Consider the following 72,089-nt stretch of genomic DNA (forward strand, 5'->3'; position numbering starts at 1 on the left):
CCAGTTCTGTGGTTTCAGGGAGCTCTTTTATCATGAATTTAAAGTTTGCCTTGATCCCAAAGCAAAGCTAATTGAGGCAATTTCTGTGAATAATCTCTGCTTTGGGGTTTCTCTTCCCCCACCCATTCTCTCTTGTCCCGCCTTCATCTAAGCCCTCCCCAAGAAGCCATTGGTTCAAGTAGTGTAAAGATCTCAGGAAAGGAGCCGGCTTCCCACCCCCCCTCCCATAAGGGGAGGTATGGGGTGGTGGAAGTGACTGGCGCTAGCACTGGAAGGAGCTGCCACTGCTGCTCCAGTGGGGCTCCGGAATGCAGGCTGCAGGATGCTTTGTGCTGAAACCCTGGCTGGTTGGTGCAGGGGGGAAGCGGAGGAGGGTGTGGGAGCGCGTGGGAGGAGAGGGGGAGAGGGAGGCGCAGATCCGGGGGGACGGAAAGGAGCCGCCGTTGCTGCTGCTGACTCCCGGGCCAGGTGTTTAGAAACGCACCGGCAAACACGCGCGCCTGCAGTACAAAAAACATTTAAATTGGGACAAACCGGGGTCATGTCTGCACTTGCCATTTGCGGCGCCGACTTCCACGGGCTTTCCTTGCATGTTCGCACTTCATCTCACTCGAAGGATGCCGGACACGGCTTCAGTGCAGTTTCTCCGCGGTAAGAGGATCCGCTTATACGGCAAAGTATTAAAATGAAACGTGTTCCTCACGCGGAGCTTTGAAGTGCGAACATGCAACCCCGCTGAAAGTCCACCGCCCCGCCCCCATCCTTCCTAACCGTCCACACTCATTCCCCCCCCCCTTCGGCTTTGCAGTGCTTAGATGCGAGAGGGTGGGATGGTGGCAACCACTTTCGCTTTCCCCTCGAACTCCCGCCACGCAGTACAATTCTCTGTTTTTTTTTTCCTTTTTTCCCTTTTTGGCCGCCATTTTTTAAACAGCCTTCCCCTTCCTTCAACCTCAGTACAGCGGAGAAAGGCGGCGCAGTGGGGACAGAAATTTTGCGGATTTTATTAAAAAAAACGGAGAAATGCGGCGCGGTGGGAACAGAAATATTATTTTGCTTTGGATTCTTTTGTACTCGATTCGTATAAATAGCCAGGTAAGTTGCTGGTGCGTTCATGGGCCAGGATTGGGAAAACCTGCTTATGGGCAGGTAGAGCATGTGGTCGGACAACAACCATGCGTGCTTACAGGGGACCTTTGCTATATTTGTGGTAGAAACGGGGGACAAATGCATTAATGCATTAATGCCCATTGTCTCCCCCTCCCCAGAAGTAAAAAAGCAATACTGCTGTTCAAATGGAACTGCCTAGGCACCTTTGTGATGAAACATAAGGGAGGAAATTATCATAGGACTCTGCATAACATAGAATGTGAACCTTAGACTGGCATATATTTGTTAGGCATATATTTGTTTCACAATACAATCCTAAGCAGTGTTATATCCATCTAACCCAAAGGATTTAGAAGGGTGTAACTCTGATTAAGATGACACTGTAAATCTTTTTATTTTGTATAGCCCATAGAGTGAAAAATCAGTGCTCAGAAGAGTAGCCATTCTTAAAAGCTGGAACCAAAACACTGTATTCTTTTTTTTAAAACCCATTTTTCTTTTTTAAAGGTAGGCTTAGACCACTTCGTATCCCAAAGGAGGATGCTGTGTGTTTCCTGATATCAATTCCACTGCTTTGGAGGGGAGCTGGTGATTTCCGAGAAGGGGAAGAATGGATGTCCTTGAGCCCAAGAAGAGAAAAGACAAGAGTGTCATCTTCTACTATTGTCATTAGTGCACACAGATGACCCAGTCCAGACCCTGACAGGCAGAAATCACTGGTTAATACGTTGGTGTTGTTGTTTTCACCAGCCTATCTTTAACAGCAGGTATCAGTAATGCTAACACTCAAGAGACCAAAGATAAAGAAAATTGGATAAATGGCAAATGAAGGTGGCACCAAAGGTCACAGAGGACTTGGAATTAGCTTGCTTAGAGCTTATCCTATACATGCAAGCCTTATTTCCCTGTAGTGTCTAGGAGAACTAATGTGCATGCTTATGATTCTGCAATTAACATTGCTGAAAAACTGGATGGATCTCTCTCTGTGTGTCTGTCTAATGCATACACACATCATTTTCACCACCTGACACAGTATGCAGTGTGTATGATGCTAATTTTCCATCCATCTAATAAAATGCAACATTGGTGATTTAAAATATTTAATGTGTTCTATTTTTTTAATCATTCCATAAATGAAGATGTGTTGTAAAATGTGGCTGGATGGTGCTAGAGTTAGGTGGTAACCTCGGCTATTTTTCACAGGGCTTCCATAACTTTCATGGGATATCTCAAGGACTAATTTGACCAGTCCCTCAACTACCTTCTCGGCATCAGGAGAATGCCCCCCCTAATGACTTCCAGTGTATCTCCATATTAATCAAGCCTCATGTTTATCACCTAGTTTCTCAACCCTGCACGAATCACAACTGACCATATGAGATGATGCTATTGCAAGCATGGATGACAGTAGTCAGGTTCTTACCTGAAAGAAAAACTTATAAAATGGAACTAGTGTGAAATACCTTAGCTAGCTTTGCAGTCTGAGCAGCAAGTAATTTAGGACAATACAAGATTAGCATCCAGTAGCACTATACAGACCAACAATATTCCCAGAGTATAAGCTTTCAAGAATTCAAGTTCCCTTCATCAGATACACCAAAAACTATCTTCACCCAAGACAATGCAAGGCAGCCAGATGTATCAAGTCAGTGATGTAGTTCCCTTGTTACAGCTGAATATTCAATATGGAAATTAAGGTTCCAAGTTGTATGAAAAGGAAAGAGTATTAACAAATTCATTGGATATGTATGATCTCCCTTTTTAAATCCACATTGGGCAGGTTGAAGCCGAGGGAGAAACTTTGGGGGTTTCTATTGGAAAAATCTTAAGAAAAGGGGAAACTGACAATGTTCATCACTCCCCTTTAGGATCTCTGTGCCTTTAAGAGTCTATCAAGTCCCACAACTATGTTGTCAATACTTTGTGGCCCATGGTTGCTGCAAAGTCTAACAGGGTCAATGGGATTCAATTTCCCCTACTCATTTCTAGCCACAGATTTGCTAAAAGTATAATTATAGTCTCAATGCCATAACCAAGCCAGAAGACATTCTGAGCTAGAAAATTAGTGGTCTCCTGGACTGTCAAAGACTGGCAAACTCTTTCTCCTCACTTACATCAAAGGCTGTAGACAGGTTGTTATGGTTGAGCTGGTATTTTGTGAAGGCGACATACGACTGCAGATTGGAGACCATCTAGCAACTATTTGTCTTCACTGAGCAGAATGCTAACAACTCTCTGGCAAGCAAAGGATTCAACATTTTCCAAACCAAGATGGGCAAGGCATCAACTTACCCATGAAAGATTGTCCACAACAAATCACATCCCTTGGGTTAGTGAGTAAATAAATAAACGGGACAAGACAGAGCCCCTCACTCACCAAAGCCTCCCTATGTTGAAAGTAGTAGTCTTGCAGGCAAACTGTGAAGAATTTTGTCTACGAAGTAGATACCAAATTTGTCACAGAGGACAATAGCTCAATTTCTGGCTAGAGGCAGCCCAAACTGATAGGACCATTGATCATTGAAACGCCTCTGCAAGACAGAACTTTGCAGATGCATTTGGCCGTGTTCTGGCAGCTACCCGCATGATGGCTTAGAGCCATATTTGTGCTTTATTGATTGATGACTCTCACCAAGTGATGCTTACATTGTTACCCCAATCAGGCAGTCTTCATTTTAGTTGGGGGAATTAGCACAGAAGACTTAAACTTGCAAGAGGCTGGGGTACAGGATCTTTTTATGAGCTTTTATGGAGATGAGCCCCTTTTTGGAAATCTCTTAAATAAAGATGCGTTGGTTTCCAAATTAAATGGAGTTTTATTTAAAAATAGTTGGAAACATGCACAGAAAAATCACACACCAGATTCACACAAGAACCTAAGAAATAATAGGGAGGAGAGGTTGGACACAAGGATATGAGGGTTGAGGGTGATATTTACCAATCCAAAAGAAATACGACGTCTGATTGATAGCAGCGCTGAGAGGCAGAGAAACAAACCAACATTTCTCAGAAATAAAAGGACATTATATGGGCGTAAGGTGTGGGTGTTAGATCCAAAAAACATGCACACAATATGAATGGTGAGAGGGTCAATACTTACAGCAAAATTGAGCCCTTAGGCTGCATGAAGTAAGTGTCCAAGCAATGGACTTGAAAGGGACAAAAGATTTTAATTACTCCTCCGGTGGCTGAGTTATTAGATTATGAAAGGGCATGTGGTAATGTCAACATGGAAAGAATACCTGTGCTTGCCTGATTGAGTGCCAGTGATGACTTTAGTTTAGATTTTCAGATGTATGAAGATGTCTACAAGGTTTTCACAAGAAGGGAGGGAGTGGATAGGAGATGGCTGGTTTAATCTCCCCTGCATGTTAGAATAGGCTGGCTGGCTGGTGATTCAAATATGCAAAAAAGGGCTAGTCAGAGGTTTCTGAATAGCTCCTGGATGCTGATAGAATTACAGGTTCTCCCTATCACTTCTAGGTGCCGGCTTGGAGCACTTCATTAAATATGTGAGGGGGCTGTTTACTCCCTATTATTCTTATCCTTTCACACTTCAAGGTCAGGGAAATGCAAACGACCCATGACTGTCTGACAGCATCCAAGGCTTTACACAGAACACAAAGATGGAGTCCAGAACCCTTGATTCTTGGTTCACTCTTATGGAGCAGTGCCCATGCTTCCCATGTTAGCCTTGGTCCTATACATCTTATGGCCTACCAGGTTGCTGGGACAGTTAGGGGGCCAACAACATGTGTGAACATCCTGGATCAAACACCACAGCTGGAGAGTCCACATGACCTGGAAGTCACTGCTTTGCAATAGCATCATCTCATATGGTCAGTTGTGATTCGTGCAGGGTTGAGAAACTAGGTGATAAACAATGAAGTGACATGCATCCATATGGGAGCCAGTTCATAGTCTTTTAAAAATTACTTCCTTTAATCTGTGACTGACTTCAATATCTATTTACTTTCTAGCTCTCTCCTATCCCATGCCATGCCCTCCATAAGCTGGAAATATCTGCACTGCTTGATCATTTTATTGATTGATTGATTTAGCTATTTATACCCTCCTTTCCCTTGCAACGGGGACCTAAAGTGGCTTATGATATTGTTTTCCCTTCCTCCATTTTATCCTCACAAAAACCATATGTAAATTAGGTTTAGAGACAGTAACTGGCACAAGACCACCAAGCAAACCTCCATGGCAGAGTGGGGTTTTGAACCTGGGTCTCCCAGATTGTACTCAAATATTCTCACCATTACAGTGTGCTTTCTCAATGAGAGAGGATTCTTTGGAGATGATGCAAAAATGTATTAATGTCAATCAGTTCAGCAAGTCACTAACAAAGACCAGAGTCCTTCAAACAATTCTGGAGTCCTCTTGCTTCCTTGAGTTCGTGTAATGGACCAACAATAAATGTTTTTGTGTGCACGTGCCTTTCAAAATATGTAATAGTAGCTCATATCTAAATGGAATACATATTAAAGGCAATGATGATATTTGACTGATTTCAATTGCACATGAACAAAACCACAGATTACATTCAGTCACATAATAATAAGCGATGGATAGGCTATGTTTCTAAAATTATTGCTATTATTCCTTATTGCTTTTCTCAAATGATGATTTTTAAAACCACAAAATGAAGCTGGTTTATTCCAGTGATGGACAACTCTCTCCCGCTCTCTCCCTCTGTGTGTGTGTGTACATGTGTGTACAAGCCATACACAAACTTGAAAAAGATTTTCCTTCAGCATTTTCTCCCATTAGTATATTAAATAGTGATATATGAGTGCTGTGAAATATGAAAGTTGGCAGAAACAATCAAAGCCAAAGAAATCTCCACAGGAGCTTGGATACTGAGTACAATTGTGCTATGAGTGATGAATGCAAACCAGTGTTCTTTTTGAATGCTAAGCTTTGAAAAATGCATACTTGGGAGTCTTAAAATGCTTCATGCATGAAATATACCTTTCCCCTTATTTTATTTAAAAATCGTACAACAAAACCCCAAGCTTTTCAGTATCTGTTTAAGTTTTCCTTCCTGTCATGAAAAGTATTAATAGCATGCATATCTGCATAAGAGATCTAGGATCATTAATAGCAGAACTGCTGACCTGCAAGAAGAAAATGAAAATTCTCCAGGGCCCCAACTCCAGAGGCAGCCATGTTGGATAGCAAGCTAGCAAAGGCGGGAGGAGAATAAAGTATTGTCATTGAACAGTCTTGTTTCAAAATATTGTCGAAGGCTTTCACGGTCAGAGTTCATTGGTTCTTGTAGGTTATCCGGGCTGTGTAACCGTGGTCTTGGAATTTTCTTTCCTGACGTTTCGCCAGCAACTGTGGCAGGCATCTTCAGAGTAGTAACACTGAAGGACAGTGTCTCTCAGTGTCAAGGGTGTAGGAAGAGTAATATATAGTCAGAAAGGGCTTGGGTTTGAGCTGAGTATTGTCCTGCAAAAGTATTGTCCTGTAAGTATCAAGATAATGTGCTAATGAGGGTATGGTATGTTAATATGGAACCATTGTATCCTGAAGTGATCTGTTAATGTGTGTAATCCAAAACTAATCTGTATGGCTATTGTTGAATGTTGTCTTTGTCTGGAGGTTTTTCAGGGCAGGAAGCCAAGCCTTATTCATTCTTAAACTCTCCTCTTTTCTGTTAAAGTTGTGCTGATGTTTATGAATTTCAATGGCTTCTCTGTGCAATCTGACAAAATAGTTGGTAGAATTGTCCAGTCTTTCAGTGTCTTGGAATAAGACCCTGTGTCCTGTTTGTGTCAGTCCATGTTCAGCCACTGCTGATTTCTCAGGTTGGCCAAGTCTGCAGTATCTTTCCTGTTCTTTTATCCTTGTTTGTATGCTGCGTTTTGTGGTCCCGATGTAAACTTCTCCACAGCTGCAAGGTATACGATATACTCCTGCAGAGGTGAGGGGGTCTCTTTTGTCTTTTGCTGATCGTAGCATTTGTTGTATTTTCTTGGTGGGTTTAAACACTGTTTGTAGGTTATGTTTTTTCAAAAGTTTCTCCATCCTATCAGTGACTCCTTTAATAAATGGCAAGAAAACCTTTCCTATGGGAGACTGTTTTTCTTGAGTTTTCTGATTTTTGTTTGGTTCAATGGCCCTTCTGATTTCATTCTTGGAGTAGCCGTTTGCTAGCAGTGCGTGATTTAGATGGTTAGTTTCTTCCTTGAGAAACTGTGGTTCACAGATCCGTCTTGCACGGTCCATTAATGTTTTTGATTATTCCTCAGTCTGGTTCAGGTTCGTAGATGATACATTTACCATTTGGAGCCATGGTGAAGAAAAATTAATGGACTTTCTAAACCATCTTAATAATATCCATCCAAACATTCAGTTTACCATGGAAAAGGAAATTGAGGGTAAACTCCCATTTCTTGATACCCTTGTCATCCGTAAATCAAACCTTCAGTTAGGTCACAAGGTCTACCGGAAACCAACTCACACAGATCGCTACTTACACAAAAACTCCAACCACCACCCCCGACAGAAAAGAGGAATAATCAAAACATTAATGGACCGTGCAAGACGGATCTGTGAACCACAGTTTCTCAAGGAAGAAACTAACCATCTAAATCACGCACTGCTAGCAAACGGCTACTCCAAGAATGAAATCAGAAGGGCCATTGAACCAAACAAAAATCAGAAAACTCAAGAAAAACAGTCTCCCATAGGAAAGGTTTTCTTGCCATTTATTAAAGGAGTCACTGATAGGATGGAGAAACTTTTGAAAAAACATAACCTACAAACAGTGTTTAAACCCACCAAGAAAATACAACAAATGCTACGATCAGCAAAAGACAAAAGAGACCCCCTCACCTCTGCAGGAGTATATCGTATACCTTGCAGCTGTGGAGAAGTTTACATCGGGACCACAAAACGCAGCATACAAACAAGGATAAAAGAACAGGAAAGATACTGCAGACTTGGCCAACCTGAGAAATCAGCAGTGGCTGAACATGGACTGACACAAACAGGACACAGGGTCTTATTCCAAGACACTGAAAGACTGGACAATTCTACCAACTATTTTGTCAGATTGCACAGAGAAGCCATTGAAATTCATAAACATCAGCACAACTTTAACAGAAAAGAGGAGAGTTTAAGAATGAATAAGGCTTGGCTTCCTGCCCTGAAAAACCTCCAGACAAAGACAACATTCAACAATAGCCATACAGATTAGTTTTGGATTACACACATTAACAGATCACTTCAGGATACAATGGTTCCATATTAACATACCATACCCTAATTAGCACATTATCTTGATACTTACAGGACAATACTTTTGCAGGACAATACTCAGCTCAAACCCAACCCCTTTCTGACTATATATTACTCTTCCTACACCCTTGACACTGAGAGACACTGTCCTTCAGTGTTACTACTCTGAAGATGCCTGCCACAGTTGCTGGCGAAACGTCAGGAAAGAAAATTCCAAGACCACGGTTACACAGCCCGGATAACCTACAAGAACCAGTCTTGTTTCACTTTAGTTAGTTTTAATATAATGGCACAAGGAGAAAATAAACATGTCTGGCACAGTTTCCTTCCCACGCCCCTCAGCAAATGCTTTGTCCTTCAAATTAAAAACTTTGAATGTGATGGAATAATCTTTTTTAAAAAAAAAAAAAGAGAGAGAGAGAGAGAGAGAGAGAACCTTTTTTGAGCATCAAGATAGCTGTAGTGCTATTCATGTAGGATGGCATCTTTCCAGAAAACACCATTTTTGATGATCAGTTGATTGAACGAAACCTTTCTATATTGCTAATGCCTATTCTGGATTTATGGATATTCCCTTACTAGGGTAATTGGTGTGCAGTGCCAGTTGTGTATTAAGGATAAGTGATATTTGTTGTATATTTGTTTATATCTGTTGCAAGAAGCTCACTGCAACATCCATTTTATCCTCATAACAACCCTACAAGGTAGGCTAAAACTGAGTGACTAACTTGGGGTGACCTAGTGAGCTTCAAAGCAGACCACAGACTTGAACCTGGGCCTCCCAGATCCTAGTCCAACACTCTAATCAGGACACCATACAATCTCTCATTGACAATGGTCTTGTCTCTCCGCTTCTTATAGTTGGATTTGTAGCTTAGTTTGTATATGCATGTTGCACAGTTTTTAATAAGGTATTTATACATAAAACTATGTAAAACACAATTGTTCAGGACAGCAGTTTATAAAGGTAATAAAGGTAAAGGTAGTCCCCTGTGCAAGCACTGGGTCATTACTGACCCATGGGATGACTTCACATCACAATGTTTACTAGGCAGACTATGTTTATGCTGGTTTGCCATCGCCTTCCCCAGTCATCCACATTTTACCCCCAGCAAGCTGGGTACTCATTTTACTGACCTCAGAAGGATGGAAAGTGGAATCAAACTTGAGCTGGCTACCTGAAACCGACTTCCGTTGAGGTCGAACTCAGGTTGTGAACAGAGCTTGGACTGCAGTACTGCAGTTTACCACTCTGTGCCATGGAGCTCCTTCTGACAATATTGCTTCTCCCTTTTTACTTGGGAGTTACCTCCAGTGATGCTTAAACTGTGATTATTGGTCCTATAAAGGAAACAGGGCTATATTATAATGGAATGGCTCATGAAGGCACTTCTAGGAAGGGAACAGGACTGTGAACTACTCCACTGTGTATGTATTATCTGTTTGCCAAACATGGAAAAGAATGAAAGATTGATAGCTTGCTAGTGCACTGGCATTTTTAACAGATGCAAATGAGAAGGGACATCATTTGTACGAGAGCTTAGGCTAGGAAACAGGAACCTAGGATGCTCAATCAGAGATATCAAATTACAAACAGGGCCCTTGAACCTTAAAAACTGATCATTCTTTGAATGTTCAAGTTTTGATTTTAAAAAATGCATTCTGCATGTAGGTTTTTATACTGTTTCTCCTCATTGCTGCCCCTCATCCGGCATCTTATTTATACATTTGAAATAGGATTGCCAACCTCCACGTACTAGCTGGAGATCTCCTGCTATTACAACTGATCTCCAGCCAATGGAGATCAATTCACTTGGAGAAAATGGCCACTTTGGTCTCTATGGCATTGAAGTCCTTCCCCTCCCCCAAACTCTGCCCTCCTCAGGCTCCACCCCAAAAACCTCCCACTGGTGGTGAAGAGGGACCTGGCAACCCTATTTTTTTTAAAAAAAACAACAGTTAACAAATGAGGTGTTTTAGTCTGGCTTGGAGGTGGGAAGGAAAGCTGCATGGCTCATCTCTCTGTTGTTCCTACTCGCCCATTTTGTAACCCCACCTGTCTTCCAAAGCTGAGGATATTCTTGTGTGTTTGTATTCATTTCATTTACCTGTTCTTGAACTTCTGTCTGGAAACTATATTCAGCTTCGGCACTGTCTGAGCCAGCATGATGATCGCCACTCCCTGTGTGTGTGTTAAGTGCCGTCAAGTCGCTTCCGATTCATGGCGACCCTATGAATGAAAGTCCTCCAGAATGTCCTATCTTTGACAGCCTTGCTCAGGTCTTGCAAACTGAAGGCTGTGGCTTCCTTTATTGAGTCAATCCATCTCTTGTTAGGTCTTTCTCTTTTCCTGCTGCCCTCAACTTTTCCTAGCATGACTGTCTTTTCCAGTGACTCTTGTCGTCTCATAATGTGACCAAAATACGATAGCCTCAGTTTAGTCATTTTAGCTTCTAGGGTCAGTTCAGGCTTGATTTGATCTATAACCCACTGATTTGTTTTTTTGGGCAGTCCACGGAATCCGTAACCCTCTCCTCCAACACCACATTTCAAAGGAATCTATTTTCTTCCTATCAGCTTTCTTCACTGCCACTCCCTACACAGGTGCAAATGCAGTACACACAGTGTAATGCAGTTGATTTAAAATGATAAACAATATTATTATATGTGTTTAGATATTCAACTTTGGTATGCATTTAGATATTTTCCCACCCAGTGGGGACCCAAAGCAACTTACAATATTGTTTTCTCCTTCTCCATTTTCTCCTCATAACATCAACCCTATGAAGTAGGTTAGGTTGAGAGACAGCAACAGGCCCAAAGTCACCTAGCAGAGTATGGATTTCATCCTCATTCTCCCAGATCTTAGCGTGACACTTAAACAGCTACATCATGATGTCTCTCCCCATGATGACCGAAGGCCATGTGTATCCTCTTTGGTAGTGGCTTCCCTCATTATGCTGAATGCTCCTACTGTGCTGATACAAAACTACTAAAAAAGCAGTTCATTTTGAATTGTGAGAAGAAGCAGAAGAGTTGGTTTTTATACCCCACTTTTCTCTACCTTTAAGGAGTCTCAAAGTGGCTTACTAGCACCTTCCCTTCCCCTCCCCACAACAGACACCTTGTGAGGCAGGTGGAAACAAGGTAAATTTCAACATTGACTATATTTTTCTAGAAACATTCCTAGTACGAATCACAGTACTAAAAGGGGTGAACTTGAAATACCGAACACAGAAATCTTGTGCAATAAGGGGATCATATCTTCTGCAAAAGAGTTGAATAAGACCTTCGTACCCCCTCTTATTACTTGTTCTTATCTTCTAATTTAGACCTCTTGGAGGATACCGAGGTGGCTGGAAAAATTCTATCATGAAATACTACTTTGTCTAACTGAAAAAAGAATAAGCCTTGAGCATACTGACCCCTTTCATAGGGCAACTGTATTTTATTTTATTTTTTATTGCACTGGATGTACAGTACAGTTTAAGTTTCAACTTTATGGACTGCTTTGGGATTATCGCAGGAGGAAAAATCTGTTTCTATAAAAAGGCATTATAACCTTTATGATATGACTATGAGCATTCTGTCTTTGGGAACTGCTATTTGCAAGTTACAGGACAGAAGGGAAATAACTCTGAAATTACCGGAAATCTGACACCGGATATTTTAGCTCTAATAAAAAGCCTTAACATCCTATGGTGGATTCCATTCTGTGGACTTTAGGAGGAGAGAAGAGACATGCTAAACTGCTTTAGATCTTGTGATATATCAATCCAAAAAAAATGTAATGCATTCAAGACATGTTTCCAAAAGATGATGACCTAATGTACTCCTCTGTCTCTGTACTTTTTATTACAGATTAATAATAGTATTGTGCAGTTGATCCCAGATCAGATTCAGTATCAGAAATAAAAGAATTAGAGTAATTTGATTGTGGATGAGTACAAGGATTCTTTTCTTGGCTCAGAACTTTCCCCTCTCATTCACAGTGGGTGTCTTATATGGGAAATGCCAGCATTGTGTAAATATTTCAGATTTAAGCCATAATTGCCTAGAATACAGTCAAGGTAGGCTGATCCAGTGAACCTGCCTAAGGTTAAATTCTTTGATGGAGCACATGGCTTGGCTTCATGCTTCTTTTCAGTTTGAAGGTAAAGTAACTGCAGTCAATGCTGCCATATAGTAAGCCAAACCATCGGTCCCTTTCAGTCCAGTGCTGTCAGCTTTGACTGGCAGTGCATCTCCAAAGTACCAGGCAGAGGCCTTTTCAGCCAGAAAGCCCCGGTGATTGAACTTTGTTGCTGTTGTTGTTGCCATCAAGTCACTGCTGACGGTAGGGTTTTCAAAACAAGGGAGGTGGTTTCCCATTGTCTGCCTCTGCATCACGACCCTGGTGTTCCATGGAGGACTCTCATCCAAATACTAGCCAGGGCCAACCCTGCTTAGTTTCCAAGATCAGACAAGATCAGGCTAGCTTGAGCTATCCAGGTCAGGGCTTAGAAATGTACATGTGCTTAACCTTTAAACTACAAGTTGCTTCTAGGGTCATGCAAAAAAGATTCAGTAAATTTCGGGTTTGGGTTTATTGGGCCTGATTTTTTTTTGTAAACCTGGAATAAGTCAAATACCCATACTGGTAAATATGGGTATTCGGCTTATTTCCAGGTTTACCAAAAAATTTGGGACCATTATAGTCTATGGGGATTTTTCAAAGCTCCTGTGGGGGCAATTTTGGAGGTAGCATCACCAAATTTGCAGTGTGGCTGCAAGGGACTCTCCTTAGATGGTCACTGAAGTTTGGCGAACTTTGGGACAGGGGCTCCCATTTTATGGGTCGCCCTCATCCTCCAGGCATTTGCAAGCTCAGCGGCCCATCAGTTTTCAGGTTCAGAAGTTCAACGTTGCTGATGTCTGGTGGAAACAGCCACTTGGCAGGCTGATGCCTCAAAGTCTGGGGCTCCCTTCCTATCTGGGGTGCATAGCATGATGTCCATGCAAATTAGCTTCCAAATGGAGGTAAACGCCTTAAATACAAGAAATAAGACACAGAAAACATTTATTTTGATGGCAAATGACATCCTGTGAACAGTCCTTTATTATAGTCAACAAAAGTCTGATATCAAGAGATGGTCATGGTGTGGGGAAACAAAGCCACTATTCAGGGCAACCTTCTTTTTGAAAGCAGGTTTCATAAAGAGGGGATTGTGATATCAGAGCCAGACGAAGTCTCAACCACAGGGGCTGTTCTGAAAGAGACTTCTCTTCCACGAGGGTGAGGAAGACTTGACAGTATGAGCAGCTGTTGAAGCCAGTTGTTTTTAGTTGGGTATATCCCTCTAGACAGAATTTAAATAACCCTTATACTTGATCCAGATTAACCCACTGAAAGGTGATGGTTGGTCAGACCAAGTTGGCTCTGATTATACGACCCCTACCTCAAAAGGGCCCCAACTATGGGGCCCTAACAAAACCAGTCAAAGGAGAAAGCACAGAGCTGTGCATCAGAACAAATGCAGATAGCTGAACCCAAAAAAACTGAATATTCGGCTTTTTCAGGAATCACTTATTTGGCTTTGGGCAGATTCCCAGGTTTTGGTATCCAGTCTACCCAAAACCCGAATATTGCCGAAACAATTAATTTTGGGTTTATTTTCAGTTCAGGTATATCGATATGCACAAACCCAGTTGCTTCCAAATGCATAAAGTCCCTTGTGCCTCATCGGATTCGTATCCAGAATGGAGCATAGGGTTTTCCTGGCTCTTGCATTTCCAATAGAGAAACATGTTAATGCAGTGTATAAAAAATGTGTGTTTCTGCCCTTAAAGTGATGCCAGGAATTCTTTAAAAAAATTTTTTTTTTATTGTTTTCTAATTAGATCACATTAACATCAATCCTCCAATCAACAAAATCATTCAACATAAACCATTTTTCTCTAATCATTATAATTCTTACTTATTGACTTCCCCTCTCCCTCCTCTATCTCTTTAGTATCTCTATTCTCCCCTTTGCATTCACATGCTAATTCATTATATGTCATTTATATGTTTAATTACATATCTCATGGTCTTAAAAACTAAGTTTATCATTATTTCTACTTTAATCACTTGAATTAGCTCAAAACATAACCTTTGATACTTCCCAAATTAAATTCATTTATACAATATGTTGTCCAAGCCTCCCATTCTCCCACAAATTCCATATTTTCCTTCTGATTTACTAATGCTGTAAGTTTAGCCATTTCTGCTAGTTCCAACATTTTATTTATCCAGTCAGTCTTATCCGGCACCTTTGACAATTTCCATTTTGCTGCATATACCAATCTTGTGGCTATGGTGGCATATATTTAAAAAGGTCTCTGAGTCAATATTTATTCCGGTATAATACTTAACAACATCATTTCTGGAGTTTTAGGGATATTTTTTTGTAAGATCATTCTTAGTTCATTGTAGATCATATCCCAAAAGTTCTTAGCTTTTTCACATAGCCACCAAACATGATGAAAGGAACCAACCTCGTCTTGACATTTCCAGCAGTTTGGTGACATTGTTTTATACATTTTAGCCAACTTTTTTGCTGTTAAATACCACCTATAGATCATCTTGTAAATGTTCTCTCTTAACGATTGTGGAAGTATATATTTCATGTCTCTTGACCAAAGTCTTTCCCATCTATTCAAAGGAATATTGTAACCCAATGTCTGTGCCCAAGTTATCATCGTAGGTTTAATTTGATCTTGTTCTGTATATAATATCAACAACATCTTGTACATCTTTGAGAGTAGATGGTCATTATTCTCCAATAATATTCATTGTAGAATTGATTTGTCTTTGGTGAGACCTATTTTCATATCGTGTTTATATACAGATTTTATCTGATGATATTGGAACCAGGTCAAATGTTCTTTTAAATCTTCCTGATCTTTTAGGGCACATTTATTATCTTCCCATAACAGAAGATCCTGGTAAGTTACAAACTGAGATGCTCTCAATGGTCGTAATGTTAACATTTTTTGTGTAGAGATCCATAAAGGCGTTCTGATTTCTAAGAGATGTTTGTATCTTAACCAAGTTTTTATTAAAGAGGATTTCACAATATGATGTTGAAAAGCCATATGATTTTTAAGTTTATCATACCATACGTAACCATGCCACCCAAATCTATTATCAAAACCTTCTAAATCCAATAAACGTATATTCTTTAATTGTATCCAGTCCTTTAGCCATACCAAAGCTGATGCTTCCGCATATAGTTTAAAAGTAGGAAGAGCAAATGCTCCTCTCTCTTTAGAGTCAACCAAATATTTGTAGGCAATTCTGGATTTTTCCCCTTGCCAGTCAAAGTTCAAATAACTTCTCCTTTAGTTTTTGTATTTGCTGAAGAGATGAAAATTTGCCCCAAGGAGTTTCTTTCTAGGTACTTTTTGTCTTTTCTGGAGATATGAGTCTCCTGCAAACATATTAGAGAATATTTTTGTTTCTGTAAAAATTTGAAAATCCGTCCTCTTTTCAACTTTTCATTTAAACCGTTCACATTCCACGAAATAACTTTAGCCATATTGTCAGAGTCTTAATATATGCATTTTATAATCCACCAACTGCGCCTTTTTCTGAGTCATCTTCTTCTTCTTGGCTTGAGTCTTGTTTCTGATCTGGTGTAAGGCCTGTGAGTTCCCTTCTATATTTTCTCAGAAATTTTCCAACGTCTTCTATCATGGTGATAGTGTATTTCACTTTTTTGTGGGTGAATGTTAATCCTTGTGGAAGTAGCCATCTATATTGTATTCCACTTTTCCTCAAAGTTGCTGTAAAGTCTTTGAAAATATTCCTTTTTGACATCAGGTGTCTTGGTATATCTTTGAGGTGTATTAATGCATTCCCATCCATGACTATTGGATCTTTATAGTGCTGTTGCATTATTATATCTTTCATCCTGATATCATAGAAGGATATCATGATATCTCTTGCCTTTGCTCTCTTCAGTTTAGAGGAAAAGGGCATCCTGTAGATCCTGTTGATTGCATGGTCTAATTCTTGTTTTTCGATGTGGAATAAGCCTGCCAATGTTTTCACCAGTGATTCTCTTGTAGTTCCACAATCTTCAAGTAGATTTCTCAAGGGTAGATTAGGTTCTCTGACTTTCAAGTCCATCATAGCAAGTTGATCTTTTGTGGTTTCCTCCTGTGTTTGTAGTTTTTCCAGTTGTTTTTCATGACTTTCCACTTTTTTCTTCACTTCTTTATGTTCTTCGGTCATTTTCTTGATAGAAGCATCCATTGTCATCATATTAGATTGCATTGAAGTAACCAGAGTCTTCATCTCCATCACTTCTTTTGTCACAGTATCCATTTTTCCAGCTAGCATCTCAGTTAGCTGGCTCATTTGTTTTTCCATTTGTTTAGTAAAAATATCAGTTTGTTTAGCTAATAGGTCTTGTGTCTTTTTATCTTGTTTCTCCATTGTTATATCTATAGAAGGTTTAGAGATTGCAGGACTATGAAGTGATCCAGAATGTTTCCTTGGAGCTGACATATAATTTAGCAGTGTTCTCAATTTAAGGGTAGGTCTTCAGTCTTTTAAACATTGTTTCCAGTGTGTGGGTAGTTTAGAACTTTGTGCTAAACATAATCACTAGGATATTTAAACACAGATTTTCAAAATTAGCTCAAAAATAAGCTTGTAAAGTTTAAAGTACCATCGAGTTTTCTGGACGCTCTAGGTCGGCAGATATACAGGAAGTAGGAAGTCAGACAGAAGTTATAAGACCGCGGACCTTCTGTCGTCCCCTTTCTGTGGTTTTTAGAGTCAGACCTTTTAATTGGTGCACCAAGGGAGCTCACTTCCAGTCCAGTGGTGCTTCTATCCTTCCTGTCTCCCTGTTGCCAGCAATTGTCTTGCAATGCAGTGAAGCTATTTCCTAGAGGTCTTCCGGTACTTCCGAATGGATCTTGCAAACGTGGCTGGTGGACCTTCTCGGCCCGGAAAAGGTATCGTGACCAAGGGATAGGAGGGTTTTATTTCTCCTTTCCCCTCAAACGTCACTCCTTGTGATTGGTGGTTGCCACGTCTCTCAAAATGTTTTTTGTTTAGTCTTCCCACAGATCTGCTTTATTTAATATCTTTATTTTATAAAAAGATTTTTATATGATGGGGGGGAGAGAGTGGAGTTCCCATTCCTTTCTGCCCATCAATTCATCCTTCCATACCCGGTAAGAACAAAGGGGTTCTTGTTACTCACTTAGATTTTGGAGGATGAGGTATTTCTTCCTTAAGATTTCTTCCTTAAGATAGTTCATAAGTTGGTTATAGGTAATGGAGGTCCAAGCCTAAAGCCAAAGAGACGCTTGTGGCGATGCAATCTCCCCTCGATGCCAGTGGGACAACATCCACACCTCCGGGGGACTTAAAAAAGCTCCCTCGGAGAGTATGGGAGTCACACCACTTTCTTCGGAATTCCTGATTCCCAGACCACTATTTAGAACCGGATTGGAGTGCTAAAAACACTCCAATTCAAAGCATTTCTTGGATTCCCTTGGGAGCTTCCCAAGGAACGTGTGCTGGACCAGCTCGGTTACCGGAAGTCACCAGACACTATTCTTACTTTACTATCTGGAGTTAACGGTAACCCACATATTACACTAGTATTAAGGTGTTGCGTTGGGTGACTACCTGTTTATAAGTTCTCCTATAAAGCCCTTCATGGCCTGGGACTTGTATGTCTGCGAGACTGTGAGCCATACTACACTTGACGGCATCCTTCTGGCTGCCACGAGGACACTGCCGTCATTTATGGGTTGAGGCCTTTATTTCCTCCTTCGCACCTTAACAAGTGCTGAAATGGCCATACATCCCACAATTAAAGGGGGGGGGGAGACCACCACAATGCAGGCCAGATCAGGATCATGCCCTCACAGCATTTTTAAATTACTTTGAAATGGTGGTGGTTAGAATTGCCAGCTCTGGGTTGGGAAATTCCTGGAGATTTTGTGGGTGGAGCCCAGAGAAGGTGGGATTTGGGAGTGGAGGGACTTCAGCAGGGTGTAATGTCATACAGGCCACTTTCCAAAGCAACCATTTTCTTCAGGGGAACTGATCTTGTCATCTGGAGATCAATTCTAATAGTGAGAAATCTCCAGGTACCACCTGGAGGTAGACGACCCTCATGATGGCACCCTTGTGTGGCCACAAGGATGCCATCCTGTCTAGTTTGGCCCTGTCTTTCTGCAGATCAAGTTTTACTTAAGGTATCAATGTGTGGGCAGATTAGGTCAGGTTTTGCTTCTATCAGAACCTCTTCTGGTGCCATCAAATCACAGCTGACTTATGGCGACCCCATAGGGTTTTCAAGGCAAGAGATGTTCGGAGGTGGTTTGCCATTGCCTGCCTCTTCATGAGCTGAGAGAGTTCCAAGAGAACTGTGACTAGCCCAAGGTCACCCAGCAGGCTTCATGTGGAGGAGTGGGGAGTTAAACCCAGTTCACCAGATTAAAGTTTGCCACTCATGTGGAAGCATGGGGAATATAACCCAGTTCTCAAGATTAGAGTCCGCAGCTCTTAACCACTACACCATCCTGGCTCTCTTCCCCATGATTAGGCAAATGCAAATAAATTATGCAAAAATAAGAACAGTGTGCAGTTAAGTCATAATGATCTCATAATTCACATTTCATGGTTCAAAATTATGATTGCCTGGATGGAAAACTTTTAATATTATACATGCATTACCATCCATGGAGAGATAGAAATGCCTAACAGAGGTCCAGATGTCTTCCCCACTAGACCACCTGCCTTGCCTGTCCCTGCCATGCACTAAATATCAAATTTAAACAGGCTTGTGGAGTCAACAGATACACAAGAAAAAAGAATACAGAACTCAGATTTTCACAGTAGTATAGTCTATACTGTTTTTATGGTATCGCTCTCAAGGGACTATAGTTTAACTACACAGTGAGACTCCTTATATCTAGACCCGTCAAGGGTCATAACATTTATCTGTCATGAGGCACATCTGTAACAAACCAAAGCATATACCATTTAGCTTGCTGGTGGAAAAAAAGCACTATCCGATTAATTTGGATCTGGGTTATCCACATTGGTGTACAACCTACAAGGATGATGGATAGGAGCAGATGTGTAACTTCTTTTGTTTCTCCTAACATGTTTTTTGTACTCTTTTGCATAATGATCCTGATTTTGTGAGCTGTGGTGGAGAGCAAGGATGGCATGTGACCCACAAGCATCAGCAAACAGTAGCAGTGAATATAATGAATGCCAGAAGACGACTCTTACCTGCCGAGGCTAATTTATCAGACTTGTATGAAGTTACTATATCAGTGGGGCAGCTCCAAGCTATAAAAAACAACCCTGTTGGCAAAGCCCCGGTATGCTACACAGCTGCCACTGCCTAAGTGTTCCCTATAAGTCACAATTGTCATGCCCACACTTCAAGGTAATGCGCTATATTTAGCTATTTCACCTTGGTCTATTTTTTATCCACACGGTTGATAATAGTTTGTATTCATTAAGCAGCCAGCTTGTTTGGTAACATAATCTCTCTCTCTTTGTTAACATGAAAGAGAGCAAAGCACTCGAAGAAGAAGAAAGAGTTTCCCCGAGTCTGCTCTCTTCTACAGAAAAAAGAAATGGATAAATGATGGCTGGGATTAGCTTTTATGGGCCAGGTTCATAAGAAATTTCTGTCCTGTTTCCATATGTTTCTTACACAATAAGAAACATGAACAATAAAAGGTGGAGATGCCCCTCACTCACCCCTCATGGCCTCTTCTGTTTCTTGGAGTTCTGGCAAGTGAGTAAAATCAGGTCCATATAGCTCCATTTAAGAACTTACCCATCTTGAAAATTATTAGTGGGGTTGTTGGTCTTTCCCTAATAATTTTAGATGGATTACTGTGTCAGGGAATTTATAAAAGAAATGTAAATGCTTTCTGTTGTAAAGGAAGAGCGAATTTGGAATTTTAAGTGAAAGATATACAGCTTGGCCTGCTAGTTTTAATGGACCTAACTGTTACATTCTCCACGTTTACAAGAACATATACACAGAAGTATTACGTACATCTTCTTAGACATTCTTATTCCTAACCCCATCACTGTAGTTGGAGCTGAACAAGATTAGTGAGGAGACAAGAGGCTGAATTGGCACCACTACTGTTAAGGATGCTATCCTCCAGGTGGGACCTGGGGATCCCCCAGAATTACAGCTTATCTCCAAACTACAGAGATCAGTTCTCTGGGAGAAAATGGATGCTTTGGAGGGTGGATTCTGTGGCATTGTGTCCCACTGAGGTCCCTGTCTTCCTCAGACTCCCTCTCCCATAATACTCCCCCTCCCATAATACTAGAACACGGGGTCATCTGCTAAAGCTGGAGGGTGAGAGATTCAAAACGGATAAAAGGAAGTATTTTTTTCACACAACGCATAGTTAAATTGTGGAACTCCCTGCCCCAGGATGTGGTGATGGCTGCCAGCTTGGAGGGCTTTAAGAGGGGAGTGGACATATTCATGGAGGAGAGGGGGATTCGTGGCTGTTAGTTAGAGTGGATACTAGTCATGCTGCTTACCTATTCTCTCTAGTATCAAAGGAGCATGCCTATTCTTTTGGGTGCGGTGGAACACAGGCAGGATGGTGCTGCTGCACTCGCCTTGTTTGTGGCTTCCTAGAGGCACCTGGTTGGCCACTGTGTGAACAGACTGCTGGACTTGATGGGCCTTGGTCTGAACCAGCAGGGCCTTTCTTATGTTCTTATGTTAGACTCCATCCCTAAATCTCCAGGAGTTCTCCAACCTGATGCTGGCAACCATACCCCAACCCCCCCACTGGTGGCCAAGGTGGACATGGAAACCCTAACTACCATTTCCTTCACTGAGCCATTCCCTTTCTTTCCCTGCCTCTCTCCAGGTTGAGCATCCTAGTTTTTGGCTGGGGAGCTGGGGAGAGGAAGTGGGAGAGGGGAGGAAGCACAGGAAGGAAGGATGGCACATAGGGTTGCAAATACCAACCTCCAGGTGGGACTTGGAGTTCTCCTGGAATAACAACTGATCCCTAGACTACAGGGATTAGTTCCCCTGGAGGAAATGGTGGTGTTGGCATAGAGACATTATAGTATCTCATCCCTTCTGAGCTCTGTCCCCTCCCCAAACCTTGCTCTTCCCAGGTTCCTCCCCTAAATCTCCAGGAATTTCCCAACCCAGAGTTGGCAAGCCTAATAGCACATGGACTGCTGTTCAGGTAGGCTGCCTCATAGTCATAACAGACAGATGTGGGAAGAACAGCAGTGAGGAAGAGGAGGAAGCAATCTCAGCACTTTGCCCTCATGTTTTGAACATACACGGACTTGCTACGAGCATGTTTAACAGTAGATAAGACAAGTGGTACTAGTCACACACCAGGACAGGATGTATGCTGGCATGCTGCCCCAGAATTTGATGCTCTAAGTCTCAGTAGTGATGGGAATGTACTTCACTCTTGCTCAAAGGCAGCCTCCTTTATTATGTGCCAGAGCTGCCAGCCTGGCACCTGCAAAAAGTGGGAGTTTTGGGGGATGGAGCCCTTAGAAAAACAGTGTTGTCTGCATCACAATGTTACTTCCATCAGAAACCAAGATCTCACATCCCAGCCCCCCTGTGACACTCTAGGAATTCCCCAGATCTCCATGGTCAATACCAGAAAGACTGGGTATTCACCAGAAGTGATGTTGTAATGTATGCAATGTTGTCCCCCACCCCCTTTTTTCCTCCCACTGTCTAGAGAAAAATAACAGGAGGGCAGTCGTGAAAACAGGGGAATACCTGCCACGACTGGGTAAGTGGCAATGATACTGCTGTTTGAAACAGTTTTCAGAACATGGTGGAAGTCTGTTACTTTTCTGGATTCCTCATGAGTGGATGCAATAGTTTGCTGCTAAAAAAAATGTCCCAAAGCTTAATGCTCTTTCGCACTGGTGCTGGTATTTGCTTCCCCCCTCTTCACATGACACCTGCAAAAGAAATCAAAATGCCTGTAATGTTTGAGATACATAGAACAACAGTAAGAAATCTTTCTCTTTTTTCAGTCCTGCAAGGATTTATACTTTTGTCTCATAAGGGATGCAATTCTTAAGTGGCTTCTAGGATCTAGTAGATATATCACCACTATCATGAGGATGCATCTAGTTGTAACTCTTGGTAGGAATAAATCCCTTCACTAATAAACACCTACTATTTCCATCAGCGGAAAGTTTCAGTTCATCTTTCTAGGCCTGATCTTCTACATTTTGGAAGAACTCATCAAGTACTGCTGTCTAGTTGGCTTCAAGTACCGCTATCTAGTTGACTTTCTGGAAGTAAAAAATAACTTTCATTCACTTCTTCGTTTTTTTTTTTTTTTTTTGAAGCTAATATCATAGGTACACCTTTATTACAAAAAAGAAAAAGCAGAATCTGCTTGCATTTAGCAAGATTTGAAAGCAGCTTTGCACAGCTGCGCTGATTTTTCTTCATGTGACGTCTTCTCATTTGTTTAGAGATGTCTTTCCAGTTATGCCTTCTTGGTGGAAAGTCAAGCTTTTGGTGGAAGCAGAGAAGGGTATCGTGTTGCCACTGGTTGTCCTGGAAGTCTCAAGACGACATTCTTAAAACAAGGCAGTTTTTGCAGGGAGTGAGTGATTCCTACCCACCAACAACATTTTTTTCCTTTTTGGGTACCCGCTGAGGATACTGGTGATGTGCGCCAGGTAGCCAACTTTCTTCTTTTTGTGCAATTGGATGCGGCAGCAAGTTAGTGAAGAAAGTGGCTTATGCAGGTGAAGGGGAATGGAGGAAGATTTCATCCTGGATTCTTAAGACACTTCCATAAGAAGGCAGCTAAAATATAGACTCCACTCAACTCACAAGGCGGAGAATACTAGTAATCAACTTGCATTCACTTCTGTAACCATCTATTTCCATTTATTTTTATGTTGCCAATCTTTATAAGGGGATAGCACCTTTCAAGAGCTAGGCATTGCTGAGTAGAATTTTTAAAATATTATTCTGTTTAGGTAGGGATAGCAACCTTTTTCACAGCAGTGCTTTAAAATCGCGTTAGCCATGTCTAAACCCAAAGATATTGTGTGCGTTGAATTTTAACAGTTGCAATTGCTCAGTGGATGCACATGCCTACCTTTCTTTCCTGGCCAGTAATGCTATGGAGGAACCATGCTGTCTCTTAAGGGGTGAGTGTATGTATGTTTTGGCTTTGGTTTGATATAATATGTAAATAGAATGTAGAGTCTCTAGTGAAGGCAAAATCACAGTGAGGGCAGTAAAAGGAATATGTAGGAGCTGCTCTTTCAAAAATAGCTCTGAACAAGAGAGGGCCTCCAAAAGACTCACAGGTAGGGTTGCCAGGTCCCTCTTCACCAGCAGCGGGAGTTTTTGGGGGTGGAGCATGAGGAGGGCTGGGTTTGGGAAGAGGAGGGACTTCAATGCCAGAGTCCAATTGCCAAAGCAGCCATTTTCTCCAGGTGAACTGATCTCTATTGGCTTGAGATCAGTTGTAAGGAGATCTCTAGCTAGTACCTGGAGGTTAGCAACCGTACTCAGAGGGAAAGAGAAGCCCCACGTTCTCCATCCCACTTTGTTGCTGGCTGCAATTTCCTACCATCTCTGGCTTGCCTTCTCCCCACCTTCATGCTGCCAGATCCAGTTTGCCTCTTCTCCTTTCCTCCTCCTTCTCTTTCTGGCCATCTCTGCCGCTGCCTCCTTATCCAGGTCCCTGCCAGTTTTTGCACAACATTTTATGGTTCCTGTACTGGTGGTGATGGTGGAAAGTGTAGTCAAGCCGCAGCCGCGTAGGGTTTTCAAGGCAAGAGACACTCCAAGGTGGTTTGCCATTGCCAGTCTCTGCATAGCGATCCTGGACTTCCTTGGTGGTCTCCCATCCAAATACTGACCAAGGCTAACCCTGCTTAGCTCCTGAGATCTGATGAGATCAGGCTAGCCTAAGCAATCCAGGTCAGGGCTGTAGCAACCCAAAATGCAACCCCCAATTCCTGTGATTTCCCTTTTTATGATACCTGTTCATGAACAAACACCACTATTTACTTAGGGGGTGCCCCCCAATTAGTTTTTTCTTTAAAATAACTAAGTATTTTTTTAAAAAAAAACTATATATTTTTTGCAAAACTAGGGGCTCCCTCAAGAATCCTACATTGCAGCTCTGCCTGGCCTCATTGCACAGATTTCTGCACAGTTGTTGGCTAACAGATCTAGCAATAAACCTGTGTGGTCCTTTGAATGAATCTGTAATGTGTGTAAAGTGGAACTGGGGCAAAATAAGGACAGATGGTGTGGCAGCAGCTAGGGTTTGTCACGTCCTCCTCACCCTGAGCACAATACAATGAAAAGGACAAGAAATATGCCATGCCATAGGGTCCTAGGGACAGGAGTCATAATGGTGTGGGGGAGCTATAGCTCCTGCTCTAATGTGCTCTGTGTTGATCAGTATATTTCCTGGTGCTTTCAAATTATTGTTCAATGCCCATGCTACTGATGATCCCAAGTTCTTCAATTAAATCCTGCATGGGTTTGAAAAAAATAATTATGGGTGTTCTTGATTTACAGTGCCATCTTACATGTCCATTGGCTTAGAAGTAGTGTAACTTTGGTGTAACTTTGCTAAGGATTGGACTGTTGGTATGCTAGCATGTTTAGACAAGCTAAACAAACTTTCACACGACCGGATTAGGGATGTTATAAATGAAATGGGCACAATCTAGAGCAAGTTAGTCAGAATAAAATCTTTAAACACTCGCAAAGGAACTTTGGGCCAAATCTCATGTTATGTTATGACATTCATGAACAGGTCTTTCGCTTTTAAACACCAATCACAAGGAGGATATCCAAACAGCAATGCAGGAAGAAGTTAATTTTTCCCACTGTTCAATTTCCCTTTACTCGGTTACCCTTGCATTGTTTTTTTTTTTTTTTATCTGTGGAGCAAAAACCAGCTCTGGATGGAGAGGGCTGACATAAATCAGAAGATTTCTCCTTAATTTCTCTCTCTCTCTCTCTCTCTCTCTCTCTCTCTCTCTCTCTCTCTCTCTCTCTCTCTCTCTCTCTCTCTCTCTCTCTCCTCTCTCCCTCTCTCTCTCTCCCTCTCCCTCTCTCTTTTAAAATATTTTTTTATTAATACAAAAAGGAAAAAAGGGGAGGGGATAGGGAAAATCCGTCTGGTACAAACAAGCACGGTTTTGGTCTCATAAATTCAAAAACATTCAATATAGTCAACCTTTAATTATCAAGCATTTTCATTAAGTTTGTATGGCTACAGTTATCTAAATATGTATTCTAATGATATATTTAACTATTTATCTGCTGACATATAGATATAGAATGATTGCCATTTCTCATTAAACTGTTCTATTGACTCATTTATGGTAGGGTTCATCATAAAAGTCATTTTGGCCATGTTTGCATAATCAAGCATTTTGTCTTTCCATTCTTCTATATCAGGTATAGACGTTTGTTTCCAGGTTCTTGCCAGAACGGCTCTTGCAGCTGTTGTGGCATATTTGAACACATCTCTGAATCTCATGGATTTCTCCTTAATTTCTCTTTTATTTCTCTTTCTAGTTTTCTGTCTCACTTCCATGCACTGTTTTGTAATGTCAGCCCTTGCAGTTAATTTTATGTTACGCACCACAGAGCAGTGCTCCGGCAAGAGGGTAGGAAGGTTTGGGAAGACAGTGCTTGCCTCTGAGCATGCGTAGTAGGGAATTCTGAAATTTTGCAGCCCCTCTGCCCCTCTTCTCTTTCTGTTTTGATCAGAAATGGAATTGATTTGAAACAAACTCCAGAATCCTAAAAAGAGGGAAATAAATGGATTGTTGAATTTCAAGAAAAAACTGGGTAAAGAGGAATTAAGAGAATTCCCTGTTACAACACTACTTTGCCCCTTAGATGTAACTAATTGTGTCCAATAGAAATAAGCCATAATAGGCATCTTCCTATTTTCTAAACTGAATATGAATATTTAGGATCTCTTTTTTGCATATTCTCCTTTCTCATTCTAAGAGATCAAATAGAACTATCCCAAATGAAGTTTCTGTCAAAGGTTGTGGTGGCTTCCTACCATTTTCAGTGCAAACACATGGCTTCAAATTAGGGTTGCCAGGTGCCCCCTGGCCACCAGCAGAGGATGGAGGGTAGAGTTGCCAGATCCAGGTTGGGAAACTCCAAGAGATTTGGGGATGGAGCCTGGGGAGGGGAGGGACCTTAGTGGGGCACCATGCCACAGAGTCCACCCTCCAAAGCATCCATTTTCTACAGAACTTATCTCTGTAGTCTGGAGATGAGTTGTAATTCAGGGGATCCCCAGGTCCCATCTGGAGGCTGGCATCTCTACTGCAAATACCTCTGCTATTCCTTCCCAGCTTTTTAAAATCCAGGTGTGTTTTTTCCATTCCAGTACTTGAAAACAAATGTGTAGTGCATGAACATGTCACAGTAGGTTCTCTGAAAATTGCAAGGAAGATAAGTCCCTGCTACGTATTTGCAAAAGGATAAGATATACCAGGCACGTTTTGATAGCCTGTGCCTGCATTTAAAAACAAAATCTGAATGAAAGGAGTCAGTCTTTAGAATTACATTTCATGCAGTGATGCATGCTTAAGCAATCATGACGCTTTTAAAAAAGTTTTCCAAGGCCACCATCTGCTAGGCACTTCTGTATGGGGACCACAGAAATGAAGGACTGAATACACTGACTTCAAGCCTGCTGCTGGCAGCTGCTAGCTATACTGTAGGTCCTGGTTATGTGTGGCCTGCTGCACTGGACTGCAAGAGGCAGAGAAGGGTCATTTACGCATGGACGCTGTAGCCTCCTTTATTCCCTGTTTCAGCCAGGATCAAAGTAGCCCGGGTTGGGGAAAACTGTTTGCATTGGCTGGAATGATCAGGGACGAAACTGTGTGCTAATGGAGGCATGAATACAGAAAAGCAGTCTCCCAAGTTTAAATCAAGTCCCACCCCTTTAAATGCTGCTCTGTAATTGGCTTACCTCGCGAGAGAAAATTTCCTTCCCCCCAAACCCAACTGCTGCATAAAAAGCATTTTAAGAACAATAAAACAAAAAACGGAGCAATCCAAAAGAGGGGGGAGGGAGAAATCCAAGCCTCATTTTAAAAAAGCCATTCTTTCACTCAGAAAGAGCAGAAAGCAGGACGCACTTGAATCCCTGCCTCTTTACACACTGCTTCATGATTGGCTGTGAGAGAAGCCAATCTTCTGTGCTCCCCCTGTTTGGCTATCTTCAAGGGAAGAGGGGTTTGGAAAAGGGCGGGGCAAAGCTCAACCCGAGAATGGAGCATGCACGCTGTGTGACTCCGGAATGAGCCAGGATGAACGGTTTAATTTGGGCCACAAGAGGAATGGGAAAAGCCGGGTTCATTTTGCATCCAGACAGGGTTGAGCCGACAAGGAATGAGGTAACGTGCGTTCACAAAAATTTGATCCCCGGCTGGAACAGGGAATAAAGGAGGTTACAGCGACCATGCATTAAGGACCAATGACTGCCAGATGCACGTCATCTGTGAATTCCACATCCCAGCTAGAAACTCAACAGGCTGCTGTTGATCAGGCGGCTGCTTGACCCTAGCCCATGGGGTCTCCGCACTTTCAAGGGATAAGGCAGGTTCTCGTGCTCTCTCTGCTATTGAGAAACAAATCCCTACTGCCCCTGCCTGTCCGTGGCTCAGCGAAGGAGCAGGTGAGGTACATAAGTGAAAAAGACAATAATAGGATGTGCAGAGAAGGTGACATGTTTGGCTACCTTCTGAATTCATAGTGCCACACAAGGAATTCCCAGAGGACAGTGTATAACCATGCAGCCCCAGAGCGCTTAGGTGTGGGGAGACACTGTTTCTGCATGAGACAAGCCTGCCGTTTGTCTCTATTTCCATATCTGGAAAGCAGAGATAATAATATTTATCTCACGGGACAATGGTGAAAATTAGTTACTTTCAGAGCACAAGCCATTTATGTGAGTGCTTAATCCAGGATTACTCTTTGTTTACCCACTAAAGCTGTCCGGTTTGTATGCAGATGGGCTCACTCTATGCAAATCGAAGAGGAAGTGAGAGGACGTGGGGTCCCTTGAGGTCACCGCAGAAAAAATATTGTCATTGCCGTCCGGTAGCGTTCTAGGACTATCAGCGAGTCATCAGATTGGGAAACCGGCCTCCAGATTGGCCAAGGAGCCGGCTCGCATTGTAATGACTATTTGATTAATAGCCGTCTCCTAAGTAACATCATCAATCATAACCTATTAAAGTGCATGCGGAAGGCCGATCCAGGCGCCCTGCGAAAATGGAATGTTTAAAATTCGGTATTGCGATAAGAGAGAAGATGCAGACAGCAGAACGCAGGCAGGGTTTGTATTAAAGGGCATTAAGAATTCACTTCCACGGCTCTGATTGGTAATTAAGTGACTCATCTAGTGGCCGACAGTCCTGTATGCTTCCCCAGGCAGTTGTTAGTTCTTCGAAAACCACTCCTGACAAAATGAGGTTTGCCCTTGGTACGCGGATAATGAGAGTGTGCTTGACAGGTGTGGCGCGATTAGGAAATTTCTACACGAGGTTCATTCCGCTAGCCACTCTACAGTAAACAGACTCATTAGAACTTGCTGGTCCCTAAAGGCAAAGCATGTTTGACATTATTAATTGGCTTTTCTGTATAAGGAGTCAAATAGATGAAAAGGTTTATCAAGCTGAAATAATTAATTTTGCCTGAATTCGCTGACAGTTCAGTTCTCCTGCAAAAGACCATTTTAAGAGGCTTTCCCCCACCCTTTATTCTCTTGAATTTCAAAGTTCAAAAGGCATAATAGTGGTAAAAGTGGAGCTTTTTAGTAAATTATAATTAAAGGGAATTTAATTAACTTAGAAAGAGGGGAAGGGAAGAAAGGAAGCCTCCCTATCTGAGCCTGTACAGAGGTCTAGATGGTAAAACATATCATGGCTTAATAATGCATTAATTTTAATCTAATCAACGTATAATAAAAGAGGTAATTACATCTAAAAATTATCATGCTGCAATATTGGTATAGTTAAACACAGTTCTAGTAACGTAGTTCTAGCTGGCAAAAGTTGTAACTGTTGCCCACAAATTTAGCTTAGTTAATGAAGGGCCTCACATTCTCAAGATTAATTGAATAAATAATTCTAATAACTCCTACTGAAGCTGATTATCAAGGTTCCAGGTCCATGGCTAAAGGGCAGATGGGGGAAATCCAAGTTACTCCCCCACACACACAAAAATCAGTTTCTTCCTCTGGGAAAAGAATAGCGGATTTAATTCAAGCACCTCTTTGGAAAACAGAACCTATACCTTGAGTTAGGAGAAAGTTGTTTACAACAGCACCATGAAAAGACATACACAGCATGCTTATGTGACCATCAATATATTCCTATCTTGGTCCATAATTCGTTTGACCAAGGGAGGGGCCCTTTGAAAACAGATAAATGGCAGCAGCAGATTTGCTTCTTCATTGTGCAAAGGGGCTGCCAGTCAGGTCTGTTGCCATGGCCACAAGAAGTCCCGCCACCAATCTCTTCTTGTTTCTGGGCTGGCAACTAGGGACTTGGTAGTCATAAGACGCCAAGCTTTGAGTTCTGGTTCCTGGTCCTGGATTTCTATTAGCCATGTCAGCTGCATGTATTAAACTATCCTTTTGCACAGACAGATTTTTCATGGACCACATTGCCTGCTTTCCAACTCTGTACTATTCAACAGCTCACAGACTATATGGCAAATGTTTGAAATTTTTTAATGTTCACCACTGTGTGGATCCTGAGTTAGGTCAAAAGCTGGCCTAGATATGTTTCAGTAAATAATAAATAAATAGAAGTGATTGGTGTCTGCACGACAGATTTCGGAGAGAACAGATACCCCCCAATCCAATAGCATATGCCATTTTGAACTTATGAATGCTCTGTGTTTTTAATGTCATTTGTTCAACATTTTTTTAAAAAAGCCTCAGGGGTGGGGTCGCCACGAGTGGGGGACTGGTGGGACAAAATTCAGGGGGTGGGGGTCAAGTCAGCTAGAGAGCCCCCGAAGCCAGCATCATTCTGCATCCAGCTGAATGCCTTTCCAACTATTTTCCTTTTAATGCAGTTCTGGCAGCAGCCGCTAGGGGCGCAGGGAAATCTGAGCACAGTAAAAGGCACTCTATCTGCTAGACTCGACTTTCTGAAAGACTGAAGCAAACTTGCCTAACAGATCATGCTAAGCCCATCAACCATCCAGCACTGGAGCAAGACAAGAGCAGTATGCTGATGGCTGCTACAGTGATTGCCAACCTGCAGGCTGCTAACAGGGTTTTTTTCTCCAACAGTCTAGCCTCTCTCTCATCCTTTCCTTGCAGCCAGCTCTGCCAGCTCTCACAAAGTGGTAGTTAGTGTGTTGCAGCAAAATTAAACACCTTTCCCCTCTTTTTTCCTTAATTTTTATCCCTCTTTTCCACACTTTTCTCATTCATTTATCTCCCTCCACCTAATTTTTTTCATCTCTCCCCCCCCCCCATTTATTTTCAAGTCTTGGTTTCAACTCCTTCTCATTCCTATCCTTCTTGGCAACAGAATGTACTTAATATTAGTACAGTAGCAAACCTTTGTTAATATTATGAACAGAAGGGGGGGTACTATTTCCCCACGATCTAACAAAGTAGTAAAAAGATGCTTTCCCCCCCCTTCACCCTTTACATGCATGGTAATGGAATATGAATCTACTTTAGGGGTTATACACGTGCAACAGAAGTTAGAACACCCAGTTCAGGCACTGGAGCAAGACAAGAGCAGTACGCTGATGGCTGCTACAGCAATTGCCAGGCTGCAGGCTGCTAACAGGTTTTTTTTCTCCAACAGTCTAGCCTCTCTCTCATCCTTTCCTTGCAGCCAGCCCTGCCAGCTCTCACAAAGTGGTAGTTCGTGTGTTGCAGCAAAATTAAACACCTTTCCCCTCTTTTTTCCTTAATTTTTATCCCTCTTTTCCACACTTTTCTCATTCATTTATCTCCCTCCACCTAATTTTTTTCCATCTCTCCCCCCCCCATTTATTTTCAAGTCTTGGTTTCAACTCCTTCTCATTCCTATCCTTCTTGGCAACAGAATGTACTTAATATTAGTACAGTAGCAAACCTTTGTTAATATTATGAACAGAAGGGGGGTACTATTTCCCCACGATCTAACAAAGTAGTAAAAAGATGCTTTCCCCCCCTTCACCCTTTACATGCATGGTAATGGAATATGAATCTACTTTAGGGGTTATACACGTGCAACAGAAGTTAGAACACCAAGTTCAGGCACTGGAGCAAGACAAGAGCAGTACGCTGATGGCTGCTACAGCAATTGCCAGGCTGCAGGCTGCTAACAGGTTTTTTTTCTCCAACAGTCTAGCCTCTCTCTCATCCTTTCCTTGCAGCCAGCTCTGCCAGCTCTCACAAAGTGGTAGTTCGTGTGTTGCAGCAAAATTAAACACCTTTCCCCTCTTTTTTCTTTAATTTTTCTCCCTCTTTTCCACACTTTTCTCATTCATTTCTCTCCCTCCACCTAATTTTTCCATCTCTCCCCCCCCCCATTTATTTTCAAGTCTTGGTCTCAACTCCTTCTCATTCCTACCCTGCTTGGCAACAGAATGTACTTAATATTAGTACAGTAGCAAACCTTTGTTAATATTATGAACAGAAGGGGGGTACTATTTCCCCATGATCTAACAAAGTAGTAAAAGGATGCTTTCCCCCCCCCCACTTCACCCTTTACATGCATGGTAATGGAATATGAATCTACTTTAGGGGTCATACATGTGCAACAGAAGTTAGAACACCCAGTTCAGGCACTGAATTGTTATCATTATTATTGTGTTGGTGGAAGACCTAACAGCCCTTTGTAAAGGCTACTTTGATGGTGTTGGAAAGTGCTGTCAAGTCTCAGCTGATTGATGGCGACCCCATAGGGTTTTCATTGCAAGAGACATTCAGAGGTGTTTGCTATTGCCTGCCTCCATGTCACAACCCCCGTATTCCTTGGTGGTCTCCCATCCAAATACTAGCCAGGGCCAACCCTGCTTAGCTTCCAAGATCTGATGAGATCAGGCTAGCCTGAGCTATCCAGGTTTGCTGTATGACAAGAAGAAGAAGAAGAAGAAGAAGAAGAAGAAGAAGAAGAAGAAGAAGAAGAAGTAGAAGAAGAAGAAGAAGAAGAAGAAGAAGAAGAAGAAGAAGAAGAAGAAGAAGAAGAATTGGTTTTTATATGTCGACTTTCTCTGCCACTTAACGGAGAATCAAACCGGCTTATGATCACCTTCCCTTCCCTTCCCCTCCCCACAACAGACACCCTGTGAGGTAGGCAGGGCTGAGAGAGTCTGACTCGCCCAAGGTCACCCAGCTGGCTTCGTGTGTAGGAGCGGGAAAACAAATCCAGTTCTCCAGATTAGCGTCCGCCGCTCATGTGGAGGAGTGGGGAATCAAACCCGGTTCTCCAGATCAAACTCCACTGCTCCAAACCACCACTCTTAACTACTATACCATGCTGGCTCTTTCTAATGCCATTAAAAATATACTTATAACAAATGTCACCCCCAGTCTTTCTCCCCAAAGCTGCACTGTTATCCTGTGCTGCATTTTATCCTCACAACAATCCTCACAACTTTGCATGGCAGATTGGGGATCTGAGTATTAGAGACACTTGACAGGTCACTTAAAAGCTCTCTTATTACATTTTGCTTATCCTGAAGATAACCTGGTTTATAGTATTCCAATTCCCTTCATTTTTGGCATTGCAACATCCAACCTCATTCTGAAGTTGGAGCCCAATTTTCAAACATGTAGCATTATTTTCTGATGAATTTACACCTGCCACAAACAGAGACCCTTAACGTTCATTGCAAATAGCACCAGGTGTGCGGGTGCGTGTCTTACCTGGGCCAGCATATTCCCATGGCTTTCAATTTTGGCCCTGGTATTCCCACAATCATCCTGAAGCCGGTGGCCAATTTTGAGTCTCCCAGCTTTATTCACTGATGAGTTACGCCTGTCAAAAATGGACAGATGGACGAACAGGCCAATTCTTTTATTACTATTGATTCATAGTAACAGCAAGCCAAGTGATTTGTTTTTGTTATGAAATTTGGTTTGGATCAGGGTCATGGGGGGTGTTAGGTAGAATCATTGTCTGGGGGCCCATGGTTGCTCTTGGCAGCCCTACTCGGGATTTCAATAAGATCATACTGTAAAACCAGAGTCACTTTTCCCCTTCAATAAAAGAAAGAGTCGGAGAAATGAATAGCATGTTCTTGGGTGCCTTAGCATTTCTTGGACTTTTTTTCTTGCATTTGCCTTGGCATTTTAAAGGCTGGCAAGAGTATGCCACAAGCCTCAGAAGCCAAACAATGCCACAACTTCACCTGGCAAGAGCAGGCAAAGCAGCCATGGCTCAGATCTCCTCATCACTCTTATTGCATTTCATCTTAAGCAGCTTGAAGGGGTACTTTAGCAAGAAGGAAGTTTTCTCATTCTGAAGCATGCAAGCCACTCATAACATTTCTTAAAATTTCATTTGTAATATTGCATATACAAAGCATAGCGGCTCTGAGAATGAATGCTCCGGTTCCTTATCTTGCCACAGCCATAGCCAAGCTACTCTGCTTAGCCTTCCCCCGCTCAGCAATATAGGGATAACATAAATTGGTTTATCTAAAGATAGCCAGAGTGGTTTAGTGGTTAGAGCAGGGATGGGGAACCTTTTTTCTGCCAAGGACCATTTGGATATTTATAACATCATTCGGGGGCCATACAAAATTATCAACTTAAAAATTAGCCTGCTATATTTGGTCAAACGTTTAGCCAAGAGGCACGACCGGAGACGGCTCCGGGTGTCTGCCACATAGAGCGACTAGCTTTTGAGCTCTGCTGTCCCCAGCTGGGCCCAAGACATTCAGGCAGGGCAGCATCCTTCTGAGCTAGAGATCTACCAGGACCCATGAAGGGCCAGACCAAATGATTTTGAGGGCCTTATATGCCCCCCGGGCCTGACGTTCGCAACCCCTGGGTTAGAGCATCCGACTAGGATCTGGGAGACCCAGGTTTAAATCTCTGCTCTGCTGTGGAACTTGCTGGGTTACCTTGGGTCAGTCACACACCCTCAGCCTAATCTACCTCACAGGATTGTTGTGAGGGCAACGCGGAGAAGAGAAAAATGAAGTAAACTGCTTTCAGTCCCCATTGTGGAGAAAGACAGGATATAAATAAAATATAATAAATAAATTAAAGGATTGTTGTAGAGATTACAGCAGTATATCTGAAAGGTTTTAACACTGACAGTTCTTATATATATATACTTACTATTGGCAACTTCATTAAATTTTGTCAATATCTGCTTATGAATTCCAGTTGGACATCAGGGGATTCCTTTCGTCACTGCTATCCAAGCACTAAGTCTAGTTGATAGAGTTGTTGTGCTAAAGCTCTTTTGGACTGATCCAGAATATACATGTGGGATTCTTTGTTTGAATGCCCCACCTTAGTGAAAATCCATAACATGCCAGGGGAAAGGCTAAGCCTCACTTTTATCCTTTACAGGGTAGCTTTCTGTCTTCATGATGTTTATCCCCCCATGGTGAAATACTAAACCCCCTACAGCCTGAAATGCAACATCCTAGGAAAACATGACTGGGACTTCCGGGTCGGACGCCCCCCCCCCCCCGCCGCAAGTGCGGAATCGCGCTCTTGCTGCCTCGCTGCCGCGGGGCGATCAACCGGCCCCTTAAAGATCCGGCAAGCGGCACCCCTCGGTGTAAGAGGGGATGCAGACTCGGGTGCCGGTGGCAGACCCATCATCCGAGCGATAGCCGCCTCGAAATCGGCGGCGGTCGCTCTGACGGGACTCTGCTGAATGGCCGGCGCCATCTTAAAGGAGCAGCAAGAAGCAAGCGAGGTGGGATCCGATTTTCTTCTAATTTTTTTTTAAGAATTTTTTTTTACATTTAAAATATCAACTTGGGGTGTGTGGCAGTATTGTTTTCTGAAGACTTCACTTAGAACTATCTATAGTTCTGTTAAGCTCTGTTTTGAGACTCTTGGCTTTTTGCCAGCTGTCTGACGCACTTTAAAAAGTTTCTCACTAAAGCAAGAACTTGGAAATAAAAGCAAAGAGTTGGAGAACAATCAAGTGACATGGAATAATACCATTTGGGATGTCATAGTGATTGTTTTCTCTGATTGGGATTCTTTCATCTGAAATAATTTTTGTGCAATGAGCTAAAAGAAATTTTTTGCCCCCCCCACTCTCCTCTCCCTCTTTGGATTACAACTGCCAGTTGTTTTGTCTTCAGTCTTCACAGCTTACCAATGGGAGAAAAAGAGAAACATACCAAAGACATTCTTAAAGATACAAAGTTGGTGGTACAGCTGCCTCAGAGAAGGCCTTCAATAACTCAAACTCCAGCTAAACAGACAACGTCTCCAGTCACGACAACATCTGTAATTGCCAAGATGCCTCCAAAAGTGAAACCTGAAGTAACACTGACGTCTGTCTTTGAATTGTTAACTAAGACTCATCAAGATGTTACAGAAATGAAGCAGGAGTTATCCCAGAATACAGCAACTACATCTCAAAATTCTGCTGCAATAGCTACTTTGCAAGACACAATTTCATCCCTGACCATCAGGCAAGATAGAGTTGAAACCAAGCTTAAGAAAAATACACAGGAAATTAAAGAAACCAAGAAGAAGGTGGATACTCTTGAGATGGCAATAGCATCCTCATCTGAAAGAGATGAGAGACAACAAGACCAGATGGCGATGATTGAGCTTAAGATAAAAGAATCTTCGTTGCGTATACGTGGTTTGAAAGAAAAAGTGGAAAATCGGGATTTACGTGGATACCTGACAGTTCTTCTGGCAGATTTTTTACAGGAAACTGAAGAAGTAATTGCTGGGATGATTGTGACAGCTTACAGAATGAATTCTGCATATGCAACAAGAAATAAGGTACCAAGGGATTGCCTGCTTTAATTATTTTCGAGGAGTCATCGGGATTTGATACTAAACACACATTACAAGACACCACTAAAAGTTGAAGATGAGCCTTTGAGATTGATGAAAGAAATACCGGCAAGACTACTGAGGAAAAGGAAAGATTTTATGGAGATTGTTCAATGCTTAAGACTTAGTGGAATCCAATTCAGATGGGAATATCCACAGGGTATCTCCTTCACCTTCAAGGCAAAAAGGTTTAAGTATACAGAAGTGGACAAGGCGGAGCAGTTTTTAAGAAGGTATGAGGCAGACTTGGTTAAACCTACTAAACCAATCAAGCAAGTTCCAACTAGAGAATCTACAGAAGAGGAAAAGGCATCTGAAGCAGCTGGAGGTGGAGATTTGCCAATAGACTCCTCTGAGGACTCTCCAGTTGATGAAGCTGAAGACTAAAGAATGGGGGGAAGGGGGGCAATAAGTAATATGGTTGTTAATGTTGAATGTGAAAAATTATGGGATCTAACTGACTTTTGATATGTTACAGGTTTTATCTTGGAACATCAATGGATTGAACTCTCCTAATAAAAGGAGGAAAATATTTCACCATCTACACAAAAGTAATGCTAACATTATTTGTTTACAGGAAACTCATATACTCCCAAAGGATATATTTAGATTGGAACATGTAAGGTTGGGTACACTCTTCACGATGTGTAATAATGCTAAAAAGACTAATGGAATAGCTATGTATATACCTATCTCATTGGAACCAAGAGTTGTTTATCAGGATACGGAGGGAAGAGTTTTGTTTGTTGAAATAACATCTGGATTTCAGAAGATAATGCTTGTGGGAATATATGCTCCTAATATAAATCAAAAAATATTTTATGATAAATTAGCAATATTACTAGCGGAATATGCCATAGAAAAAAATGATTTGGATGGGGGATTTCAATGGTGTTAAAGTACCTAAGATAGATAGATCTGGGGAAAAGAAAAAAGCGGCTAATGAAGGAAAACTGCCAGGGGTCTTTGATGCTCTTACTGATCAATGGAATATGTTTGATGTTTGGAGATAGGCACATGGAGATTCTCACAAAGACACCTTACATATTCCAGAATAGACATGTTGTGGCTTTCGAAAGGCCTAATAGAGAAATCAGAGGATCCAGAGATTTTACCCAGAGTTTTGCCAGACCACAATGCTGTTTCAGTTAAAATCCAATTGGGAGATAGAGGATATAAACCCTGGAGAATTAATGATTTTCTCTTAAAAAATACTAAAATAGTTGCTAAATTGAAGATGGAAAAACAGAACTATTTTAAAGAAAATACAGATAAGGGTACTCGTGAAGATATAGTTTGGGATGCTGGTAAGGCAGTAATTAGAGGATTATTAATTCAACAAAATACAAGATGGTATAGGGATAGGGAGAACAAGAGAAAACATGTATTAGATGAAATAAAACAAGGGGAAAGATATTTAAGTAGGTTGCAAGATAAAGTAACTAAACAGGAACAACAAGTGAAGATTAGAAATTGGCAACAGCAATATGAATTTTTAATTGCAGAAGAAATTGAAAGAAAACTTATGTATAATAAACAAAGATTTTTTGAAAATGCAAATAAGCCGGGAAAAATGTTAGCATGGCAACTTAAGCAGAAGGAGAAAAAAATACCAATAACTCAAATTAAAAGGAAGGGTAAGATTACAAGAATAAAAGAGGAGATACTTGAAACATTTGTAGAATTTTATACAAACTTATATAGTAAAAAGGTATCTTCAGAGGTAGAAATGGATATGTATTTTACTAAAGGAGATTGGGGGAAAATAACACAAGAAAATAAAGATTTCCTGGATCTTCCAATAACTAAAGAAGAGTTGGAAGAGGCAATAAAGAAAAGTAAAGTAAATAAATCTCCCGGTCCAGATGGATTTAATGCATCTTATTATAAAACATTTAAGGACCAGTTAATTTCTTATTTATTGGAAGTAATGAATTTAGGATTGATAGAAGGGATTATCCCTCAAACTTGGAAACAGGCAAATATAGCATTAATACCAAAGGCAAATTCTGATACATTGGAAGTTAAAAATTTTAGACCAATATCATTGTTAAATACTGATTATAAATTATTTGTAACAGTTTTAGCTACGAGACTAAAAAGAGTATTAAATCAAGTAATACATGAGGATCAAGCTGGTTTTTTACCAGGAAGGTTGATGAGTCAGAATGTGAGGGTAGTAATTGATCTCTTAGAATATGCAGAGCAAGATACAACACCAATAGCTTTGATATTTTTGGACGCTGAAAAAGCTTTTGATAATGTTAATTGGCAGTTTATGTTTAAGGTATTAGATTTTATGGAGTTTGGTGAGAATTTCAAAATAGCTATAAAAGGAATATATACACAACTATCTGCTAACTTGATTATAAATGGGTCATTATCACCCAAAATTGAAATTCAAAGGGGAACGAGACAGGGGTGTCCTCTTTCCCCTTTATTGTTTTAGTATTAGAATTATTATTGCATAATTTTAGAAAGAGCGATGTAGTTGGTGTACGAATAGGTAGAAATCATTATAAGCTTAAAGCATATGCGGACGATGTAGTATGTTTTTTGACTGATCCGATCGAACAAATTGACAGATGGAATAAAATTTTGGAGGTTTATGGAAAGCTTTCAGGGTTTAAAGCTAATAAAACTAAAACTAAGATTTTAACTAAGAATATGACTCTCTCACAACAACAAATATTAATAAAAAAGACGGGGTTTAATATTGAAAATAAAGTTAAATATTTAGGTATATGGTTATCAAACAATAATCTTAACTTATTTCAAGATAATTATGTGAACCAATGGCAACAGATAAAAAAGGATCTGATAAGTTGGGGGAAATTGCCATTATCACTGTAGGGAAGAATCTCAGTAGTTAAAATGATGCTACTACCTAAAATGCTTTTTTTGTTTCAAAATCTCCCAATAGTTAAGGGTGTACAGATATTTGATGTTTGGAAAAAAGATATTATGAGATTTCTCTGGGGTAAAGAAAGACACAGGATTGCATATAACAATTTAATTGAGCAAAAAGATACGGGAGGATTTGGATTACCAGATTTGAAAATGTATTATCAAGCAGCATGCTTCACCTGGATTAAAAATTGGATTCTCTTAGAGAATCCGAAACTATTAGAATTAGAAGGTTTTAAATTGAGATTCGGGTGGCATGCTTACTTGTGGTATGATAAGGAGAAAGTAAATAAAGAATTTAATTCTCATATTATTAGGAAAAATTTATTGCAAATATGGAATAAATATAAAGAAGTTTTTGAAAGTAAAACACCCGGTTGGGTTAACCCTATAGAAGCATTTATGAGAAGAGGTGCTCATTTAAACTTGGATTGTGATAACTACAGAGAAATAACAGAATACAAAGATGGAATATGGGTACTGAAATCAAGAGAAGAAATTCTGATTAAAGATTGGTTTATGTACTATAAACTAAGAGATGTTTTTAACAAAGATAATAAGTTGGGTTTTAATCAAACCAAATCAAAATTTGAGATTATACTATCTAAGGGAAATAAAGGACTGATAGGTAGGGTTTATAAATTACTTATAGAAATAAATTTAGAACAAGAAAGGATTAAGTTAGTGATGCTGAAATGGATGAGAGATTTAGGTTATAATATAGATTTGGAAATTTAGGAAAAGTTATGGAAAAAAGAATTTAAGTTTACAATTTCAAATGAAATAAGAGAGAATTTGTATAAAATGTTTTATAGATGGCACATAACCCCAGTATTATTAAGTAAAATGAAGAAAGATGAGGAAGCTATATGTTGGAAATGTGGTACAGAAATAGGCACATTTATGCATGTTTGGTGGTTTTGTAAAAAAATAAGGAGGTTTTGGAGATTAGTTTTGAATGAAACTAATGATCTGATTAAATCAAAAATTAAGAAAGACCCCGCTTTTTGCTTATTGGGTATACCAAAAAGAGATTTGGATAAAGGTGATAGAGTCATATGTCAATATAGTTTTGCGGCAGCAAGAATTATAATTGCTAAAAAATGGAAGCAAGCAAATAAACCTTCAATTAAAGAGTGGCGAGAAAAATTATGGATGTATATGAGGATGGCCAAAATTACAGCTTTTTTACATGATAAAGATATGGAGGAATTTAAATGTACGTGGGTAAAGGCCACCGCATATTGAGATAAAGTGGCAAAAATGGATTTTAAAAGTATAGTTAACGAATTATAGTATAATATGATTTTAAATATGATATAATAATAGATTTTTTTCCTGATATGTCATAACACTCCATCGGAAGTCTAATGGTGGAGGGCACTGTGGTGGGGGGATGGGATTTGGATTCAGGGCACGATATGGCTTATAGACTGATTTGAATATTGTATTAACGGATAAATAGTGCGCTGAACTTGTAATTTTTGTTTTTCTTTTTATGTATATGTATTTTGTACTTTTTTTCTTTTTTTTCTTTTTTTTCTTTTTTTTGTGTTTATTATGAAAATAAAAAAAATTATAAAAAAAAAAAGAAAAAAAGAAAAACGTGACTGGTTGTTTCAGCTAACTGTACAAATGGTTCCTTGGATGGTATCATGGGAATGTCAATGTCAGGGCATTGGACATTTAAAAAACACACACAAGTGTTTTATACTTGGTGATGTACAATCAGTACATTCCTGAGGTGGGGGGGGGGGCTGAAAGTGGTCTGGAGGCGACGGGACCCCGCCGCCAGCATAAGTGGCCTCTTACCACAGAATAAGAGGCAGTTATGCTGGCGGCAGGGGTAGTTCCATCGGTGCCTGGGTGCCACAGAACTGCACGCTGCTCCTCCAATGCTGCAGTCTCTCTGGGACCTAAATCTCAGAAGAGATATGTGGTGCCGGTGGGGGGGGGGGTTCCCGGGGGGTTCCCAGGGGCAGAGCTCATGGTAGTCAGCTTCCAAACCCCCTGCAGCCTGGAAATGCCCTCTCCAGCAACAGCGTTGCAGCACCAGGTTTTTCCTGGTGCAGCGTCGCTGTTTTCTATGGGAGGGAAAGCCCCATTTTCTTTGTTATCCTTTTTTAAAGGCTTTTTTAAGCCTTGCGGCGGCCGGGATACCTTTGGAGGTGCCACGGCGGCGCCTCGGCTACACGGTCCCTGGCTGCCGCAACAAATGAGCTAAATATATCCTTCTTCCTTCTGCCCAGTGGTTCCCCAAGGGTATGCAAAGCAGCAACATAGACCTCTAGTGGCCAATGGAAATGTTTGATGGGCTGGACATGGTAAGGCCATAAGCTTTGCAGAGCTGCTGTTTTCAAAAGAGGACAACCCATAGTAGTAGATGAAGAGCCTGTCGGCTGCCTGCTGACTTTGTGGTACAAGTGTAAAGGTGCTTTCTCCTTTGACCACGTGTATAAGGTAACATGTAAGGCAGGTGCTCCACTCAGAATCCTGTATATGATGAAGTCAAATTTGCACAACTGTCAGACTCAGGCGTCCATCCCTAGCATCCCATACACAGACACGCTCAGGCAGGTGATCCTAAGCAATGCAAATTTATTAGGAGCAAAAAGACAGATTAAAAGAAGCTGACTGCCTCTCACGCAGGAGAGGTTTCTAATGGGGTCTATGCAGGTAGGTATAAAAGCATTCTAGGCAAGAAAGTAAAACAAAGTGAAACCACAGTGCAGTAACTACGAGACAACGGTTCCCAGAGACTCACAGACATAACATCTGTGATCAACAGTACACAGGATTTGCAGCATGGGAACAAAACCTTGACCAGCAGCCAGAACCTGGCCTTGACAGGAAGCAAGCCTCTGGCCTGCAATTGCCAAACTCCTACTCCAAAGGTAGCAAAGACCTGACAACAACCCTTCTGTCTCTAAAATAAAAATAAAAAATATATAGGATTGTGAAATCTGGCTTGTGAAAAGGATCATCTACTAGTCCAAAGTCATAGCCGAGAAATGTGTGTGATCTGTGTCTGGCACTGTTCAGAAAGCTTGTGATTAATGTCTTGACCCTAACTAAACCCCTCTGTTCCCATCACCGTCTTCACATGCAGTCAGGGATATTACAGATAGTCCTGTTGCAAGCGGGCCAGTTTAGTTGTCTTCTGACTGGTCTCGGTGCTGGCTTTGTTTCTGACCCCCTTGAATGTTAGAAGGTGAGTGGAGTCTCAATTGAGCCCATAAACAAGGAGATAAGAAAACCGGAAACAACATTTTTAAAAATTGTACCAAAGCAATACATCTAGAACATCTTTGCAATACCAGGTGTGACATATACAAACTATCAGTATTTTGGTCCCCCAGAATATAATGTACAAAAGAACAAACATCAGTGCACTCCCAATGGAGCAGTAAGAAGTGAGGAGAGGGAAAGCAAAATGAAGGAATATTAATTCATTCTGCTTTCAGCCTTCCAATCACAGTTAGTCATTGTTCATATAAACAGTGCATTATACATTAAGATCTCCATTAGCTATCTTATAAAAAAGCAAAGAATATTAGCTATGATCCAACTGAATGAGCACCTTTAAGTCCCATTATTTCAACGGGGCTGATTTATGGAGCAATCCTAAGTATGTCTGCTTAGAAAGCCAGTGTGGCGCAGGAGCTAGACTGCTGGGCAAGGATCTGGGAGACCCAGGTTTGAATTCCCACTCAGCCATCCGGAAATAGCAAAACTTACAGCTTTGGTAAACCAAAAAGACAATGCTCAGTTTATGGGCGAATGGGAGGCATGGAGGGCTTACTGTGAGACTGAAACTTATATGGCGAAACTGCAAGGTTATTCTTTGTTCTAATCCACTGATCAATAGGGTATAGGTAAAAAATTGCAATACTTAAATTCTATCTTATACCGAATAGTTTGTTTTTTTAAAAAAAAATTATTACACATAATATTCAATAAATGAGATATTATGTTTTTCCTTTTATTTTCTTTGGTTGAAATGAAATTAGTATGCAATAAGAAAGTTATTGTTAGACATAATATAAAATAACATTAGGATTAGAATTTTAAATGCAAAAGACCAAACAAGCAAATAGAAAGATGGAAGAGGATGAAGGGGAAGTTTTCACTTATTCAATCTCTTATAAATGATGTGTTTTCAACAAACATATATCTTGATACGATTGTTTATGTAGTTATTTTTAAGTATTTGTTGAAAAGCTTATATATGATTTTATGGGAAATAATAAAAATTCTTTTAAAAAAAACGAATCCCCACTTAGCCATGAAAGCTTGCTGGGTGACCTCAGGCCACTCTCAGCCTAACCTACCTCATAGGGTTGTTGTGAGGTTAAAATGGATGAGAGGAGAAGGGTGTAAGCCACTTTGGGTCCCAAGTGGGGAGAAAGGCAGGCTAAAAATGAAGCAAACTAACTAAGAAATAAATAAATACTCAGAGCATGCCTATTATATTAGGGGCTGTGGAATACAGGCAGGATGTTGCTGTTGCAGTTGTCTTGCTTGTGGGCTTCCTAGAGGCACCTGGTTGGCCACTAGGGCTGTTGAAAAAAATTTGGATAGTTCGGCTTCGGCAAAATTCATCCCGTTTTTATTCGGGCCGTGCCAAAGTCCGAACTCCCCCGCTTCGGATCCCCGTAAATTTGGGGGGATCCGGAGTTCAGGGGAAAATTTGCAAGACCCTCTGCGCTGTCTGCACAGACAGCGCAGAGGGTTTCCAGCCCCCCCCCCAGCCCTTCCGGGAGTCCCGGCAGGGCTGGGGGGTTTTAAATAGGTTTGCGCCTCCTGGCCGGGAGGCGCAGATCTATTTAAAGGGCCAGCCGCATGCCTCCAGGGAAGGTCCCTGGAGGCCCGCGGGGGGGCGAATTTATTCAGGAACACCCCGAACTTGGCGAATTCTGCTCCACGGTTTCCCCCCCTTTTTGAGTTCGGTTCGTCCGAACCGAAAAAACCGCCGAATTGCGGGAAATTCGGCGGTTTTTCAGTTCGGACCGTACCGAATCAACAGCCCTATTGGCCACTGTGTGAACAGACTGCTGGACTTGATGGGCCTTGGTCTGATCCAGCATGGCTTTTCTTAGGTTATATTAATTTCCACGTTGTTCACTGGAGATTACACCCAGTGAATTTGCAAACTAACAACCAGGTTATGCTTGCTCCCTTAAATGCCCTGCCCCCCTTCACCAGCTATCATTATAAAGCTCGAAGTAGTAACCCAAAGCCAGACTGCTTTAATTTCCCCCTGCTCTGTTTCCCCACGCGAGTATGGAAATCCTCACACCACAAATGTATTTCAGTGACCTCCCATTCATATCCTATCTATTAGCCTCATGCTTGCATTATAAAATCAAGCAAGACCAAAAAAATTGCCATCCAACTTGGAAGGATTCTGCCGATGAACCTACTGCTCCTACACACTTCAGTTCCTGCTTTCAGCAGTTGTGCCTTGTAGTTCTAGACATCCTTCAGGGATTCTGATTCATTGTGGTCAGTAGAAAGGTATCCTGGGGAGAGAAGGCACATCTGCCCAGGACCTCCCTTTCATTCATTAACCCCTCCAGGGGCTCTGGCTAATTAGATCAGGCTGCTCATTTTAAGCTGATAATTGATTTAAATAGATTGCTCATTCTGAATAGAATAAAAACCTGCTAAACATTTGGTGCTGGTCTTTTCTCTCTCTCTCTTTTATATGCAACTTTCAATTGCTTGTGCAGTGTAGCATAAAATGTAGTGGTCTTCCCTTTCTAAAAAGGTCATAATATTAATTACAATAGGTGTGAATTGGGTAGGAAGACTGAATCTTTTAAAAATGAAGTTTAGGAGCTTAAGTGTTGATGTTACTAGAAGGAAAATGGCTACAACAATTTTAGTTTGCACTCCAACTGGGGATGCTTATGAAAATAGGGATGATTTGGTATGTTTGGACACTAGCTTAAGAAGCATTGGGACAAACAAAGATTGAATGTTATAATCTAGTTTCTGTCGGAAGTATAGGCTGATCCTAAATATTTATCACGTCCTTTGTTTATTTATGTCTTTCATAGTCTGCTTTTCTCACTGAGACTCAAGGCAGATTACATAGTGTAAGTCAAATTCAGTCAACGGGATGCGACATCCAATAAACAGTGCAATAGGGTTTGAGAACAAGCAGAAATCTGAAATATATTGACTCACATTGACAGTAGGCCCTCAACATTCACAATTATTCAAATGCCTGTGTTATGGTCTCTAGCCATTTTTTAACTCCCGCTACACCATCATCGCAATCATTAAATTTTGCAAGAAATGTGGGTATTTTGCTACTAGGAGTTCACCCTTTGCCATGATACAGGGAACAGATCCCTACTAATGGTAAGGCTCAGTTGTATTATAGAACTGGATACTTAGACAGGTCTGAGCTCCAGCTGATATCTTTGTACTACTGTGTTTCCCCGAAAATAAGACATACCCATAAAATAAGCCGTAGCAGGATTTCTAAGCATTTGTGCAATATAAGCCATACCCCGAAAATAAGACATAGTGATAGGCATGGCTATGCAGCGTACCAAGACTTCCCACCAGTTCGCTGTTCCCGGAGAGTTTCCTGTGTGCCCCCTGATGGAACAGAAGACATCCACAGTAAGACCCATTTTGGGGCTTTTCTCTATAATTTTTTCTCCTGTGTGTGTGTGTGGGGGAGCAGAGTCTGTGGGGGGGGGGAGGGAGCAGTTTCTGTGGGTGGGGGGAAGCCAAAGGGGGCTTTTGCCAGTTCTGTGTGTGTGGGGGTGCCCCCGAGTCTCTCTCTCCCTGGTTTGAGGGGGGGGCTTCAGTTGTGAGTCCTCAGGTTTTCCCACATTCATAAGATCGGTTAGGTCTATTTTGATGCTTGCTCAAAACTGGTTTTCAAATTGTGACTTAAAGAATGCATTTGCCTGGTCCTGAGTCCAATGCAAAAGGGGAAATTCCACCCCCTCCTACTCCTTATGCATAGCTAGCTGCCTCTGTCCCTTTCCATGGTTTGCAAACTCCCAGGTGTCAGGTGTTGCTTTGCATGGTTGCAAACGTGTTGCTTTTCATGGTTTGCATGGTTGCAAACATGTTGCTTTGCATGGTTTGTATGGCTGCAAACGTGTTGCTTTGCATGGTTTGCAAACTTCTTCGCACCTGCCCCACCCTTGCTCCCCGCAGCTCAGCTGTTTGTCGGGGCTGGGAGCTTTGGGCATGGGTGGCAAGCTCTGCTAATTTCAAACCATTGTCAGAGATGCACATTAAGGAGGGGGGACTCCTTTCGGGGCCCATATCTCAGCCCCCCTGACCCAATCTTTACAAAACTTTGGGGTTCTTGCAAGAAGGGTCCCCTCAAGCTACACTGAAAGTTTGGGCCCTCCACCCCCAAAAATGCCTCCCCAGAGCCGCAGAAAGGCGCGATTGTTATGACCATGTTCCAGAAGAAGACGACTTAACTATCTTTGAATAAATGTAGATTGTTGTACCATACTTAATAAAATTAAGACATCCCCTGCAAATAAGCCATAGTGTGTCTTCTTGAGGAAAAGTAAATATAAGACAGTGTGTTATTTTCGGGGAAACACGGTAGCAGGATGGATCCACTTCTCCACGAGTCCATTCAGCAACATTCTAGTAACACAGAAAGTAGGGACGTAGGTGCTGGGTGTGTGTGCAGATAAGGTGATATGCCACCTTTCCAGCTCCGATAACTTCAGCATCTGTTTGTGTCAAATATATGCTTTGCCAACCAACACACAACCATTTCATTAGAAACCTGTGTTTGTTGAGTGTTCCACCCCCCTCCCCCAGCTACTTCTTTTAAACCTTTTTAAAAAATATGATCAACCTTTGGGGGAGGGGAGAATGAGGAACTGGGGCAAATAGTGGTAACAAGGCAAGAAGTCCTAGAACGCCTAGACAAACTGCAAACTAACAAGTCACAGGGACCAGACGGTATTAATCCTAAAGTTCTTCAAGAACTCAAATGGGAAATTGCTGAACTTCTAACAATGATATGTAACTTGTCCCTTAGATCAGCCTCTGCACCAGAGGACTGGAGAATGGCCAAAGTAACACCCATTTATAAAAAAAGGTTTCAGGGGGGACCCAGGAAATTACAGGCCAGTTAGCTTACATCTGTTCCAGGTAAATTGATGGAAAGCATTATTAAATATAGAATTGACAAGCATATAGAGGGGCAAGCCCTGCTGAGCTTCTGTAAAGGTAGGTCCTGTCTCGCTAACCTTTTAGAGATTTTTGAAAGTGTCAGTAAGGATGTGGACAGAAATGAGCCTGTGGCCATTATGTATTTGGATTTCCAAAAGGCTTCTGACAAAGTCCCCCACCAAAGACTGCCAAGCAAACTTCATAGTCAATGAGAGCTAAAATGTAGGAAGCAGAGTAGGAATCAGTGGTCAGTTCTCACAATGGAGGGATGTAAGCAGTGGGATCCCTCAGAGATCTGTGTTGAGACTGGTGCTTTTCACCCTGTTCATCAATGACCTGGCATTGGGGGTGAACAGCGAGGTGGCCAAGTTTGCAGATGACACCAAATTATTTAGGGCAGTTAAAACAAAAATGGCCCTGTTCTCCCTTTGCACTTCTGGAGCATCTCAAAGTTTCAGAGTATACCACAGAAGAAAGGGTGGGGGAACAATTGTATCAGGGAGGAACATGTTGAAATAAGCCATAAATGCATCTTTGTCTTCAACTGGCATAATGTTTATTTACTGCACCACCATAAAACAGTGGACTGGATTGTGGCCACCATTCCATGTACCAAATATTGCATCAATCTAGTCAACCCACTCACTGAAACTATCAATTTGGTCTGGCGTATGAATTGTTTGCATAGATCCTAAACCCAGAGAAAAGCATTTTCGTTTAGTCAAGGTTCATTCAACCCATGCAAACATACTCAAAGAATCTGCTCTCTCCATAACACCCCCCTGTAACTGGCTGTAATGAGAGGGCTTCAAAAAAAACTTCTCCAAACCTCTCTGGATTTTTGGAGATCTGATTCACTGTTTCAGATGAGGAACGAATGCCTTTGGAATCCTCCCATCTTTTCTTCTTTCCAAATTTGGCACAGAGCACTTCATATGTATGCTTTGTCACAATGTTCAGCTCCTTTAGTTCACCTGTGTCTTTTTCTTCCCTCTTCCTTGTTGAAAAAAATGTTAAAAAATAGTCTTGGACTGATGATTGTATCAAGGTTCCTTTAGTGCAGTATTTTTGCTATGTTTGATCAGCGCATGCAGATATGTTTATCAGTAATGCAGACAGAGGAAAAGATGCAAATGTGTTGATGGAACTAAAAGCTCATATATATTCAAATTCTGAAATTAATTTTAAACATTATTCTAGATAAATCAGAATTAAGGAAGAGTAGAACCCAATGCAGAGCACATTGTGCAACAACAGAGGAATAAAAGCAGAGAAATCCACTTATCCCTACCTGCAACCAACAGTGAGAGTAGAAACATTTCATTTTCCATTCCTCGGAGACATCACCTGAAGAAAAGGGCATTTTTTATACTGCTTGAGTTCAAAACAAGAAATACCGAAGTTTAAGCCTGCTTTACTATGCTCTGTCTAGGAATGCTTTCTCCACAATTCCAATAGTTAGAGTATAGCACTCTGTATGAACTAAAATGTATTCTCAACTTCATTATCTCTAGCAGTGTCACGGGCCGATCTCTGGCTCAAATTAAGCTCTATCAAAACATCAGTATCTCCAAATTTGTGGTCATTCACATCCCTGCTACTGGATGCCTGTACACTCACTGAACATCTTTTTCTGCAATTGCCACATTTCCTACTTGCCTCATCCTCTCATGTAACAGAGCCGTACATATCATTTCATCACCATGAATAATCTGACTGAAAGGTATCTTGAGTTTTTGTAGTAAGAAATACAGGGGTGAGTTCACTATTAAGATTAGTATACCAGCATTTGCAGGATCTAAGCAGCGGTTTCCATCTTGGGTGGACAACCTGCGGCATCTACCCAAGAGGCACAGGCAGCAAGGTTTTGTGGCAGGATCACAGACCTGATTATGGCACTCTGCCTGTTTGTGCTGCTGTTTGCTCCCAAAACCAGCAGTGGAAGTTGTTCAATGGCTTAGTGGTAGAACATCTGCTTTGCATGCATGTTCAGTCCATGGCATGTGATGTGCAAGATCTCTGCCAGAGATCCTGGAGACCCACTGCCAATCAGGGTAGACAATACTGACCTTGGTAGACCAATAGTCTGACTTGGTATAAGGCAACTTCATGTGTAAAGACTAAAACAGAACAATGTAGATGGTGTCTGCAGCTATTCAATATCACACTGTATTCCACCTTCTTCTGAGGAGCCCAGAGAGAGAACCCATGCTTCTCCACTCTTCTGTTTCATCCTCTTTGAGGATGGTTATACTATGACTGAAGACAACTAGCCTGTAGTCACACAGTGAGCTTTATGGCTGAGTGGAGATTTGAACCCAGGTTTCCTGACGATACTGGTTGAACACGACAGTACACTACATCGAACCAGAAACAGGCTTTCAGTACCAGGATCTAGAGGTCAAGGCCTAATTCTTGAGACTTGACTTGTGGCACTCTGACCAAAAAGGGGAGCCACCAATTGCTTGGGGTGACCAGATGCAACAGAAGAATTTCATAGCCCTGAAGAAGAACAGCTGGTCTTGAAGTTGTGAGAAAAGCTGCAGTTTTTGGAACCCTCCATTCTACACAATTATTGCACACATAGGAGCTCAGCACTCTCATACCACTGCCCAATTCTCCCTTGCCTTTACTCCACACTTAACCACAGATTCATGATCTCGTCCCCAGATCTGCTTGTTGCAAGACTTCAGAGTAAGGATCATGTTCCATTTTGGGACATGAACAGAATGCAGGTCTTGTCCCTTCCCTGGCAGGGGACTGGGTGGTCTTTGCAGGTGGCCTGGAACACACAATTCTAGCTTCAGCCAAAGTGCCAGAGTTACCAGAATAGTGGGATGTGCTCAGCTTAGAATGTGTTCTTACTATGGACAGCTGCTGCATTGCATATAAAACAAATTATCTGGTTTGATGCATTGCTGTTAAATCTTGTACTCTGCCTTGAATCTCTGTAAGAAAGGCGGACTATTAATGAAGTAAATAAATATTTAGCACAATAGCTCAGCCATAGTTATATAAGGCAAGTGGGGGGACTATTGCTTAGGGTCACATTAGAAGCCAAGGTATCAAGCAGATCTGGGCAACCAGATTAAGCCTGACTTAAACTTCCTCCTCCCCCTCTTCTACTATTTAATGCCCATAAATAATTTTATTTATGGCCCTTTCTTACATGCCCAGAGTAATGCTAATTGCCACTTTGGGGTCAGAAAGCAATTTTCCTCCAGGACAGATTGGCCAAGGATCCTAGAGAGTTATTTTGCATCTTCTGGCCATGGAGCAGGGTGTGTGTGTGTGGGGGGGGGGGACGTATTTGTGAATTTCCTGCATTGTGCAGGCGGTTGGACTAGATGGCCATGGAGGTCCCTTCCAACTCGATGTTTCTATGAAAAAAAAGAAATCTAATGTAGGAGGCCTGATTTATACAAAATGCTGATGGAGGAGGCCATGACTTTGCATGGGCTCAGGGTCTGACTAAGCTGTTGAATCTGTGTTATGCAGTTACATGGGTAGGCCAGAGATCCGTAGCTCTTGCCGATATTGCTGGTATGCAAACCAAGCATGCATCAGGTGCACAGGTTGCAGCCCAGTTGAAATGAGAACCTGAGCCTGTGCAAAGTTGCACAGGGAATGCTTTGAACTCATCACGCTAGGCTTGCCTGGAGAAAAATGTCCTGTTCCTTTTACAGATACTGGGTGTGTGGAAACAAACAGCAGAAGCTTTTGATGGCAAGGAGGTAAATAGCATCCCATTAAAGGGACAGGACATTCATTGGTTCTTGTAGGCTATCTGGGCTGTGTGACCGTGGTCTTGGTATTTTCTTTCCTGACATTTCGCCAGCAGCTGTGGCAGGCATCTTCAGAGGAGTAACACTGTCTCTCAGTGTTACTCCTGTGAAGATGCCTGCCACAGCTGCTGGCGAAACGTCAGGAAATAAAATACCAAGACCACGGTCACACAGCCTGGATAGCCTACAAGAACCGATGAACTCTGACCGTGAAAGCCTTCAACAATATTTTGGACAGGACATTCTTTTCTCCAGGCAGCAGGCAACCCTAGAACTGGCCTCACATTGAAGTTGGGCTAAATTTATTTTCCCTGTGCGCTATGTGGGTGATGGTTCCCCTTTGTGTTTCTTGCTTTCAAGATTATGTGTACTCTCTCTTGTGGAGTGCTGTTACGAAATAGAGGTATGCAAGATCCCTTCTCGTGGGCTGCTCCTCAATGCAGCATGTGCAACAGAACTTCCCAGAGGATTGTGCCCTCGGTCTGTTTTGGTGGCAACAAAGTTCTTCCCCGCATTTTCAATTGCATTCTTTTGGCTTCTTCTAACGAATTGAAACCAGAGATTCTGACTTCGCACTTCGTTGGGGGGGGGGGGGGTCAAGGACTCTGTGCCTTGAAAAACTATTCAAGAGCACTTGCTAGTGGCTACAGCCCAGCATAGCATCTCTCCCATTGCTATTACTCAGCCTCTTCCCAACAGCCAAAGCACTTTTTAAAACTGTAGTATACATAACAAGATGACAACAGCCAGAAAGCATCCTTTTTGTTAATTCTGCATCCAGGCACCAGATAATTTTCTCACTTAATGGTAAATGTTATGTAGTACTAAATAGTTTTTGGAGGCAACCGGTTGTGAAAATGCATGGAAAATGATTCTTCGCAAATCCTCATTTGCAGAGGTACAGAAGCAAATTTAGCTGGATGTTTCTTTAGTACAACTTGATTACCTAAATTTCTCAATTTGGTTACAAAGCTCTGCACTGGGGCAAAAAAAGAAGGAAAAGAATGCATTCGTTTTTCTTTCTGTTTGGGAAGTTTCAATTGAATCTCATCCTTATTAAAGACATGTCCTGCTGTTTACATAGGATCAAACATTTACTGGAGGAACAAGAATGGAGTCCTGCAATTTAGGTTTAATATGACTGTCTGGAATAATAATGACAGCAGACTCAGATCCTTAGCGAAAAGGCAGCAGTTTGGATCAAGCCGATCAGGAAAGGAAAGTGTAGATGGAAGAGATCCATGCTGACTTCCCATTCCCAATACATGTTTCCTAAAAAGCTGTTCATGAGGACTGTGAGCTCATAGGAATGGGGGGGGGGGTTTACAAGAAGGGGAAATTACCAGAAGTTTCCTCTTGCATGCACTTACCCACAAACGGTGCAAACGCTCATACAAGGGAGAGGGGGGTCATTTCTTTCAGTTCCCTTTTCCCACTGCACACTCCTTTCATGCCATATGCCCCTCCACTCCTGAAGGTCTCCTGACCTTCAGGGGCCGCTTTTTAGGAACTCAGGAAGCTACTGTGGGAAGGTCAAAGATGGTACCATCAACTGACACCATCTGCAATCCATTGCATTCAATTCAGTACCGTCTGCTGCTTGAGGAGCTGTGTGTGTATTGTGGAGACATGGATTTAAGCCCCCTTTTTCTTGTTTTTTTTTTTATTGAGGCCACAGGAACCATCTTTCACCCTTGGCTGTTTTTTCAGTAAAATGGGAATTATACTAAATGCTCATTATGAAGAAAACGGTGGTAAAGGTTTTTGAACAGAGTGCTATCTAATGGATATACAGTAGGAAAAAAGAATCTACTGTAATTGTCTTGGAGCTAAAAATAAATGCTTACATCTGCAGAGCTGAAGTAATGTCCTACCTGTAGCCAGCTGGGAAGAAACAGTACCTCTGCTATGCTTATCATGTAAATCTCTTTTATTTCCTTGAAACATTCTTATGACGCTTTCCCAAAGCCCGAGGCAGCGTTCAAAATGTTATAATATAATATAGAGAGACTAAACCAGTCATCAAAAATGCACAAGGATGCTTCTACATTATTGCCACTCCTCCAACGCTTTATAGATCTGTCTCATCTCAGTCCTAAGTCCCATGCCACAGCAGGGCCTATATGTACACAGTTCCTGTGCAGCTAAGTCTATGTCCCAACTTCTATTATCTTGCAAAAGAAATGCCCCCTAAGATCCAGCTGCAAGAAGAAGAAGAAGAAGAAGAAGAAGAAGAAGAAGAAGAAGAAGAAGAAGAAGAAGAAGAATTGGTTTTTATACCCCACCTTTCTCTACCTTTAAGAAGTCTCAAAGCGGCTTACAATCGACTTCCCTTCCCCTCCCCACAACCATGTGAGGTTGGGGGGGGGGGCTGAGAGAGTTCTGAGAGAACTGTGACTGGTCCAAAGTCACCCAGCAGGCTTCATGTGGATGAGTGGGGAAACAAACCCGGTTCACCAGATTAGAGTCCGCTGCTCATATGGAGGAGTTGGGAAACAAATCCCATTCTCCAGATGAAAGTCCTTGCTATTAACCACTACGCAATGCTGGCTCCGTAGAAACCATAGCAACATCATCCCCAGCCACCAATCATGGAGCAGCATGTCACCACTTCTCCCATGTCAACCATACGTGGAAGCAGCCAGTCAATGCATGGTAAAGCCGCCACTCTTCCCTGGCATCTGCTGGTCCTGAACGCAGAACACAATAAAAGAAAGAACAAAGACAACAGAGTGCCTTCTGCTATAGGGAGGGCTGAGGCATGGCCACTAGGAACTTGGTAACTGTCATGCTACTAGGAGCTCCACACTACATATACATGAGAAGCACTGTCTCATATTCTTTTGGACTGCCATCTTGATGATTCCCCAAGAGGAAACCTAACAAAACCTATAGTTTTGAACTTCTCATCAAATAATACGACAATACTTTACAAACTATTAGCTGATAAGGATCCTGAGATAACCAAAAACGTGGCAGAATTTTTGACGATAGTAGTCAACCGATGGGAATCTAGTTGGAAGTAGAATCACAACATTAAGGAATGATTTTATTTTATTTTACTCTAACTTTTATCCTTTTATATAGTGCAGATTGTACTATGCCAATAAAGGTATTTGAAATTTGAACTGTTATGTTGGTCGAACAACTGTCTGTTGCAGTAGTGATAGAGCCAGGCAAGACAAATAAAGCGGGCAATCCTAGAGCAGAGCAGCTAGTAGACCCTGGTCACTTCAGCTGTCAGACATATGGTTGGCACTGCATATGACTCAGCATATGGTTGGCACTGCCACTGTCAGAGGGGGCCTATCCTCTCTCCCTGCGAAAAAGCTTCTGGTAAAGAGCCAAAAGCCTCACAGAATTAGTAATGAATAATATTCAGCAGTCGCAATTGAGAGGAAGTGGGCTCATACAGTCTGTACATGGTATGAGTTATGGATTTGAGAGAGTGGTAGTGCCAGATGACCTCCTAGATCTAATACTTCAATTCTCCTCTTTGGGGGAAATAGGGTGGTCACTGGGCCAATACTGACCCACCTCATGTCAGGAGCCACAACAAGTCTGTTTGGGTTGCTCCCTGGGGCTCTGATCCAGCAAGGCAACAGGAATGTGTGTGCTCTAAAAGCAGTAGCGAAGGTTGAGATGTCTGAGAATCATCTGGAATCATGCTGCCATCACATTACACCAACATTATGGTAATGTTCTGCCAGCATATCTCCAAGGGGGGCTCCTTACCCTGTGGCCCCTTAAGACATCGGAGAGGAAGGAAGGGTTGTTGTGGAGGAGGGAGAAAAGAGAGAAAGCTGTGGCTGGCTGCAAATTTACAGTGCAGTCTCTACAGTGCAGAGTTTCACCCTTTAAGCCAGTTTACTACAACTTTGCTTTAAGATTCCACCGTGTCTTAAACTTTTCTGTGGCTGTGTAGATGTTATGAAAGACAAGCGCAAGGGCTTAGTTTCTCACTCCTAATGAATTCAGTGGAAATGTGTATGTTTTCATTGACACTGGGACAAGACATTGGCTAAGGTAGCTTAGAATACAAGATAAGCCTCAGTCCTAGCACACATACACACACACAGTGCTGCCTTGATCTGGCCCTTTTACTAGCACAGATACACTAGTGTGAGGTTTACACCAGCATGCCACAGGTGAGGCGCTATTAGGGTTGCCAACCTCCAGGTAGTAGCTGGAGATCTCCTGCTATTACAGCTGATCTCCAGCCAATAGAGATCAGTTCCCCTGGAGCAAAGGGCTGCTTTGGCCATTGGACTATATGGCATTGAAGTCCCTCCCCATTCCAAACCCCACCCTCCTCAGGCTCCGCCCCTAAAACCTCCCACCGGTGGTGAAGAGGGATCTGGCAACCCTAGGCGCTATGCTAATGTATCTCTAGATACATCATTATATCTCTGAGTTACACAAGCTTATCTCTGTGTTCCGTATCCTGAGGCTTAGTTGCTACCTTAAGCAGTTTGCAGACTGGCTTTATCATTTATCTGCCACAAAGCTATATGAAATATAGTTACGGGCACTGATGAGGTAGTTGTTTTCTGTTTGTGAAGTGCAAAAAAATTGTTTGGTCGGAGAATGCTGCACTAGACCCTTTTCTGTTCTGAATGGAAATCCCATTAGTGGTCATCCTAACATCTAGGTCTTGGGGGACAAGAAATACATTAAATCACTGCCGGTGTAGTGGGCTTATATTTAGGTATTTTGCTGATTCAAGTTGATTTACAGTGGCCTCCTAGTGTATTTGCATCACCACAAAAGTCCTGGCTAAGGGGTGCTTGAAACACAGTCAACCACAGTCATTTTTGTTATGAGAAGAAAGGCCCATTTAATGGAACTTGCCCCCCAACTGCTTATAGAATCACAACCTTTCTTCTAAGTTGTATGACTATGCAGACAGTCACTGGGCACTTTCAGTCATGTGAACAGAACCTTTGCACATTGGTAAGATAGGCAACCAACCATTCATATGCATTCTCTGTGGTGGCTCCCATCTTATGGAACATCCCACCTAAGGAGGGCAAGAAGGCTCTCACAGTACTGTTCTTCCACAAAATGTGCAAGACAGAAATGTTCAGGACATCTGTAGTGGGACAAAATGGTCCAGAAGGGCACCTTCATATGGGAATGGGAAGTGGATACTGCACTGCCTTGTACCTTTGCAATCTCACACCCTGCACTGCTCACACTATGCCCCCTTTCAAACTGCCCTTATAATCTGTTTGAGCAGCCGGAGGTTTTTTGTGTCATTTCGGACGCAACCATTTTGGCTCCTAGCTGCTAATGGTGTTTTCTTTCTTTCTTCCTTTTCAGACAAAGACGTTTGCATCCCATTGGCATCCTGGGGCTCAGCCATTTTTTTTTTTTTAATGAAAACTGCTTTCTCCAGTTTGTGGTTCTTCTTTGAGCTTCAGAATTGCTCCAGTGTGCTGTTTGAACTGTCTGGGGTACTTCTGAAAGGAAAGCTATTTTTTCCCTACCTTTTTTCGCACAGTGTTCTTTTTCAGTGTTCTTTAACGTTCTACGATTTGTGCTATAGCACTATAGTGCTATAGCAGTACCATTGACATACCTGTTGCTGTATCCGAAAAGGAACACCACACAGAAAAAGGTGGGGAAAATAGTGGCACTGTTTGAAATGGCCACAGCGCTTTAGAGATGGCTCGTAGATAGATTGAAACAAGCTGTATGAAATACCCGTCTCTGTATCGCTTTTTTTTATTATTCGATCCAACAATAGATGGCATCTAGTTTAGAATGGTAATCTGAAAGGAACCTATGTCAGCCTGGGCACTTGCTATTCACACTTACATTTCCTTTTGTATTTCTAGTCCTATTGCATTGCTCATTGGATATCTTACATGGGATATCTTGCTGGCATTGTCATTCATTGTGCATTCAATGTCCGACACCACATGATTACATTTTACCCCTCTTTCTGTATTCTGTAATACACCTTGAGTCTCAGTAAGCTAGGTGAGCTATAAATAAGCTAAACGAACAACAAACAAATAATGTGGTTAATATGCTCTTTTTAAAAAACTGTTAATAATTATGGGATTCCAACATGCACAACTCTTCAGATACACTTCTAAAAATATATATCGTACATAATTAAGGCTTCCATCCTAACCCAGTGTATCTGAATAATTTTTCTCACCGAAGTCTTCCCCCAGTGAAGTCAATAAGTGACTTGTCTGAGCAAATGTGTCTCATTGAAGACATGATTGTCTCCTTTGAAGGGGCTGGAAGAGGATAGCAGATGAATCCTGAGCCGACAAAGAGGCCCAGCCCTTTCTCTCTATAAGAAGGGGCATTCCTTTTTCAGCATGAGAAATCTATAAAGGAACAGATTGTCTGCTAATGTGAAAAGTGGACCTGTTTTTTTTAAATTAGTAATGGGTGGTGTAGGGTTTATCTAAGTGTGGAGGAAAAGACTTTAGATCTCCAGGTAATATAGTGGCAGGAGACTAATGCGAATGAGAGAATGTACAAGGGGAAATAAATAGAAAAGGCTGATTCCAAAGGCCAGAGCAAAGATATCAACAAAATACTGATCTGAGTTTTTGTATTAAGGATAGGTCTTATTGCAATAATCAGCACCTCAAGACTACTACAGAAACTTAGCTATAAACACCACACAAGGTGCAATGTTATTAAAGAGACATATTACACTTTGGTCAAATTCACAGAATTGTGGGGGTGTACTAGGACTGTGGCAGGTTCCCTCCATTGCCCACAACTGCATGGAGACAGTAAAGTCAGAAGTATGCATGTACCCCATCCATGTATGTAAGCAAGAACTAGAAATATGCATGCATCTGATCATGTGCAATCCTATGGTTCCTGAATCATGGCCATCTCATGTAACCAGGTACTACACATACTGCCACATGTCTGAACTGATCCTAAATTATATATTTCCTTTACATTTTTATTTGACTTTCTCTTCTGATTCATTTGGTTATTTTTCTTCTAGTTAAATGCCTGTCTCTGACATTCACAGCACTGAGGTGACTGTATTTGGGCTGCTCAAATTAGCAAATTCCATGGATTCTGGAAACCTAGATTAGATTATTTATTTACCTCATTTATACCCTGCCTTTTTCCTCAATGAGAATCTAAAGCTGCTGACATCATTCTCGGAGCCTCCATTTTATCCTCACAACAACCTTGTGAGGTAGGTGAGGCTGAGAATGTATGACTGGCCCAAGGTCACCCAGCAAGCTTCCACAGCAGAGTGAGGATTGGAATTAGGTTCTCCTAGGTCCTAGTCCAACTGTAACCTCACAATTAATGCCAAGATTAATTGGGCACAAAGCAACATGATAGAAATGGTGCAGTATTGCTATGCTATGCCCTCTGTTGCAACATGAAGGCACTTTTCAAAGCACAAATCAGAAACCCTGTTAGGTACTTAGGTTTTTTTATTATTATTATTTTAATGAGGGGATACAGAAGAAAAAAGGGAAGGAGGGAAAGGAAATCGTCCTATATATATATATATATATATATATATATATATATATATATATATATATATATATATATATATATATATACATTTTTCCAAATACATAAGTATATAAACTGAGTCGGATTTGAAGAATTATTTAACAAGCAAATGTAACAGTCCAATATGTTTATGTTTAACTAAATACTTCTTAAGATATATATGTTGATCATTTTATCATCCTATAGATATTAAATGATTAGCATTTCTTTAAAAAGCAATTCACCGTAAAAATCAACCAAATAAATCATTCTAACTAGATTTTATGTAAGTCACATATGTTTGTCTATATATTTTTTGTAACTTTTTGTGTTATAATAATAATCAATCTGTTGACATATAAGTATAGAATGGTTCCCATTTCTCATTGAACTGCTCTATGGTTTCATTATAAATAGGATTTGCCATAAAGGTCATTCTGGCCATATTAGCAAATTCAAGCATTTTATCTTTCCATTCTTCTATGTCAGGAATTTGCGTTTGTTTCCTAAGGATAGGTAATTAGGTTTTAAGCCAACAGAAATAGCCAGACATGTGGAGAGAATGATGTTGTAGGGTGAAGCAAACATTGGAATTTTTACATGCCCTTGCCATTAGCAGACAGAACCTGAATGAATCAAAGTCAGGACAGAGTAGGTTTGCCTACTGCCTGGTGGGGCTGGGAGAGCTCCCGGAACTACAGTTGATCTCCAAGCTACAGAGATCAGGTCCCCTGGAGAAAATGGCTGCTTTGGAGGGTAGTCTGTCTGCCAAGATCCTTCCCCACCAAGCCCACCCTCCCCACGCCCCACCCCCACCCCCAAATCTCCAGGAATTTCCCAACCCAGAATTGGCAGCAAGGGCAGATCCAAGAGGAATCTGGACAGAATCTCTGTAGAACTGGGGGCGGGGGCTGTTGTGTTATGGGTGCTACGTGGCACAATTTGGAATAGATTAACAGTTTTGAGGACACATTCTATGTAAGTGTCATAAACAATCAGCATGCTAGCATGGTGTAGTGATGAGGGTGTTGGACTCTGATCTGGAAGGGCCAGGCTCAAATCCCCACTTGGCCCTGGAAGCTTACTGGGTGACCTTGGGCTAGGGTTGCCAACCTCAAGTTATTAGCTGGAGATCTCCTGCTATTACAACTGATCTCCAGCAGATAGAGATCAGTTCACCTGGAGAAAATGGCCACTTCGGCAATTGGACTCAATGGCATCGAAGTCCCTCCCCTCCCCAAACCCTGCCCTCCTCAGGCACCACTCCCAAAATCTCCAGATATTTCCCAACCTGGAGCTGGCAACCCTAAAGTGATCCTGGCTCTGTGGCCAGCAGCAGACACCTGGATCATAGTTTTTCTAGGTAGAGGCTGCTTGCAGGGAGACAGGGAAAGCTGAAGACAGAGGGGCTGGAAAATGTAGGTGGGCTGTTAGGTGGGAAGTAGAGAAGAAAGCAGGGAAAGAGGAGAGGCTATAAGGGCTTTCAGGAAAGGGAAAGAAGAAATAGCGATGGAGGGGGGAAATGATATGCTTTCTGCAAGTCCTTGTGGGTTCCTGCTTGTAATATACATATGACAAAGGCCTTCTTAACTTTTGGAAGGTTGGAATGGCTACAGAGCAACAGCACACATCCTTGCAGGTTTGGGGTAAATTTAATTTTTTTAATTTAAATTTATTAATACTGTCAATTGACCAATCACATGCCAACACATCAAAATTTCCAGACTCAATACTTTTGCACCGCAGAATCACTGACTGCCCGTTAATATAAAGGTGTAGGATCAATATAAGCAACCCCTGGTTAAAATTATCATCTTAAAATTGATTAAATTGTAAAATATTGTAACAATCATTCTGTAATAAAGTTCTGCATATTTTAATAGCAACAGCGCAGAACTTGGCAGTTTGGAGCGTAAGCTGAGGGTCTTTTCCTAATTGGAGCTTCTTTGCCAAAAGCTCAAGAATTTAGATTGAACCCGCTCCAGTGGGACAAAAGTAGATGAAGGTGGCCCAAGTAAAGTCACATATGTCAGTTGTGCCAGTGTTTTCACTTGGTAAAGCTTAAGAGCTGCTGGAAAGTAATGCCCTCCCTTAGTTCTTAAAAAATTAATGATGTTTAAGGCAGATTTTTGCCCTTTCTCTGCTGTGTAATCACTGTGAGCTTTTCTAGAACCAGAGGCTTGTAAGACTACTACCTAAGTATTTAAACTTGAGTATCTGGTCTCTTTTGTGGCCTTCAATGCTCCATGTTCGTACTTTAGGACGCTTGCCAAAGGCCACAACTTTTGGCTTTGAGAAATTAATGCCTAGTGCAGGTTTGGGATAAGAAAACTGCTTGCTGAGTTGCCTCATAGGCTCGTATCAGGATCAATGGTCCTCTGGGTGTCAGACAAATGAAGGACAGAGTGTCTGTTTTTTAAAGCTAGCTCCTGCGCTACTTTTGTCTGGATGAAAGATCTCAATCGGAAGAAACTCAGCTATGATCAAAGGCCCACAAATGGCAATTTATCTTTCAGCAAAGGGTCAAACACCACAAAAATGGTTGGGAACAAAGAGTCTGATTTATCTCCATTAGTAATAGGCCCTGTTCACATTTGCTTCTGTTTTCATTCATGATTTTCAAGGACTAATTGTTACTATGCTGCAGTTATGGGTAAGCGAATCTGTCAGGGTTCCAGTGCAGCAAAAGGAAGGAGGGAACCATAAAGTATAAGTCAATGTGAACTAATTGCTCCTGTTATTGTCTCTAGCCACAAAAATGTAAAACCATCAGCTCCAGGGATTCCAAATAGATTGAACAATATTTTTAAAAGAAATCCTTCGCTTGTTTTATGCCAGAATAATGAGTGTAAGTGCCCCCAGGACAATCTTGAAAAGAGATAATGAATCTCATGAGCTGATTCCCCCCCCCATTTTTTTTTTTTAATTCTCTGGCAACAGTTTAACTGTAAAAGTGCTCAGATTTGCACAACCACAGACAGGATGACTTACTGTCAACACCCCCAAAGTGAGTAGACTAATCTACCTCTTCCACGCATTGTTCAGTGGAAGCTGCTGCTCCGTCTTCTAACCTGTCAGGTATATTTTCTTTTGACATGAAAAAACAAAAACATTCCCTTCAAACATAAGACAGAACAGATGAAGCAACCTCAGAGGTAAAGTCATCTGGCATCTGGAACTATGTTGCATGAGGATCTCTATATAATAATTTATCTGTCTCATCTAATAATGTAACAGCAGGTGGTATGTACAGAAGAAACCCTCAGCTATAACACTATCATGAGTGAAGCCTTTTCATGTTTGTAAAGCTTGAAACATCTTCCCAAACACAAGGCACTCTCCACCTGGTCACAGGGCCGTAACTGGGGGTGGGGAGGCCAGGAGGGCAGCTGCTGCCCCTGCGGCATGCAGAGAGGGTGGCACGGAGGCGCCTACAGGAGAGGCTGTTCTGCCACCCTCTCTTCAGGCCACAGGGGTTGTGGCTGCCCTCCTATCCCCCCTCCCAGTTACAGCCCTGCCTGGGCAATGGCGTCTTCAAAAAAGTAGTCAGGCCCCTCATATGACTGTACTTAGGACCACAGCCATGGACTCTGCTGCCCTATGAGCCACAGGTAATAGGAGCCTCACTATGTTCTTTAACACAGAAAGTTTCAGTAAAGGCCTTTGGATTTTGGTCTTTATGAATTTACTGTAGAGCCAAGTCAAGTTTATTAATTCGGTCGACTGACCAATCACCTGCCAACACATCAAAATTTCCTGACACAATAGTTTTGCACCGCAGAATCACAGACTGCCCATCCATATAAAGGTGTAAGGTCAATAAAAGCAACCCCTGGTTAAAATTATCACATTAAAATTGATAAAATTGTAAATTATTCTAACAATCATTCTCTAATAAAGCTCTGCACGTTTTCATAGCAACAGCGCGGAACTTGGCAGTTTGGAGCGTGAGCTGAGGGTCTTCTCCTAATAGGAGCTTCTTTGCCAAAAACTCAACTGACTCTTCAGGGAATTTACCAAGTAGGGGGGAAATAAGCTTTGATCTAACTTCGTGGTAGAATGGGCAACATATCAGTGCATGTAGAGTACACGTTCATGCTTATGTTTGGATAGCAGTTTATTAAACTAGAGGAATATGATCCTATTGATTTACTAAGGTGCAAAATAAGAGGATTTGCCCAGCTGTATCTCTTTGCTTGGCAACAATGACTTGGATCACCCAGAGCTTTTTCATGGAAAGAAGGCTTTCTCTTACTGCTCCAGCTGCAGCCTAAAATGTCCTCCCTCCCAGCAGTAAAAATTCCATCTGTGGAAATGCTCTTGTGGATCCAACCTAATAGCACCATAGCACTGCTGCTGAATGCTCTGGGTTGATATATGGGCTGCCAATAACAACAACATCAAAGATCAGTGCCAGTATTATATCTAGGGTTGCCAGGTCCATCTTCGCAACCGATGGGAAATTTTGGGGGAGGAGCCTGAAGAGGGCGGGGTTTGGGGAGGGGAGGGACTTCAAATCCATAGAGTTCAATTGCCAAAGCGGCCATTTTTCTCCAGGTGATCTGATCTCTATCGGCTGGAGATTAGCTAAATTAGCAGGAGATCTCCTGCTACTACGTGGCATTTGGCAACCCTAATTATATCAGATGTGAGCTTGGAATTACATGTCCAGGCTAAGGTTGTCAGGTCACCCTGGCCCCCAATGAGGGAAGGGGGTAGGGGTAGGGTTGACAGATCCAGCTTGGGAAACTTCTGGAGATTTGTGGATGGAGCCTGGGGAGGCAGGGACCTGAGTGGGGTACAATTAGGGTTGCCAGGTCCCTCTTCACCACTGGTGGGAGGTTTTTGGGGCAGAGATTGTAGAGAGCGGGGTTTGGGGAGGGGAGGGACTTCAATGCCATAGAGTCCAATTGCCAAAGCAGCCATTTTCTCCAGGTGAACACATCTCTAGCGGCTGGAGATCAGTTGTATTAGCAGGAGATCTCCAGCTAGTACCTGGCTTTTATATGCCAACTTTCTCTGCCTTTTAAGGAGAATCAAACTGTCTTATGATCGCCTTCCCTTCCTCTCCCCACAACAGACCTCTTGTGAAGAAGGTGGGGCTGAGAGAGTTCGGAGAGAACTATGACTAGCCCTAAGTCACCCAGCTGGCTTCATGTGTAGAATTGGTGAAACCAACCTGGTTGACCAGATTAGAGTCTGAGCTGCTCATGTGGAGGAATCAAACCTGGTTTTCCAGATTAGAGTCCACAACTCTTAACCACTACACCATGCTGGCACAATGGTGCTCCATCATGCAAGGCACATCCCGCTAGCGGAGGATTCTAATACATCAGTGGGATTTGCCTAGGTCCAATGGAATGCATGAAAATGGAATTTGCAAGAAATTTACTTCAAGGTGTTTAGGATTATGCTGTAATGGACTTGCAGAATTAAATACAGACAGACTTGCACAGAAACTAGCACTATGGGGATTCGTGGGAAAGAAAACCTCACACACGAGTCACACAGTAGTTATACAATTTGCAAAGGACTTGAAAATGCTCAGTCCCAAAGAGAACAGAACTAGCTCAGACAAAACTATGGTGTCTGATGGATGAAGTAAATGCTATTTATATAGAATCAAAAAAGTCCTCCCTAAACCAGCAAAGATTGGTGGGAACAGCTCAATCTGGATCTGTCAAAAATGGACCATCAGGCCAAATCTCTGACATCATTGCTAGGCTATTTTAGTTTGCTGATTGGAAAATATCCCTGCCAATTCATTTTCTCTTGACTCTCTTCTGTCTCCCTCTGAAGCTGCGCTCAGTTTCGGATCTCCGAATTGGGCCAGGCACCAGAATAATAAATATTAACTATATTAACTAATGCCCTGACCTCGATGGCCCAGGCTAGCCTGATCTCGTCAGATCTCACAAGCTAAGCAGGGTCAGCCCTGGTTAGTATTTGGATGGGAGACCACCAAGGAAGACCAGGGTTGCTGTACAGAGGAAGGCATTGGCAAACCACCTCTGTTAGTCTCTTGCCATGAAAACCCCAAAAAGGGGTCGCCATAAGTCGGCTGCGACTTGACTGCACTTTACACACACACACATATTAACTAATGCCATTTGTTTTCCTATTTCTTCATCATCACAATGTCCATAATGGACAGAACATTTACACTGCACATCCCTATCTAATGCTCTGGCCTAGGGCATTGTTGCCCACCTGGCAGGAGCATCTACACCAGGGTCTCTGCACATGGGAAGTAGGATTGTATCCTTGGGTTTTCTTGAATTGCTCTCTTATAAAAACACAGTGAGTGAGAGAGAGAGAGTTACGCATGTTTCTGATTGCAAACTATATATGTGAGGGGAGAAAAAGACTTTGCTGCTTTGCCTGACTTCTGCTAACTGCTCCAGGAACTTGCTAGGATAACTTGCCCTTAGGGGAAAAATATTCCCCAGGAAATGTTGATTTATGAACTATAACAGAATGGGTGGAAAATTGATCAGTTATAAGCCTGCTATAGGGCTCATGCTTTTGCAAGATATATTATTGCATTTCAGGATGATCTTATATTGCAAATAGATTTCTTCCTCTCCCCCCCTCCCCCCCCCCCGCCTTTGCCATTTTTACAAATAACTTTTTTTCTACTCCAGCCATAAATTGTCTTGGCTCCAGTTTTAAAAAACAAACAGCGTGAGATCTGGGAAAGTGCTCTCTGCAAATATAACAGGGAGAAGTAAAGCAAATCACCCTATGAAAACTTGCTTGAGGCCACCCCAGGCTACTCTCATCCATCATGAAGTGTTGACTGGCAGATTTTAATCCATAAAGGGGGGGAGAAGATTTTGGCCAATATGGAATGTGCAGAACGCATCTGCAGCGAGCCATTCTGATCAGACAATTACAGGATTTTTGTGCTTGTGTTCATTTTGGGTCCCCCACTCATCTCCTTTACTCCTCTTCCAATTCTGTCTCTCAAGATCACTGCTTCTCCATTGATAGATTTAGCAAGAGGTCCTGATAAATTGTCTTACATGGGAGTGTTCAAAAGTCCAATGTAACTGCTTTGTTAATTGCTTCAAGTCTGTGTTCCGCCCTGTCCTGGAGACTCCCGATTATAACTATAGCACTGCAATCCTAAACACATGTGGTTTTCACACAGGTACAGGCTTGTGTGGTTTCCCTGCTCTGAAGCACCCCATCCTTCATCCCCCAAGCCCCAGGGGCTTTTTCGGCTTTTTAAAAATGGCAGTTGAATACTGCTATATCGATATACTGTTACACTGTGAGTGCAGCAGGTTCTGTGAATTCCCAGCTTTCATCATTAAAAAAGTTAAGTCACCAACCCCTTTCCATTGCAGAGGTTTAAGGGGGAGAAAGCATATCTCTGCAGTAGAAGGGGGTTGGAGACTTACTTTTTTTAAAAGCTGGGAATTCACAGAAGCAGTTACACTTATTGTTATAACAATAGGGTTGCCAGCTCCAGGTTTGGAAATACCTGGAGATTTTTGGGGAGGAGACTGAGGCGGACGGGCTTTGGGGAGGGGAGGGACTTCAATGCCATAGAGTCCAATTGCCAAAGCAGCCATTTTCTCCAGGTGAACTGATCCCTATCAACTGGAGATCGGTTGTAATAGCAGGAGATCGCCAGATAGTACCTGGAGGTTGGCACCCCTATGATATAACGATATTCAACTGCTGATTTCAAAACAAAACAAAAGCCCCCCCCCCACTGTTGGGGGGAAATGACTGCTGTGGTGACAGGGTCAGGGAAATGGCTGTAATGCAGGTGAGCAAATCCAAATTTTCCCACCCACACTGCAGACATTCTAACTTTATTCCATCTTTCCCAAAACTTTGCAGCAAACCAGGTTTCAGAAAAATTGGAGAAAAGCCAGGGTGGTGCACCACAATGCTGTAGGGAAGCAGGGGAAACCTCCACTGTCCACCAGCACTGAATCTGAGGCAGATAACTCATGTAGAAGTTGTCACAGTTACACCCTTGTATGTTTACTGAAGTCAATGGGCTTCATAACTGCTTAGGACTACACCCCTCTGACATGCATGGCTCAGACTAGCCTGATCTCGTCACATCTCGGAAGCTACACAAGGTCAGCCCTGGTTGTTACTTGGATTGGAGAACAACAAGGAAGTCCAGAGTTGCTACTCAGAGGCAGGTAATGCCAAACCACCTCTGCTCATCTCTTGCCTTGGAAACCCTACGGGGTTGCCATAAGTTGGCTGTGTATTGACAGCCCTTTCCACCAGGATTGCACTGTGAACCAGAGTCCTATGTTTGCATTTTTTGCATACTCAAGAACTCAGGTAACAATAATATCAAATGTTATCAAATGTTAACATTTTGTCCTCCCCTTTCTCTGAGGACCTCAGGATCTCACACTATACGCACACTAACCCTGAGCAGCAGGGTAGGCTGAGAGAGAAAGACTGACCCTAAGATGCTCAGTGTGTTTCATGGTAAGTGGGGATTTAAACCTGGTCTCCCAATGTCTAGTTCAGTATTCTACACAGCACTGACTTTCTATATATAGGCCTTCTCTTTCATTAAACAAGGGAGCAGCCCTGTGCACATGGAAGAATATGAAGAACTGCATATTCCATTTACATGAATACAGAAGCATATGTGTAGCAGCATCATTTGAACACTACAGTTCCTGTACTCATAGAATCATAGAGTTGGAAGGGACCACCAGGGCCATCAAGTCCAACCCCCTGCACAATGCAGGAAATTCACAACTACCTCCCCCCTCCACATCCCTAGTGACCAGAAGATGGCCAAGATGCCCTCCCTCTCATCATCTGCCTAAAGTCACAGAATCAGCATTGCTGGCAGATGGCCATCTAACCTCTTCTTAACCTCCAGGGAAGGGGAGCTTACCACCTCCCAAGGAAGCCTGTTCCACTGAGGAACCACTCTGTTAGAAAATTCTTCCTAATGTCTAGACGGAAACTCTTTTGATTTAATTTCAACCCGTTGGTTCTGGTCCGACCTTCTTGAGCAACAGAAAACAACTCGGCACCCTTCTCTATATGACAGCCCTTCAAGTACTTGAACGTGGTTATCATATCCCCTCTCAGTCTTCTCCTCTTCAGGCTAAACATACCCAGTTCCTTCAACCTTTCCTCATAGGACTTGGTCTCCAGACCCCTCACCATCCTTGTTGCCCTTCTCTGGACACATTCCAGCTTGTCTACATCTTTCTTAAATTGTGGTGCCCAAAACTGAACACAGTACTCTAGCTGAGGTCTAACCAGAGCGGAGTAAAGCGATACCATCACTTTGTGTGATCTGGACACTGTAATCATGCCATATTATAGAAAGTACAACCCTATCTGAACCAAAAGATGAGTATAGGGTAGAGGTTAGTGCGTCAAACTAGGTTCTGGGAGATCCAGGTATGAGTCCCCCCTCTGCCATGGAAACTTTGCTGATCCCATGGGCCCTTCATTCTCTCTCAGTCTAACCTACCTCACATGTTTGGTTGTGAAGATAAACTACAGGAGGGTAGAATGATGCTGCTGTAAGCTGCTTTGCATCCCCATAGGGAACAAAACAGGGTATAAAAAGTGAATAGTTTAATATATACTTCATCAAACAATCCAGCATGCCTAAGTCCCATTAATTCTTGGAGACCTGAGACGATCTTGCAGAAGCAACTTGCAGAAGCACTTGCAGAAGCAACATGGGTCTCAAGGAAGCTCCAGAGGGGAATGAGGCTTTCCAATGTCACCATGACTGTTTCCTTTTAGGGGGATACCAAGCACTAAGGTACAGAATTGATATTTGGGCACGTGCATGCTGCAGAGTATATTAAAAATGAAACTGCCAGGGAGGTGGGTTATGTATGTGGAGAGAGGCCTTTGAAACTAAATCTCTGAATCTCAGATGTGAACACATATCCTGTCCCCTGCCCATTCCACTAGTAAATAGGTTTTCTTGCTATGACTCATATCCATTTGCCTGTTTTGTATCTCACAGCAACAGCTGTCTATTCACACAGGTATGCTATTGATCTCTTCTTATGAGAAGTGGCATTGAATTCCACTCCATCCTTGCCGCAACACATCTCTTTTCATACAAACTTTTCATCCAACTGCCTTTATAATTTTTTCCCCTCTTTAACTTCTTTCCATCACAACTGCCCGGGCAACTTCCAGTATCGAACAAGTGATTACTTGTAATTCTATGGACAAACAAATGAATGTTGTAATCAAGAGATCCAAGATCCTGTCATTAGAGAAAATCAAGATTTTGTCTCAGGCTAAAGCAATTAATTCTATCTTGTAGCTATTCCTTGCTAAACTTCCCACTGCACTTTTCTAGAAAGACTAGTCTCCAAACACTGCTGAGAAACACAGTAAGAAGATCATGTATGCTAACTCTCATTGGTAAATATGTATCTCTTTAACAATTAAAAGACAATCTTGCAACATGTATCTGCTTCTATCTATTCTGTTTTCATGCATGCTTATCCCAGTGTGTGGATATCTTTGCATGAGGGAGAGGTGAAATGTTTCCCAGGCAAGGCTAGATTCTCTTGCTAAAAATATTGAAGAAGTGATCAACCTCAAATGGCATTCAGGACAATCATCAATCTATCTAATTATCAATGTTGCCCATCTGTGGGTCCTTAAATCCAGAGATTGGGACCACTGACAGACAAGGCAGATCATTCTACAAAACTGAGAAAAGCCCCAGGGTTGCAGAAAATTCTGAAATGAAAAAAAAAATACATGGGGAGGTAAAACTCCCCCTAAATGATAAAAAGAGTGCGTTCAGTGGCCGTTGCTAGGCAGTATTGACAGTTGAAATCTTGGTTTCTGCTAGTAAAAGGCAAGGGGAGGGACAGGACCATGTCCAGGTCTGATTTGGCCTTTGAGAGACGACCATGGCCCAGGCCTGACAGCTACCACTGGCAGGCCTGGCCGTTCACTGCTACTCAACAGGAGCTGCCCACCACATGAAAGCTAGTGTGGTGTGGAAGTTAGAGTTAGGATTTGAGAAATCCAGATCCAAGCCCCCACACTTCCATGGAAGTTCACAGAGTAACTTTGGGACAGTTACAAAGACCCCAACCCCCCCACTCACCGGGAGAATACCCACTGCTGGAACCAGCAGCCAGGGACATTGATGCTCTGGCTCTCCATCCTGTTGGAAATGGCACCCGCTGACCCCACCTTCACCTGGCTCACACACCTTTGGACACACAGGCTGCCGAGCTGGGAGACAGACCCCCAGAACACCCACACCTAGAAGGTAAGATGCCAGGTGGTGGGGAAGCCTGAAATGGGGCTGTACTTCATGCCTGGGCTAGTCCTGAGTAACTCAACAACTAGGGTTGCCAGGTCCCCACTCATCTTCAGCGGGAGATTTCTATGTAGATTGCATGTGTACGCATGCGCACTGCCGCAGCACTTCCGGTTTATAACTGGAAGTTCCACCTCGCAAGGAGCCTTTACCACCCAAACTTAGAGTTTGAGTGGTCTAAGGCTCCTTGCGAGGCGGCACTTCCAGTTGTAAACCGGAAGTGCCGCGTTGGCGGGCTCGTGTACGATTGCCCGCTGGCCCTCAGCTGGTCAGCAGGCAGAGGGACACATTACCGGGGGTTTGCCCACCACCAGTGGGCACCTGGCAACCCTATCTACAACAGATAGAAGGGCCAGGCCCTGCCTACACAAGGGCTGGAGGCCCAGAGGCAATTGCGGGCAAGGGGAACACCTGGGTGAGGGAGGCGGAGGCTGGGATGAAGAAAAGGTAGAAGTCAGAACAGGTATAAAAGGCAAGAAGGAGGGCTAGCCGGAGAGTAGCATGGACTAGAGTCGGGAGCCTAGAGAGAGAGGTAGGAGAAGGAGGTCCAGGGCAAACAAAGATGCCAGGAATTGTCATCCAGCATCGCTACCCATTTTGAGACTGGCCTGGGTTGGAAGCGGAAAAGAAGCCAGGAAAGAGGCGGTGAGTAAGAACCCCAAGGAAGGAGCCCAAGCACACACTGCCTTTACAGGTGAGGTGGTGGTGACTAGAGACAAGGTTCTTTTAGTAGTGGCACCTCACCTGTGCAATACACTTTCCCTGGAGGCGTGCTTGGTGCCTACACTACTTTCTTTTAGGCATCAGGCCAAAATATTTCTTGTTTACCCAGGCTTTTAGCTAAGGAACTGACCTTTTAAATATAATTATACAGTGAGTTTAAAGCCTGAGAAATGTTTAATACCCATTTTAAGCTGTTTCATGTTTTATGTTGTCATATGTTTTGCTGTGTTTTGAACTGTGGGTTTTAATAACTTTAATGATGTTTTTATTATGTTTTAATTTGTAAGCTGTCTCAGCTTCCCTGGAGAGGTGGCTAAATTTTTCCCAAATAAATCATTTTTCTATATAAATGATTAGATCAGATTTTGTGATGGGATGAGGGCTTTCCTCCTCCCTAGACTTCTATTGGGCAAAAATACATGCTGTGGCTATGGGACAGTGTAGAGGCAGACAGGGAGGCTGGGGAAAAGTAATCTGCCACTCAACTGAATTATGGTTTGCTGCACAGGAGCATCTATACTGACCACCCTAAACTATTTCACAATCATAAAAGAAACAACAAAAAGCAACACACTGAATGATGTTGCATTTTGAAAGCAGTTCTTTCCATTACCTAAGCATCCACTAGGGTTGTGCAAAAAAAAAAAAATCGGTAAATTTTGGGTTTCAGTTTATTGGGCCCAATTTTTTTTTCCAGTAAACCAGGAATAAGCTGAATGCCCATACCGGTGAATTTCAGTATCCAGCTTATTACCGGGTTTACCGAAAAATTCGGGTCCATTATACTCTATGGGGATTTTTTCAAGGCTCCTGGGGAGGCATTTTTGGAGGTAGAGTCTCCATACTGCAAGGGACTCTCCCTTGATGGACACCAAACTTTGGGACAGGAGGTCCAATTTCTGGGTCTGCAAAGGGGTTGCCCCCATCCTCCAGGCATTTGCAAGCCAAGCTGCCCATTGGTTTTCAGGTTCAGAAGTTCAGCATTGCTGAGGACTGCCAGAAAGAGCTGATTGCCAGGCTGATTTAGGAGAAAAGAGAGACTAAGGTGTGGGTCCTAACCTTGTCTTCCATTTCTCAGAAGACATTTATACTAGAGGAAAATGGGGTGGGCAATCTTTGCCTATTTTTTCATTGCACACCTCCACATTACCCCCCCCCCAGCTATTCCTAAATGCCCACAGACCACCAAAAGTACGATATTGAGGGACATAGCAGTCAGTAACAGGGCTGAGAAT

Source organism: Euleptes europaea, chromosome 15 (assembly GCF_029931775.1).
Source record: "Euleptes europaea isolate rEulEur1 chromosome 15, rEulEur1.hap1, whole genome shotgun sequence".
Taxonomy (NCBI): domain Eukaryota; kingdom Metazoa; phylum Chordata; class Lepidosauria; order Squamata; family Sphaerodactylidae; genus Euleptes; species Euleptes europaea.